The sequence below is a fragment of the Nicotiana attenuata genome, chromosome 5 (assembly GCF_001879085.1).
Source record: "Nicotiana attenuata strain UT chromosome 5, NIATTr2, whole genome shotgun sequence".
NCBI classification, from domain to species: Eukaryota; Viridiplantae; Streptophyta; class Magnoliopsida; order Solanales; family Solanaceae; genus Nicotiana; species Nicotiana attenuata.
Window position 1 is genome coordinate 22,456,115 of NC_031993.1, and position 72,089 is coordinate 22,528,203.

Below are 72,089 nucleotides of genomic sequence, written 5' to 3' on the forward strand. Positions count from 1 at the left end.
GTTACAACTCAAAAGTTAACAAGGTTAAAGACAGCATGTCCTAAATTGTTTACCTGTTGTTGTCGTCTATCTTTATGTTAGTATAAGTTCCCGGGTTTATACTTGTCATCATATACAAGTATGAAGACAAAAATTCATAATTCTCTTCGGTACTTCCTCTTATTAAAGCGGAAGCATGTTGAATAGCACGCCACGCCTTGTGATATCCAATGTCTAGTCCATGCAATTTTTGCATCTCTACCATGACAAAAGCTGGTGTAACTTCAAATCTTGGGTCCCGAAGATTGTCGATAATGTAACCACTAATCAACTTTGAAGTAGCATGCCTTTGATCTGCTTTCATAGTGTTAATAGAGCAGTCATGCTTTTTCTCAATCTTTACTATCTTGAACAGTGTTGAATCTTTAATTCTGAAAGCACGCACACACCAACAACACCTATCATCATTGCATGTCAACGAATATCTTGTTGAGCTTGATCTAACAACCTTGAATTCAAAATGTCCTTTGATTGCTATATTGGAAAAACAGTTAATTATACTCTTCTTCTTGTCAAATACTGATCCGACTTTTATTTCATCCAGCGAAGCATTTTCTCTTAATATCGTAGTTGGGGATTCTTTTTGTTTCAAATTTGATCTTCATCTAGTTATTTGAGTACAGGTTTTTTCAGCAACTTCTTCGATTACCGGTGCACTCTCTAAGACTTGAATACCCAAAGCTTGTTCGTTGTCAATCTCTATAATGCTTTGTCCTTCTACTTGAATAGAATCAAATGTTTGAAGCACCTCTTCATTTAATGGCTGAGCTTCAACCATATCTATTTTCATTATCTGTTGGCATTTGTCTTGATTGTCATGTTGAGTTTCTGTGTTGACATGTTCATTGCTTGTAGATGCAAAAACTCTTTCCGAAATATCAACTATGAAATGACAGCCCTTGAAGAGTGAATGAGTTTTTAGCAACTCTATACATGTGTGAAGATCTAAATCTTTGGATACAAGCATTCCTTTGCTTGTTCCAAGGTTGATATCAAACCATATCACTGCTTCAAACTTTTCTCTATCCAATTCAATAAGCTCAAAGATCTGTTTAATGAAATCTTCAAACCGAATTGACTCAGGTACTAGAAAAAGCTTTGTTTGATGATCAAGATATTTATAGTCTTCAGTCCATCTACCATTAAAAGCAAGTATAATGCATATTGTTTCCATCCTGCAAGTCAAGAGAATGGGAAACTGAGGACATACGTTATAAAGCAATCCTTGTATAATTAAGAACAGGTATACTGTAAGTGCAAGACCAAGGTAAGGACTAAGTGTCCTTAACATTTTAACTTGGATTTAAAAGTTAAGGACTGCCTGTCCTTAACTTTTGAACCAGAAATTAAAACTTAAGGAATGTCTGTCCTTAACATTTGAACATGGAATTAAAAGTTAAGGACTGCCTGTCCTTAACATTTGAACTTGGAATTAAAACTTAAAAACTGCCTGTCCTTAACATTTGAACATGGAATTAAAAGTTAAGGACTGCCAGTCCTTAACATTTGAACTTGGAATTAAAAGTTAAGGACTACATGTCCTTAACTTTTGAACCAGATATTAAAACGTAAGGACTGTCAGTCCTTAACATTTGAACATGGAATTAAAACTTAAGGACTGCCAGTCCTTAACATTTGAACTTGGAATTAAAACTTTAGGACTGCCTGTCCTTAACATTTGAACATGGAATTAAAAGTTAAGGACTGCCAGTCCTTAACATTTGAACATGGAATTAAAAGTTAAGGACTGTCTGTCCTAAACTTTTTAACCTGCAAGTCAAAACTTAAGGACTCATGTCCTTAACTTTTCAATCTGTAATTCAAACTTAAGGACTTCCTGTCCTTAACTTTTTCAATTTGAAACTCAAACTTCAGGACTTAGTATGCAGAAGAACAGCAACAAAGTGAAGGACATTGTGTCCTTAAGTTTTTCAATTCAATTTGCAAAATGAGGACAGTAGAATCAAAGTTAAGGACATTGTATCCTTAATTTTTGAATTCAATTTCCAAAATGATGACACTATGTCCTTAATATTATGTGCTCAACTTTTATAGAATTATCATAGGAGGCGATGTCCTTAACTTTATCAATCCAGAAATTCAAAAAAAAAATCAAATTCTTATCTACTATATAATCAAATCAATACAAATCGGAAAAAGTATAACTATATCGAAATAAAAATCGATAGAAACACATGAAAGTATAACTTACTGTTTTTCTATGTCGATTTTTTGGATGAAAATGTTGAACTTTTGAAATTGGAAGAGAATTGCGATCACAGTGTCGATCGTCGCTTCTGCTGCTGTTGCTGCTGCTTCTGGTTCTGTGGGATTAAAAGCGTAGGTATAACTTATACCAGAAGGGTAATTTCGTCCAGTCAGGTATAAGTTTATTAAAGCAGTGGCTAAAGCCTAAATACATTGAAAACACTGGCTTTAAAATAAAAGCAGCTACTTTTAGTGGCTATTTGTGCACTTCGCCCTCTTTTTGTAGGTGATGGGGCATAGCGATCTTTTTGTAGGTGATGGGGCATAGCGTACTCCAGTTTTCCTTGGCAATAGTTTCGTTTTTGATATCTGTCTTAATGAGTAGAGAGGTAGCCGAATTAGGATATATATATATAAGAATTATTAAATTTAAACTAGATCTGGTAAATTATGTATATGTATTAAAAATTATTAGATGTGTATAAGAATTAAATTTAGAATCTAGTTACTAGAATTTAAAGTCGTATCTTTGAATCCAGAACTCAGAAATTTCTGACTCTACTTCTGTTTGAAATGTGAAATGACCTCTACTCGAATGACCTTTTCTCTTTTCTTAAAGACGAGAAAGATTGCGGCGTTTGATTTGATTGGTAGAGCGACGAATGTTATTTTAGAACTGTACTGGAGTTCTAATATATATGGATGTGCAACACTTTTGATTTTATCAATAGGTCCTATCATGATAAGATTTTACCCATAGGTTCTATTGTTATAGTGGAAGCTACCAAAGTTATATCGCCCCTAGAAAGAGCCATGCAATTAAGTCATATTGAGTGAAGTTTTCTGAAAATTTTACAATTATGTTAAGACTTTGGTATTCGAAACTTGACTGATTCATTAAACCATATAGGAGTAATTCACAAGTATTGTGTCATATTAATCGCGAAAATTGTATAGGTCGAAATCTGTCTCAGTACTTGGGGCTAAGTAACATCGAGAAAAGAGTCAGCTGAGGTCGACCAGAAAATAGTGAGGCTCATGATCGAGATGCTAAGATGGTCGAGGTCGAGCAACACAGAAAGAGCAGTAACGGCTAGCTTATTAGAATAGGATATTAAAGAGAATATTCCATTGAATATTCTTTGCACTTATACTATCAGGATTTGTAGGGGGTATGTCCCATACAAATAGGAAAAAAGAGAATGACCAAAGGCATGTGATATTCATTGTAATAAGAGCAGACTTTACAAAAAAATTCTCTCACTATTGCGAAGATACAAAGGTTACCTTTTTATCAAGATCCTTGCTTATGTTATTCAACACTTTTCCATCAGATCTAAGGATATTTCGAATGTTCTAAGATCTATCTTTCACTCATTATTATGAGGAGGAATAATCACTCAGTTCATTATTTATTGGGTGAACCCCTTCTCCTATTTACATAAATGTCATTTATTGCGATTTATTGCTAGTTATATCTCCATTATTGCTCATACTTTTTGGAATATTTAATAAATGTTGTTGCCAACTCCACACCAGATCTCTCTAACGTGAGCTGTCTATTAGAAATCCTTATCTAGGAATATTATCATTAACTAGGTTTAATCCTTCAATAAACAAGTATAATCATTTTAACAAAAAGTTAATACTTTTTTGGTCAAACAGAAACTAACTCAGATAAACTAGAAGGGGACGATTGGAGCACTTGATCACAGCATGAAATTCGGTATGAGATAATATAATGCTTGATTGATCGTACAAGAAATAATAATTGATCATCACCTCATTATAATGCAACTTTTGGTTGGTGAAATTAAAATATTTATACTATTACTCAAGAATTCATGTCATTTTATGAGAGATCGATATGTAGAACAAAAACACTGTATTAACAGCAATGGATTTATCTATTTAAAGACAAAAATTCCCTTTCGAAGTAAAGATTATTCACTTACAACTGTCTCTTTTAATATTAATTACTCCTCATATAACAATCAATATCACATACATAATCATACATATAATGAACCAAATGAACTCCCGAACGTTGTAATAGGGTTCGAACTATGTATGCCCTTTTTTCTCAATCTTTTCAGATTCGGCATATTGCAAATTCTCGACCATGAAAATAAGCCAAGTACTCACCCAACTTCGACGCCAATACTCAAAATAGTATAAACATTATGACAGAGACAAAAAAAGAATACTCTCGTCTAGTACAAGGAAAGCGCTTATTCGATTATGTCACCTCAGTTACCCCATGTATACCAAAACTCTTCGGGCATTCGTGGGTAAAATTCCTTTGTAGAGTCCCGCTTTATGCAACGACACTTAACTTACCGTTTTCGCTGTACCCCTTCACATCCCCATAGCCATCGTCATCAACAGGTGAAGTTACAGAGATACTAATCAGAAATCACAAAAATATGTATGGGATGGAAGTAGAATATAGAAGAAAAAAAATGGATGGCTAATTAAAGCATCTGACACAAATAAGCAAAAGCTAGAACTAGTACGTCTGTTCCTTTAAAATATCAAAACCATGCACAGACAGTAATAACTCAATCTACGAAAGTTGCATTAATAGAGCCCAAAATTGAGAATAATACAATGACCAGCACGACCGGGCATGCAGTAAAGCAAGGGACTACAAAGACTTAAGCTGCCTATAAAGCTCACACCCCTGTTTTGCGCAATTCAGCAGCACCATGGGCAAAGTGGCACCTTTCTCCAAAAGTGCAAGAACCTTTAGCAAAATTCTCACACAGCTTAGTCTTGTAGTTGCTCATTTGAGGTGGAGGTCCACCCTGTACTGCCGGTGCTCTTCCCGGGCCACCAACTGATCCAAGACTGCTGATCAACTCTCTTACCATGGCACTAGCCTGCGAAATTTGTTCAAATGTGCCCTCCAGCTCAATGTTCCTGAGATTTTTATCTGTTTCATGCTCACGGATAGCCAGCTTGGCTCCTGTCTGACGACAGATCTGCTTAGAGTTCACCCCGCCCTTCCCAATGATAGCTCCAGCAAGGGAAGCATCGACACTGATCTTTGCAGTGGCTGAGGTACCAAAGCTAGCAGCAGGTCCTGAAATAGGAGGCTCCATTCGCCCACCAAAACGACCAGGAATAGGCCCACCCCCCATGGCACGTGGATCTTCTTGTGATGGCACGATAGGCTTGCCAATTTCCCAGTCCCCATGAGCAAAATGGCATTTATCCCCAAACTTGCATCCTTCAGCTGAGTTGAACTTGTTGCAAAGTTTGGTTTTCACAGCAGGAGTATTCCCATTGGGCATGGGTGGTGCTGCTGCATTTCTTGATGCTGGAGACGGTGCCATATTCATCATCTGGGCCACAGCATTATAGCCACCAGGAACATAATGAAGAAAGTGGCAGCTCTCACCAAAAGGGCAGCCAGCAGTGCTGCATAAAAACAAGATAAACTTCAAAATCAGACTAAAAGCAGATTTCGCATATCATATAGCAGCATGGATGATGCAGACAGTAGACACAAGCAGATAATCACACTTACAACACAACTGGACTAGAATATTAGCACAAGTGCACTCTAGACAGAACGCAAAATATCCTATTATACTAACCAAGCAATAGCACTCTTCCTGGACCATTAAGTGAAGTTATCAGGTTCGCCGGTCATGATGTGAGATTGATTTAATCATGTAATCCAACTGCATGAAGCAAGGTCGAGAGAGGCCAGAGTTCTATAATCTAACTACCTAGAAGACAATGAGCATGTAAGATAACTGCATAAAGCAGGTTTGGAGAGTCAATCCAACTTCCCAGAAGTCAATCACCACCATCTTTCCCCCCCCCCCCAAAAAAAAAAAACCTCCAAAGCAGATAAACAAAGAAAACTATCCATTTGGAACAAAGCAAAACAGCACTTCAAGAGCAAAAAATTGATTTTCTTGTAAAAATAAGAATTAAAATAAAAATAAAAGGAAAAAAATGTATTAACTCCAATATAGTCTACTTTCTTTAGCACCCACCACTCCACAATTCTAGAAAAGAAGACAGTTTAGCACCAACATAAAATTGTTAAAAACACCTCAAAGAAAAGAGAGAAAAAAATCATTTTAAAAATCTCTTCCTCCGCAAAAAATCTCGAGCTTCTGGAAACAATAAAACACACACAAAGAGAAAAAGCATAGCAGCCTGGCTGGCTTAATCACTTAAATGTGTTTCAAAAATATCTAATGTACGAACTCAATCGCACATTAAACTTCTAATGGGAAAAACTACTACGCCATCTCTTGTGCAAATCAATATCTATAACCCAACTAGTAGGACACCACTTGCATCTGCTCTCAGTGTACTTTTGAAAAAAAAAAATATACAAGAGCATATATACTGCCATGTTCTTCCAAGTGTCACAAGCGACTCAGAAAATCTCAATGCAGAACCCGGTCAATATAATCAAAAGATTTAACAAAGATAGATAAATAGGATGCACAAAAAATCAAGATAAACAGCACTGGAGCTTACAGATGTCGCTGAGTATCTTAATCTCAATATTTTTAACAGCAATTCACCACTTAAACCAACTTACAACAGTTCTCAAAGAGCCAAAAGAGTTCCAAAAAAATGGGCCATTCAGACCATTAAACGGTAGCTAATATCCACTGTAGATTACAAGAATTAAACTAGAGTTAAAGAGAAGCTAGTATACCTCGGTAAATAACAGAAAGAATCACGTACCTGCTATTCTAAATACATTACAAGAAGGCTAATAACATTATAACAATTAAGATAATTATGGGGCAAACAATTACATGATTGTTGGGATACAACAAACCATAAAAGATTGTTATTGAGAAAATATAGAAGTTTGTCATTGAGAAACCATATTGTTTCTCACTCCATCTCCACTATATCTGGGAATGCTATCTCTGGAAAATTTGTTAACAATAGCTTGTATGTGAGAAACCAGGGACATTATAATTCCTCCAAATGCGTAATAGCTGACAATAATTATCTCAGCAAAATTGTTCATCATTATGCTTTTAGAGCATTTGGGAATCTCACGAGCATAAATCTATTTTTTGGCGCTTATGACAAGAGAAGAATTATTAGAAATTATGAATTGTTGCACTTGAGATCAATTAAATTCCAAAACAAATTAAAGTTCAAACTTCAATATTAGATTAGATAGGTAAAGATTTGAACCTGAAAAACTTCGTGCACGGCTTCGATTTGCTTCCTATACCACTTGATAACGAGTCCATTTCTGTTGCACCAAATTAATTGCATTTTTTACCAGTTAGAAATTAGTTAGTTGTTTAAGAACTGATGGTAGATTAAAATTAGACAGACATCATAATTTTTATTACCAGCATAACAGGACTTGCCTTATGCTATAAGGTGATAACTCTTCAAGATACCCAACTTTTTCATCATACAAAGCAGATGTAACTATATTAAATTTCAATTCAGATGTTCTTAAGGTTTTTTCTATGTATACAATAAAAACTATTGGTTATTCTCAATTTCATCCTTTAGGGTAAGATAAAAATAAAATTTCCAAAATGTAGTCTCTACTACCCCTTTTAAAATACTCTGCATCCCAAATTATAAATTTATATTACACTGTTTCTGTTTTGGGATGTACAAAATTATTCCAACGCATTTCTAATTTTTTATAAGTAGAAATCTATTTGGGGCCAACTGTAGCCTTTGAAACTCAGGAATAAAATGGGCCCGCCCCTCTACCCTTCTCCACTTAACTAAGACTTGGTTCTCATGGTGCAAGGCTCGAAAGTCACAAGTCTCAACACATTCTTAATATTATTTCATATATCTGCAGCACTGTTCAAGAATTCAAATTCATTTAACAATTTGAATATTTCAATTGCTTTTTTTTTCAACTACCACTCTAGTAGGTTCTTCCACTACCACTATTAGATTAAACAAATCAAATTAATATCCCAAACAACGTTCCAGCCAAATGCTGTCCAACAATCAAAATGCTTCTACAACCACTAGAGAATATAACAAAAAGGTTAGTCAAACAGAGCAAAACAAGCAAGCAACTTAAAAGCAAAAAGTGGATCTAAGAAGTTCTGTAAAACAAAAGAAACAAAAACACAAACCTGACTTAGCCTTCTTGAAACCACCATTGGCATTAAAACCACCTTCGTTTCTGTTTCTCTTCCGAAGGTCCATGTCTACTAACTCTCAGATCCAAACAGACGAATAAAAATTACAACTAAAATAATGATAAAGTAGAACAAAAATAGAAGCTTAAACGAAGAAAGATTTTGGAAGAAAAAACCCTAACCCTAGAACTAGGGTTTTTCTCGAAGGGGGAAGAAGAAGAAGAAGAAGGGTGTGGCGGTTGAAGAGAGAAGCAGAAAGCGTGATGAGTAAGAGATGAGATAATAAATAGAACAAACAGTACCACTAAATAATATTATTATTAGTAGTGGTAATAATAAATAGTGGAATCATATAATTTGTAATTTTGGATTTGGAAATTGGGGTTTAAATTTGGTTAAGAGTGTGAGTTTGGAATCCGGCCGCGAGTTCCTCGAAATTTGGATTTGGATGAGAAAAATCAGGGGAAGTCACGTGCTCTCTGTGATGTTAGCTGAGGGATCTAGTAAAAGTCACGTGCACGAGTACACCTGGTTCTATTTGGGCTGTAGTTGCTTTTGGGCTGAATTGCCAATGATAGCCCACTAGTTAACCCACTTCGTAGTCCTACAATTTGGAGTGATTTTTCGAAGGAAATTTTACCTTCTATAGCAAAGGTATACACCATATTTATTATAGGAAATTGGCAGAATAGTCTAGGAGACACTTGTACTTGTTCTGGTTTATTATCCCGGTGCCTACACTCCATAAAGTTTCATCCAGACACTTCAACTTAATCAAAACAAGACTTTTAAACACCTCCGGAATCGTGTGATGCTCACTTGCTTGACGTTGATGACAAATCAGCATCCACATCAGATTCTATACCAAAATAATATTATTTAACAAAATTTTAATTTCATAAACAAAAATTAAAATAAAAAAACAAAAAACTAAAATTAAAATTAAAGAAAACTCATCCTCCCTTCTTCAAACCCACCCACTCAACCTTCTTAAAACAATAACCCACCTGCCATGGCTCCTCCACCATGAGTACCACTACTTCCTTCACTCTTCGTTTAAAGAAAGTTATCTAGCCATGAAAAATACAAGAGCAGAGAATTAAGTCTTTTGAATTTTGACTTATTCCTATACCCCAATTTGGAAGGGCTGTGAAAAAATTTAAAAGCTAAAACTACCGGAAGAAATGGATGAATCATAGAGAAGGGGAAGATGACATGATGGAAGAAGAAATACATACCAAGGAGAAAATCTAATGAAAGAAGGGATTGAAGAAAGATGAAGAAAAAGGGGAAGGTAAAAACGAAGACGAAAGGGGGGGTGGGAGGCAGAACGGAGGGCTGAAGAAGAAGGAGGGGGGGCGGAACGAAGGGCTGAAGAAGAAGAGGAGGGGGGCAGAACGAAGGGGGATGGATGCGCGGGGGGGGAGAACGAAAGGGAATCGCTGGTAGTATTTTATTTATTTATTTATTTATTTTTATTTTTTTAATAAAGAAAAATCATCAGCTCACGCACCTAATGTGCGTGTAAATCACTCATTTTGTCCACCTTAGCCATATCAATGCCACATAAGCTCGGTCAATGGTCAGAAGGGTTTAAAAGTCTTGTTCTGATGAAGTTGAAGTGTCTGGGTGAAACTTTATGGAGTGTAGGGACCGGGATGACAAACCGGAATAAGTACAAGTGTCTCCCGGGCTATTCTGCCTAGGAAATTTTACCTTCTATAGCAAAGGTCTATACCCTATTATTATAAATCAAAACCCTTTTAAAATATTATTTTCTATAGCTTTTTTTTATATAGCAAAATAGGTATTTATAATATACACTACCATTAATTAAGGCATTAAATACGATATGTACCATTTTTCTCTCTCATTCTTTTAGTTATTCTCTCCCAGCAAAATATTTCTTCTTTCTCCCTCCACGATCTCTCTCTCACAGCAAGATTGTATTCGCAATTTTTGAAGCACGATTCTCTTTTTCACTTTCTATGTTTTTGTTCCAAAAATTCATGGTAAGTGTTAAAGTTTTTGGGTTTTTGGTCGGTTCAAGATTCTTCTTTTTCTCTTCACTTTTTTTTTAAACCTTCACCACTGTTAGATTTTCAACAGAAAATTTTAAATTTCCTCTTCAATGGCCGATTCAACAATTTTGAAACAAGAGGGTCACTACGACTTTCTTTTACGCCGAATATTGCAATGGATTTCTCTATACGGATACTCCAATATTTTTACACCGGAGAAGATTCAAGGGCTAGGGTTTTTGTTCGCCTCCATTTTTTGTTTTAATACAATATATACAATATTTTGCTTGGCCGGAAAACGCCATCTTCGGCGAACTTTCTTCCCATCTTTGCTATTTAGTCACATACAATGATAAAAATACATTTTATTATGTACAAATTCACTCAAATACATTTTACTTTTGCATAAATATATCTTTTTTGCTTGTATTTATGTATTTTAAAGGTTTGTATTTTTTCAATACAGTTGAATACATCTGTATTCATGCATAAATACAGGATATAAACATTGAAATACACTGAATACAAACACTAAAATAGAACAAAATATAAACAATGAATACATTTAATTCTAAAATATAGTGAAATACAGTAAAATACACTGAATACAAATAAAAATACATACAACTAATAAAATATACTGAATACAACAGTAATAACATGTATTAGAAATAACTAAAATACTGTGAATACAAATACATTTGAATACACTATAGAGAAAATAGCGAATATAACAAATACGAACAATGAATCTAATGAATACAACAGTAAAAAATAAATAAATTAAAATACACTAAATACAAAAGTTATATACAACTGAAAAATCATTCTAATTAATTGGTTGATAATGAGGCATGTTAGAATTTATTTTGTTGAGTTATATTAGGAGTGTATCCTGCTAGTTGATATTATTTTCATTATTGGACAACTGAACATACCTATTTTTAAGGTGATTGTTGTTATTGTATTCATGTATACATGGCGCGAATACAGCGAATACACTACCGTAACAACTTTATAGTAGCTATAGGAAGTAATTATGTATATGGTAGTTATAGGAAGTTAATAGCCACTAAACAATAGTGGTTTCTGAAAATTCCACTTTATTATGAACTAAAATTATTTTAAAATATTATTTTCTACATCTATTTTTATATTTTATAGCAAAATAGGTATTTATGGTATATACTACCATTGAGGCGTGAAATACGCTATTTATATTTTTTTTTTCTCTTTCTTTCAATTAACACACTATTCTCTCTCAAAATTTCAACAAAAATTTTCCTCTCTCTTCCTTCTCTCTCTTCAAGAATGGGCAAAGAAAAAAAATCGGAAACAGAGTACAAAAATGAGAGAAAGAGAGAGAATAAAAAGGGATAGATAGTAGGGAAAGAGAAGGACAGCCTTGGATAAAGTTTTCAGCAAAATTTGAGAAAATTCCTAGAGTTCTCAGATACCTTTTTTTTTCCTTTTTGATTTCCCTTCTTGAAAAAAAAAACAATCCAAAAAAAGAGAGTATATCTATTTTCGGTTCTAAATCCAGTTTCCAACTTTCGATTCACATTTTTTATGACGGAGAAGTTTTGAGGGTCGGGGTTTTTATTCGTCTCCGTTTTTAGTTTTAATATAATATATACAGTATTTTGCTTGGCCGAAAAATGCCATCTCCGGCGAACTTCCTTCTCTTATTTGTTATTAGTCACATACAATGATACAAATATATTGTATTATGTAAAAATTTACTCAAATACAATTATTATGTTTTTAAATACATTATTTTTTTTTTTGCATGTATTTATGTATTTTGAATATTTGTATTCTTTTAATATAGTACAGGATATAAACATTTGAATACATTGAATACAAACACTGAAATATAACAGAATATAAACAGTGAATATATTTAATTTTAAAATACAGTAAAATACACTGAATACAAATAGAAATACGATGAATACAAAAAATGAAATATACTAAATAAAGTAGTAATAACATGTATCAGGAATAACTAAAATACTGTTACAAATACATTTGAATAAAACTGAATACAAAAGGCAAAATGGACTCATGGCCACTTAAAGTTGTGTCAGTTTGCCAACCCGGTAGACAAACTTATATATTTCCTATTTTAACACCTCAACTTGATGAACTGAATGCAAATAAACACTTCCGATTGAGCGTGTTGTTCACTCGCTATGACATGAATGTGTCACAACCCAAGTTCTCTCTCGGTGAACCGCCGTGACGGCACCTAGTCTTTACAACTAGGTAAGCCTAGCATTTTGCGAAAATGAAACGAAAACATGAAAACTAATAATTTAACAGGTAAATTTAATTAAGAAGTTTAGAAGCCGCTCGGCATATACAATAAACACTCTCGAACTGAACATAAATGCTCCAAAAACCCGGAATATCATGAGTCACAAGCTACAGAAGTAAATAGTGCTTCTAAACTCCAGATATACCTCGAAGTCTCTAAGATCGCCTCGCCTCACTGGAAATATGGCCGGGAAGAGGTACCTGGATCTGCGCACGAAAAACATGTGCAGGAAAGGGCATAAGTACACCACAGCGATACCCAGTAAGTGCCAAGCCTAACCTCGGTCGAGTAGCGACGAGATCAGGTCAAGGCCCTACTGGTATATATGTATAATAAGATAAAACAGTATGAAATATCGCAGTAAAGATAAATACTAACAGTCAACGAGAATGAAATCATAAAAAAAAAACAACTCAATACATAGAGATAGCAACAGTGAATCTCACGGGATACCGTCCGTAGTCCCAAACGTAAATGTACAGGGGATCCCCGGGATACCGTCCCGTAGTCCCAAACGTAAATGTGCAGGGGGATCTCCCAAAATACCGTTCGGTAGTCCCAAAGTAAATATCCAGTACAGGGAGATCTCCCTGGATACCGTCCCGTAGTCCCAAACATAAACGTGCAGGGGAATCTCCCGAAATACCGTTCCGTAGTCCCAAAGTAAATACACAACTCATTCAACATTAACAACAGTTTCAGCAAGGAAATCTACAGTTTTGATTAAGTTCGTACCAAAGAAGACAGGTAAGTCTTACACTAAACATGCTGCACAGAGTCTAGGTAGGCAGTTAAGGCACATAAGCATATTTTCCTAAGCTAAACAGGATAGCTACATATACTAGTATTGCTCAATTAAAGGAAAACATAGATATTTACTTAATGAAAGCGGTGTTTTTCAATAATAGCCCATGTACGCACTTGTCACCTCACGTACACGACATTCATATATCAAACAATACCAAATCCTAAGGGGAGTACCCCCACACAAGGTTAGGCAAGCCACTTACCTCAAAGCAAGCTCAAATCAATCCGAAATCACGCTCTTATCACGAGTATCCAACTCCGAGTGGCCCAAATCTAATCAAATCAATTACATAACGTAAATATAGCTACAAGCAACTAATTTAGCTAATGAAATCAAAGCTAGGGCAAGAAAATAGAAAAACGCCCAAAAATCCTCTCCGGGCCCACTTCTCGGAATCAGGTAAAAGTCACAAATTATGAACACCCATTCACTCACGAGTCTAACCATACCAAATACACTCAAATCGATACCAAAATATCGATCAAAGTCCCAAAATTCGGCCTAAGAACTTTTCTCAATTTTCCTAATTTTTCACCCCAAATCCGAAATTAAATGATGAAATTAAGCTTAGATTAATTGGATATAACTAAAAAGGAGTTAGGAATAATTACCCACAAACTTCCTCCAAAAATCTCTCCAAATTTCGCCTTCTACCAAGCTCTCAATCAAATTTTGGAGTTATGAACTCAAACCCTCGTTTTGAACTTTAAAAATATGCCCAGTTACGTCCTTCTTCACGAACGCAACCACCACCTCACGTTCGCGTAGAACCAAAAATCCACTGCTCATTTTCGTCTTTCGCGAACGCGAGTTCCTTCTCGCGAACGCGTAGCTTCAGCTGCCAGGACCTTCGCGAATGCGACCCCTTATTCGCGAACGCAAAGAGTAAATCCATGAGGTCCCATCTGCTCCATCTTCTCTACGCGAACGCGGTGTCATTCATGCTTTCGCGATACACTGAAGTCCAAACCTTCGCGAACGCATCCCCGGACTCGCGAATGCAAAGAGCATTTTCTTCTTCTGCCCAAACTCTTCTTCGCGAACGCGAAGAATAAATCTCTGCAACAAAAACTAGCAGAAAATCTACTATGCTTCTAAGTCGAAAAATGACCCGTTGAGCATCCGAAACTCACCCGAGGGCCCCGGTACCTCAACCAAATATACTAACCAATCCTAACACACCATATAAACTTAGTCGAGCCCTCAAATTACATCAAACAACGCTAAAATCATGAATCACCCTCCAATCCAAACTTAATGAACTTGAAATTTCAAAATTCTACAACCGATGCCGAAACCAACCAAACCACGTCCCCAAATTTTTCACACAAGTAATATTCAACACTACAGACCTACTTCAACTTTCGGAATCAGATTCCGACCCCGATATCAAAAATTTCACTATCGACCCCAAACTCCAAAAATTCAACTTTTGCCATTTCAAGCCTAAATGAGCTACGGACCTCAAAAATACAATCTGGACACGCCCCTAAGCCCAAAATCACCCAACGGAGCTAACGGAATTGACGAAATTCCATTCCGAAGCCGTCTTCACACTGTTCCGACTACGTTCCAAATTCTAAGACTTAAGCTCTCATTTAGGGTTTAAGTGTCCCAAAACACTCCGAAACTCAAACTCGATCATCCCAGCAAATCACAATAGCAGAAATAGATACGGGGAAACAGTTAATAAGGGATCGCGGCGTTAATTCTCAAACGATCGGCCGGGTCATTACATCCTCCCCCTCTTAATCGTTCGTCCTCGAACGAGCATAGAGACATACCTGAAGTGGTGAAAAGATGAGGATAACGGCTGCGCATATTCTGCTCGGTCTCCCAAGTCGCCTCCTCGACTGGTTGACCCCGCCACTGAACCTTTACTGATGCAATGCTCTTTGACCTCAACTTTCGGACCTGCCTGTCCAGTATAGCCACTAGATCCTCAACGTAAGATAGATCCTTATCCAACTAGACTGAGCTGAAATCCAATACGCGAGACAGATCACCGTGATACCTCCGGAGCATTGAAACATGAAATACCGGATGAACTCCTGCTTGGCTGGGAGGTAAGGCAAGCTCATAAGCAACCTCCCCAACACATCACAACACCTCAAAGGGACTAATAAACCTTGGTCTCAATTTGCCCCTCTTTTTGAATCTCATAATGCCATTCATAGGCGAAACCCGAAGCAAGACCCGCTCTCCAACCATAAATGAAATATTGCGAACCTTCCGGTCCGCATAAAGGACTGGGCTGTGGGAAGTCTATCCTGAATCACCTTTATTTTTCAAAGGATTTTACTGAAATTGGAGTTTAACGAGATGATTTGATTTGTATCCTGTTTTGGAGACATACTGTACCCGCTATGGTGCTATGACGTGGATTACGTAATTTCTTACTGCTCAGTCTTCATTCACTTTTATTACTTACTGAGTTGGCGTACTCACATTACTCCCTGCACCTTGTGTGCAGATTCAGGTATTTCTGAGCTTTCAGCAGCTTCTGTGTATTTTCCGGAGTTGGCAAGGTAGCTGCACGGCGTTTGCAGCCCTACCCTTCTCCTTCCTATCCTAATACTTTATATTTCAGACTTAATTTGTATTAAGCAGACAATGTTGAGTTGTACTTAGTGGCTCATGACTAGTGACACCAGATTCGGGCTGTGTTGATTGTATTTTTGTACTCGTTTCCGCGTATTTCTCTTGATATTTTAAAATGAAACAATTGAGACTTAAATCTGTTTAGAAAAGAGTAAATTTTAGAAAAGATCTTTCATGTGGTTCGTGTCGTTTCGGCTGGCCTACTATTGTGATAGGCGCCATCACGACCGGGGTATTTGGGGTCGTGACAGAATTGGAGAAACCACAAACCATGAAATTTGTAGCCCTTTGAAATGCTTTCCAAAGGAATATTGTGGAGCCTGAACGAATTTTTGAGCAAAGAGTTATGTGTGTTTTACTGGACTATGCGTACGTCCCTAGGTAGGCGCCAAGATGGTCTCGTGCGCGGTCGCACACTTGTGGCAATGCTACTGCCTTGTTGCGCATCCAGGTGCGCGGTTGGGCCTTCAGATGCGTGGGAGCGCACCCGGGAGTCATTTTAAAAGCCCTACTTCGTCCCCACACCCTAAAACCCAAAAACTTGCTCTAGAAAGGGAAACTATCAAGAACCTAACTCCTCAAAGATCCCTCCACCATCCAAGGTAAGTTCTAATGGTGATTCTAAGCTAATTTCAATTTCCCAACACCTTATTTATATAGGTAAAACCTCCAAATCATTAGATATTCGATTGGAGCATCATTGTTGAGAGAAGAAACCCTAGAACTCAAATTCAAGAGGATTGAAGTTCAAAAAGGTAATGTCTTCGCCTCTAATTAATTATACCATTGAATTAATGATTATAGACTCTATGTTCATGAGATATGAGTTCATGGGTTTGCTAGAAAAGCATGAACAATTATATGTTTGGGTTATTGATTGTTGATTATTTGTTAAGGGTGTTGTTTATCTTATGGGTGAAGAAGAATGATATTGATTACAAGAAATTTGAGATTTTGGAGTTTATCTAGGAGGAAGATAATGGCTTGTTGGGTGTAGAAGCACCATTAATAAGGGCTATAAAAGCTTTATTCCTACCAAGTGTTTGAGAAAATGCCTGAGTGACCAAAACATGAGTATTATTGCTAATATGGAACCCATTTGACTTGTATTGATATAGATTAAAGTTGAAAGGGTTGGCGGATGTTGTATTATGCCCAAGAGCAGGAAGTTAAGGTATGTGAGGCTAACTATTCATGTTTGGTAATGTTAATGATTCTCCCTACACTACGTTTCTTTTACGACGTTACTAATTATCTCAGAAATATAGTTAAGCCTAGTTCCCTGAATAGTTGCAGAACTTCTATTCTCTAGCTTCATAATTCGTTCATGAATTTCATTCCGAATGTTGTGAGCTTAGTGCGTAATCAATATAAACTTGTGTTTATTTCCCACGAGTCCCAGTCTAGATTACCAGCATGTCATAAATAGTTGAAGCATAAGTTATCATAATCAGTTCATGAATACATGTCTCAGTCTGGTTCTATTTAGCATTCCGATATCATTTAACTCAATATGATTCTCAGTTCCTGATTTTAAATCCCTGAATGTTGACTCTGTACTTGGACCTAAGGCTGCAGTTTATGCTTTATGCATCTTTGGGCTTGAGGCCGTAGTTTATGTTTTATGTAATCTTTGGGTCTGGGGCTGCAGTTTATGCTTTATGCATTTTTGGGTCTGAGGCTGGAGTTATGTATAGGTATACTTGATCCTGAGGCCGCAGTTTGTGCACATAGATATTGGGCCCGAGGCCGCAATTAACTTATTCAAATAAACAGGTGGTTCATCATTCAGAAGAGGGAGTATTCATATCCTTACTTCCTTTATTCAGTTCAGTTATCAGTTATCATTTAAGTTATTAGTTATCAATCCGTTTCAGTTACAGCAGTTATCATTTCAGTTATCAGATATTAGTTATCAGTTATCAATTCAGTTTCAGTTTTAGTTTCAGCATTTACAGTTCTTTCTTTTAGTTGCTTTACATACCAGTGCAATTCAAACGTACTGACGTCCCTTTTCCCCGGGACCTGCATCTCGTGATGCAGGTAATGATTTACAGGTTAACGATTCAGAGTGCTAGGATTCTCGTACCAGCTATTTGGTGAGCCCAGTTCTTTCGAGGCATTATCATTACTTTAAAGTCTTTCAATATTTACAGACAGTCAGTATTTTCAGTACTTCATTAGAGGTTTTATAGACAAGAGTAACAGTTAGACATAGTCACATGCTTTTCATGTAAGCAATGTTGGCTACAAATATACTTCAGACTTATGTTAGTGTTTCCGCACATTGATTTATATCATTTAGACTTTCAGTATATCAGCATGTGTTAGTTTATCTTCCGCATTCAGCATGTTATTATATCATATATTGATTCAGCCAGCCAGTTGATTTGCTCGGTCATATGTAGTCAGGCACTGAGTGCCGTGGTACGTCCAGGCCCAAGTTCGGGGTATGACAAGATGATTTCAAAAATGCCAAATTTTTTCGTTTGTATTAGTCGTACAATATTGGAAACCCTAAAATTTTCTGTAACCCTCTATCTTACTTATAGCAACAAGCGGTTAAGTGGCAATGAAAACCACATTGTTAATGTTGGCAAGAGGTTTTAGTCTGTGAATTGACTTTTTTGGAACTCACCCCCTAATTTTCCAAAAAATTGAACTAATCATTGAGAAATAGGGGGGGGGGGAGGGGGTTATTTTGTTTGTTTCCTTTTCCTCTATTGGGAGAGGTGGACTTTTCTCTGTTTCCCTTCCTCGTTTGTTACCTCTACTTCTAACTATGTTAGCATGTGAAGTTTCAGTATGTTGTATTTCTATGGACTCCATTTCATTATTACTAGAGGGTTTGGTATCTATAGAGTTTTCAGTGTTACCTCGATTTTTTATTTTCTTTCTGTTTCTGCTTCTCCCTCTTGTGCTAGGTGACATCTCTCTTTGTTGAGACTGTTTTGGATCTCCAGGATTGCTATGAATACATTTTTATTCAGAGAGTTCTATCATAGAAGCTTGCTCGCTACCTTCTTCCACATCACAATTACTGTGTTGCTTGTGATCACAGTAAAGTTCCACAACCAAATTTAGTCCTTCTTGGTTTTTGACTTCTGTTGGTAGACTGGAAGATTGATCACTCGCTGTCAAAGGTTCCCTAGTGTCATGTACTTTTATGTCTATCGCATTTTTAGTGCCTTTATTTTTTGGTCATCCTCTGTGTTACTGACATAAGCATGATCAAAATGACTCTCCTTAATTTTAAAATCAGTCGAAATTTTTTCAAGCTCTATTTCTTGAGAAATAACTATTCCCTGAGAGCCCCTACAACCGAGAGTGTGATGGTGATCACTATCATTCCTTTGTTATTTTCGCTTCCTGATTACTCCATGAGACAGTGCCGGTTTAAAGACAACTTTGTTCTTTTTTTGGGCATCTTTCTTGTATTGCTCGTCTTTTTCTTTTTGTTCATAGTTCTTTCAGCAAGTCTTTTTCTTTTTGTTCTTAGTTCTTTCAGCAGTTCTTGGTGGCTCTTCTATGCTGTTAACTTCTGCTGATCGAGTATCCCATTGTCACTTTAAGCGTCTGTCACATGTTCTTATTTTTCCTCCACATTTTTTTATCTGCTTTGCTCGTTCTGTTTCTGTTGAGTAGTCATAGAGTGCTTAACATATTGGATATTGGCTTCAATTGTTGTTAAAGGCTCGTCAATCCCAAAAATTGCTCCAGTTGGCTTGTATATACCTTTGGGGGGGGGGGGTCACTATTCCCCCTAATTCTTTTGCTTTGGTCTTCATTATTGATTTAAGCCTCTCTACCTCTATATTAATCCTGTTTTGAGGCTTGCGTATCTTTATTTTTTTATTGCACAAAATTTTCAATCTAATTGTTATCCATCTTATTCTTCTCATCTGCCTCTTTCTTTCCCTCTAGTTTCTTTTTCTCCAAAATTCTACAGTTCATAATGGAATGTCCTAATTTCCTATATTGTTAACAATACATGGGTATGTTTTAGTACTCAATTTTCTGTTCAAATCATTTGAAAGGTGAGTTATCATCTTCATTTCCTACCCAAACACTTGTTACCAAAGGTCTTAGAAGATCAATTTCAACCCGTACCTTGGCCATGCTTGGTCTTGTCATGCCCTTAGTAGAAACATCAAGCTCTACAGGTGTACCAACTTCTGCAACTATCTGTTTGGCATAGTACCGATTGTGCATGCGAAAGAGAAAACTTGGGAGAAGTGCACACACGGTAAGTCCTCTTCAGACTTGAAATCAGGAGTCTACTTTTGTAGCCAAATTTGATGACCTTCAATCTCTATTACCCTTTTGTACATAATTACATTGAAGTCCACATCGTTCATGAAGCTCATAAAGACATTAACATTATCATAGACACCAATCTTGACTGAGCCTTTTAAAGAGATTTTTTTTAGAGAATCGAGATCTAATCACATCAATTTGGGACAGATTTTAAGAAATCTTCCGACAATAGTTCTTCTACATTGAGATTCCTTAACCCCATAATAGTCTTTGGATCTAAAAATAACAGCAGGCATACCGTTATGGATTGTCCTTCTTGCCTTCACCGCTTCTTGCTCTTGATGATTTGGGGTCGTAGTAGAGCCCATTGCATCAGTAAGAATGGTAGAATACAAGATTTTTTTCCCATAGATTTCGTGGATATCCATATTAGATCCGGAAGGAGCTTCCTTTTGAGCCATAGGACGCGCCTGAGGGAAGCCATCCGGCAACCCCATATGGTGGAGCGTGGGTTACAAACGCAGATTTGGTAAAGCGAGCCCTTGAGAGTATTTTTCTAGAGAGATAAATATTAGAACATTGTTTGTTATTTGCAAGGGTGGTTGCTAGAGCGACTATGTTGTATGGGGTGGAGTTCTAGCCAGTCAAGACATCTCATTCAGAAGATGAAAGTAGCGGAAATGAGGATACTGAGATGGATGTGTGAGCATACTAGGAGAGATATAATTAGGAATGAAGATATTCAGGACAAAGTGGGAGTGGCTCCCGTGGAAGATAAAGTGCAAGAAGCGATGTTGAGATGGTTTGGGCATGTGAAGAGGAGAGACACAGATTCCCCGGTGAGAAGGTGTGAGAGGATGGCTATGGTGGGGCATAGGATGGGTAGAGGTAGGTCAAAGAAGTATTAGGGAGAGGTTATTAGGCAAGACACAACACATTTTCCGATTGCCGATGTCATGACCTTGATATGAGGGAATGGAGAGCGAGGATTAAGGTAGTAGGTTAGTGAATAGGGCTTAAGTTATACATGTTATAGTAGTGTATTCTCGTATTCCTTACCATGAAATTTTTAGCACTGACTGTTGTTTCTTTTGCTTTGGTTATTTTTTTTTTTGACTATCACTACTGTTTCTCTTTACATGGATCCTTTATTTATATGCTTTTCTTGAGCCGAAGATCTATTGGAAACAACCTCTCTGCATTCACAAGGCAGGAATAAGGTCTGTGTACGCATTACCCTCCCCAGACCTCACCTATGAGATCACACTGGATTTGTTGTTATTGTTGTAATTACAATGTGGAGAATTAAACCCTTACCAATAAGGTGAATGTTGAAGTAGTCACCTATCTGAACTATTAAAATTCTCCATAGTCTTTGATAGTTCCCTGGATTAAATTTATGGAAAAAAGAATTCATCCAATTAGATTAACATGGACATAATTTAAAGAGTCGCCTAAAAGGGCCATAAGGCCCCCTCCCTCTTCTTCTCGTTAAAATAGCACGGTATAGCTAGTTTTCGGATTGGTCATTCAAAAATAGCTAGCATTTACCAAGTCAATAAAAAATAGCCACTATTTTGCTACAGCAGAGACAGGTCCGGCATAATATACTGGAGTTCGGTGCCTGTGTATGAACTCCAGCATATTATGCTGGACCGGTATACTTTGCTGGCTTCAGTATAATATACTGGAGACTGGAGCACCGGTGCTCCAAACTCCAGTATATTATGCTGGACCGGTATACTTGCTGGAACTCCAGTATATTATGCTGGAGTTCTAGTGTACTTATGCTGGAACTCCAGCATAATATACTGGAATATTTTTCGGGTTTTGAACAGTGTTTTCGCTCAGATTTTTCTTTTCATGAAAAATGGCTAAATTTCGATTACTTTTAAAATTGGGCTATTTTTGAACGACCAGTTGTAAATCTGGCTATATTTGAATTTCACCCCTCCTTCTCTCGTGAAAGCCCAAAGTTTTGAAGGGTAAAATAATGATTTCACCAAAAGCAGCCAAAGTCCCACCTGTGACACACTCTCCACTTCGGCATTTTCAAAGCTGCCCAACGGCCATGCCTTAGTTTTCATCGAAACCCAACTAAGGCATACACACGCGTACATATATAGCCCTAAAAATTTCCTTTCATTCTCTTGTCAAGCTTCGATCTTTTCACCAGTGCTTCATCTCACAGGTCAGTTTTCTTGAAAAACTTATACTGTGATTCAAATGCTGTTGTTCAAATGTTGTGCATTGATCAAATGTTGGATCACCCATTTGGTGGTTTCACAGTTTTGAACTTGAAATTGCATACCCATTTTGCATTTGATTGGATTTAGTGTGTAAAACTACAGTCTTGTTTGGCTCTGTGCACTATTGTCCTCCAGGATCTTGAAAAATGTTGCTAAAATCACTTGTCAAAAAAAAAAAAAAAACTTTTATAGCCTTAGAAATAATGACAGAGAGTTTGACAAGAAAATATTTGCTAGATTTCATATAAGGCTACTTTTTAGCCTTAGAAAGATTGCAGTAGTCTGTTTTCTTACTTATTAATTGATGTATGGAAGTTCAAGTCGAGGAATAATATTCAATGAATTACTTGGTGCTACATTACATAGCATAAAGGAGACACTAGCTCATGGTTTGATTCCTTTGAAAAGGTTTAGTTCAGTTTTCTTTTGTTAATAATTCTTTTAAAAGAGAGTAGTGCTCGTTTGGGACAAACTGGTGTTAGCTCTAGCTCGGTTCTAGTCTGCATCGACATTGTCTTGTAAGGATTTGGTATATAAACTCCAAAATTGGATAAATGAGGAGGGTTGCAGTGGGTTGATTGACGGCTAGCATAATTGTAACTAATATTTTAGCAAGCTTTAACTATTTTGAAATTGAGGAGTAGTTCATTGATTGATACTCGGCTGTTTAGTTGTACTAATGAATTATTGGTGCAATATCTATCAGGTGTTAGACTCTTCATTCTTCTGGTCAAGTGAATATCTGGAAATGGCTACAAATGCAACCCTTAGCCTGCAAATTGCAGCAGTCAAACAATGCGCTTCTGCTTCTCCCTGTTTGTCGAAGTTGAGCAGTGTTAGTTTTGGTTTTGAAAGTAAAAGCAGATCTTGTACAGAGCTCAGAAGTTCATCTTACGTTTCACCAGCAAAGCTGAGTCAAAGCTTTAAGTCTGTTTCCGTAAAATATGAGAGGATGGTTCCAAAAGCAATGTCTGGAGCAAGTGATAAAGCGCCTGCTTCAGGGTTGCCTATCGATTTAAGAGGTCGCACTAAAGTCTACTTGAATTTTTGTATTGGATTTTGGAGTCCAGATGCCAGATTGTTTATAGTTTTTTTCTCATAATCACAGGTAAGAGGGCATTTATTGCTGGTATAGCAGATGATAATGGGTATGGATGGGCAATTGCAAAGGCACTTGCAGCTGCAGGCGCTGAAATTCTTGTTGGTACATGGGTGCCTGTAAGTAAATCTATGAATTTTTGTATACATTCACACTTACCCTACAGCATGCCCAGGATATAATCTTTCGTGATAAATTTATTTAGGCACTGAATATCTTCGAGACAAGTCTACGACGTGGAAAATTTGATGAATCGCGAGTGTAAGGATGGAGCATTTCTGTTTTTCTATACTGTACTCTTCATTCCTTTCATCTACTGATTGATGCTGCAATATTGTGTAATAGGTTGCCAGATGGTTCATTGATGGAAATTGCTAAAGTCTACCCATTGGATGCAGTTTATGACAGTCCTGAAGATGTTCCTGAGGATGTAAGATTAGCTTTTCTCTTTATCCTTCTCAATTAGTTACAGAAAAACAGTGTAAGTCTAATTATCTAGTTGAAATTGGTATCATTCAGGTGAAAGCAAACAAACGCTATGCAGGATGCTCAAATTGGACAGTTAAGGTATCATGTTTGACATTTTTCAAATTGTTTCTCATATTTGTCAGCTGGATATGGCCCCCCTACCTGCTCATCTTGAAGAAAGCTTTCGGTAACTGAAGTCATTATTGTACAATTATGACGTTGTACATGGTTTTCTTTTTTCTCTTTTCATAGGGCCTATGACTTTATACATGGTTTAAAATTGAACTCCACATAATATTGGTTTGATACTTTTAAGAGATTTGACATGGTTTCGAGAAGCTAGATTTCCATTAATCCGGCCTGTATATGTCCAAAGACTTTTTTTGTTTTCTAATCAAAAGACTTTGTTTACTAAGTACTTTTAGTTTATACTTTGTGCATTATTAATGATTCTTGTTATGAGCTACCTATCTATATTAGATCATCCTGTTCTTCCTCTAGCGTGTGCTATCTCTAGTTGTATCTTGAATAGATCAAAGCTCATCTCCATTTTGGAGTTAAAAATACTCTAGTGGATGCAGCAAGATGGTATTATTTTATATGCTGCAGAATTATATCAAGGCAGGAAGATAACATGATCAAGTAACTGTGCAATTGGTGTTTTATTGTAGGAAGCTGTTGAATCTGTGAAACAAGATTTTGGCACAATTGATATCCTTGTGCATTCACTTGCAAATGGTCCAGAGGTACACTACTCACCATTCTCTGCTAAAGTTCTTATTGGAACTTTTATGGTATCTGAAAGTGTATATGTAGGTTAGCAAACCTCTGCTGGAGACATCAAGAAAAGGCTACCTTGCAGCAGTATCTGCCTCAAGTTATTCTTTTGTTTCTCTCCTGAGGCATTTTCTTCCAATAATAAATCCAGGTAAAGCTCCACGAGCTTGTTTCAGCTAAATCTATATGGCAAAAGTAGTTCATCATGTGCTTTTCCACCAAATAGACCTTTTCCTTTTAGAACTTTGAGATATTTTTTACCTTGTAGGCGGTGCCTCAATCTCTCTGACATACATTGCTTCTGAAAGGATTATTCCTGGGTATGATTCCCCTTACCTCCTGAAACACAATCTTCCTTATTTGCTTATCGTTTAAAATGACTTGTCGTCACTGAATTTAATAGATATGGAGGCGGTATGAGTTCGGCAAAAGCTGCTTTGGAGAGTGACACAAAAGTAAGTTCTCTGCTACATATTTTTTCCTAATAATTTGAACTTTATTCCCTTTAGCTTCAAATGCGAGCATCGCTTAAGAGTAGTGTTCTCTTGCTGAAGGTCCTGGCCTTTGAAGCTGGAAGGAAAAATAAAGTCAGAGTCAACACAATATCTGCAGGTACGGTGCACAAGGTAGTATTAAATGTAATGTGCTTATACTGATCCAAATGGTACTCTGAATTTCATTGTTAGAAGTTTATAGCCGCGTATGCTCAGGCTTTAATATATTGATATTAGAACTTGTGTCAGCATGTTTTAAGTTTTAGTTCCTTCTTTAACATTGAACTTACGCCGTTGCAATGCATTGTGTGGTTATATAACCAGCCTTACTTGCTAGATATTAAAAATGAACCTACACTTCAAAATTTCTGCCCAGAACTGTACTTTGACTACAAGAACTTGCTCAAACAGCTTAAATGTAGATAGAACAGGAAAGGTAAAGGATTCTGAGAGGATAAAAGGGATTATTTTGGAAAGGTTGATGGCATATTCGAGCACTCACATCAAATTTTTTATATTAAGGCTCTTTCTCAAGTGCTTTATACTCATAATTGAATGTTTCCTTTCCAGGTCCATTGGGAAGTCGTGCCGCAAAAGCTATTGGATTCATCGATATGATGATAAATTACTCATTGGAGAACGCCCCATTGCAAAAAGAATTATATGCAGGTGATTCATATTCTATTCTTTATTTAATTTTTATATTTGCAAATCCTCAAAACAATCTCATATCTTGGTAGTATTTCTTTTCCATTAAGATCCCCCAAAAGTTTTCCGTCATGCCTCCACTGGGGTGAATAATATCTGTTTTTCTTTATGAAATTTGTTATTCATCTTGATGACATAACAATCAAGGTGTACGCAAGCTGGAGTTGCTCCCTCTATCCCAGTTTATGTGTCATACTTTCCTTTTTAGGCTATCCCAGAAAGAATGTCATGTATCTTTATTAAAAATAATTTAACTTTAAACTTCCTACTTTACTTTTAATAAGATGATTAATGGCCATACAAATATCTATGACTCGCTCTAGACCACAACTTTCAAAAGTTTTCCGTTCTTTCTTAAACTCAGTGCTGAGTCAAACACCGCCACATTAATTGGGACGGAGGGAGTAAAAAATATAGATATTTTATCTTACTGTTGGCACTGCTGTTTGCTTGAGTACTAAAACTGAAAATGAATGTAACAGAGGAGGTCGGAAATGCTGCTGCTTTTTTGGTGTCTCCTTTAGCTTCAGCGATCACTGGTGCAACCATTTATGTTGACAATGGTCTCAACGCAATGGGGGTTGGAGTTGATAGTCCAGCTTTTGAAGGTCTTGACATTCCAAAAGACAATAAGAGCTAGAGGGTGGAGGCAACGCTCACTATGTTTTGGTGATCTGGGAGAAAATTTTGATTATTGGAATAATTGTTTAGCCTCTCCTTTTGTTGTCATTTTTCTTGGTATCATAGATCCATTTCATTTTGATGAGTGGATAATTTGCTTTGCATATTCGATGGTTACATCGCATGTTGTAACAAATGGAACTTCATTCTCGGCACATTATAAATGAGCCTCTCATTGATCAAGTCTTTATGCCAGACTAGAACTGACTTGTTGATTATGAAATTCCTTTCGTAGATCCAACAATAGACAAAAAACTTTGGGTGATTTTTTTTTATCTACCAAGTTTTGGTGGACAAGCGTTATTTAATACATGTGTTCGGTGAGAGATAGTAGGAAATAAGAAATAATAATGGTAAGAATAATTCAAACTGTCTTAGTTTGACTCAAACACCAATAGTAGTGTAGAGTTGCGATCACATTATTTGTATGCTGTTTTGAAGCATATAGTCATGATTCCACTAGTCTTAATTTAACTCAACATGAACACTGAAATTAGGGTTCCAATAATTGTAATAGTTGGAAAGTGTGGGATTATTACTACTGAGATTATTACTGGGTTGTTATTGTTGAAAAGTGTGGTGTCTAACAGGACGGCCCGGTAGGTGTTAGGGGGATGGGGGTAGTGGGTCGTGTGACGTGATGGAACAACCATTTTGGGGAGAAATTCAAAAATAGCCAGATTTACCACTGGTCGTTGAAAAATAACCAAGTTTCAAAAGTCATCGAAATTTAGCCACTTTAAATCTGAGCGAAAACACTGTTCAAAATCCGAAAAAATACGCCCGCAAATTTTACGGGAGTTCCAGCATAAGTATGCTTGAACTCCCGTAAATTTTACGGGAGTTCCAGGATAACTATGCTGGAACTCCCGCAAATTTTACGGGAGTTCAAGCATAATTATGCTGGATTTCCCGCAAATTTTACGGGAGTTCCAGCAAGTATAATTGTCCAGTATAATATACTGGAGTTTGGAGCACTGGTGCTCCAGTCTCCCGCAAATTTTACAGGAGTTAGCAAAGTATACCGGTCCAGCATAATATGCTGGAGTTCGTACACAAATGCACCAGAACTCCCGTATATTATACTGGACCGGTCCCTGTTGCAGCAAAATAGTGGCTATTTTTCATTGACTTGATAAACGCTGGCTATTTTTCATTGACCAGTGTGAAAACTGGCTATACCATAATATTTTAACACCATTTTGTCCCGGTGTCCCGGCCCGGTATTGGTCCGGTATCTCTCCATATATTTTTTTAAACAAATTAGAGTTGTAGACAATAAAATTGCGTCAAGAAAAATAATCGAGACCGAAAATATTGCAATAATTGTAGTATTTGATTTCAAACAATTTGAGCGTTACAATCTTTATGATTCCTCTGATTCTTCTTTTCTAATATAAATTAGAGGGCTTTTGAGCTTGATCTTGAATTTATGCTTGTTTCCACAAACGATGATCTTGAATTCAACTAGCACGAACATTGATTTGAACTCGTACTCTTTGAACCTTGATTTGTTCATCATTCTTGAGCTTGAACCTGATTGCTTGAAGCTCGAAGCTCGTAGAGAAATTTGTGGCGTTTGACCCATGAGCTCTCTCTTGCTTCTTGCTATGACTTCTGGTATGAAGACCCCTATTTATAGTTGTGGAAGAGAGACCCCTATTTATAGTTGTGGAAGAGAAGAGTTGTGACGAGAACAAAAATTTTCCGACCAATCATATTGAAGTGTGACAAAGCCGCATTTGATTCGCCAGAACATGTCACTTGCATATGTGGCACGATTTCATTGGCCTTTTAATTTGACTTGACATGCCTTGTCATTTTGATACGTGTCATTATCCCATTGGCTCCTCCATTTGACTTGCGTGCCATGTTATTTGACACGTAACACCAAACTGGGCCTCTAGAAAGATGGCATCTTGGGTCTAATAAAATGGGTTCACCACGTGACACCGCAAGTTTTTCCTGGGAAAAAAACAACCTTTCCGGGTTCTTTTGTTTAACATTGCAATCTCCACCTGTAACATATCCAAAAAAAGGTTAGTTGCTCATAAGATTTCCGCAACAAAAGGAAGATGTATATGTTGTTCGGTGCAAATAAGTAATTAAGAAATTGATATTATTGACGAAGAAAACCACTGTTCTTCTCCACTCGTTTTCTACCTTAAAAGGCTCCCAATCCATCAATTAATCCATCTACAACATCATATAAACTTAAAATAAATTTTATACAACTAATTATATAATATACAACTTATTTATAACTTATCAACAACTTTCATACATACTAAAAATAAAATTCATACAACTAAATATACACTATACACTTATTTACAACTTTCATACATTACTTCTACACAGTTAAATACAACTACAATATCATACAACTTGAATACAAATTTTCTATAATTTTACTATAATTTTTCTACAATTTTACTACAACTTTCCTACAATTTCGTAAGTAAAATGTACGTCATGTTGTCGTCTTCTTCTTCTTCTTCTTCTTCTTCTTCTTCTTCTTCTTCTTCTTCTTCTTCTTCTTCTTCTTCTTCGAGTTTCAATATGAAATTCAACCAAAATCAAGTCTATTCTTCACCAAAACACCCTCAAAATTGAGATATAAACTCCAAACTGTACTCCTAATTGTTTGCCACAACACCCAATTCAAACAAATAATGGTTTTTGAAAACCCAAATTCGAATTCAAAGCTTCAAAGCTTTTTAATGGCTGTCAATGGTGGAATTGCTGCTGTCTTTTCCTTTGCTTTACATTACTGGAATTAGTGATTGAGAGATAGAGAGAGACGTAGAGAGAATTCTCAATTGTTTACACCCAATTCAAACAAATAATATTTTTTAAAAACCCAAATTCGAATTCAAAGCTTTAAAGCTTTTTAATGGTAGTCAATGGTAGAATTGTTGCTCTCTTTTCCTTTGCTCTACATTACTGGAGTTAGGGATTGAGAGAGAGAGAGAGAGAGAGAGAGAGAGAGAGAGAGAGAGAGAGAGAGAGAGAGAGAGAGAGAGAGAGAGCATGAGGGAGAGAGAATAAGGATGAGAAATAATTGATTCCTAATATAAAGGGATACTCATTTAATTCCTAAAGTGTATATAATTCATAAATTTGTATATAGGAGGTAAATAAATTGAAACTTAAGTAGGGAGGGTAATAAAGTTTCCAATAGTGTATAGGTATGTAAAAATCCCTTTTCGTATGAATTTAAATTCAATAAAATTTTAATTGCCTACAATAGTTGTTGGCCGACGGCTAATCTTTGGAAAATAGTCGTTGGGAATGGTAAAAAAATGGCTAGTTTAGCCCCCCAACCCCCAAAAACACCCCTCACCCCCCAAACTTTTCTATTAATCTTCAAGTTTATTAAATTACACCTTAGCCCTACTTTTAACTATAAATACCCTCCCTCCTTTATTATTTCTTACAATTCTCTAGTTCAATCATTCTCTCTCTCTTTATCATTCTATCTCCATCATTCTCTCTATTTTCCCACAATCATCTAAGTTTCAAGTACTTAGGCAAATATTTGGAGCAAGTTCAAGCTGCTAAACTAATTCTTCAAGTATTTAGAGCAAGTATTTGGGAAAATTCTTCAAGTTTTAATATTTATTTATAATGCACTCCTTCCATCTCTTAATTTTCGTGTTTAATTTCATGTCTATTTTTTATATTTAAATTATGGCTCCTACAAAGGTATTAGGCATACCCAACATTTTTTTTAAAAGTAACAAATGTTCTAGTTCTAGTAGTAATCCTAATCCTTTTGCTAAAACTAGAAAATGCATAGATGATTGTACTCTTGTTGATGAAACTTCCTTTAGCCTATCCCCTAACTTTTATTATATTATTTCAGAGGAGCCACTAGATAATGAAACTTTAGAAAGACAATTTGGCAATGATTTGGTATTAAATATTAACGAGGAAGAAGAAAATGAAGAAGATATATCAGATAAAATACCCACTAGTCCAGTTTTAGAACCTCTAACTCAGACGCAATCTCGGTCTGGAGCTTTACCTCCCCTTGTACCTCCTACCAGGGGTAAGGTTACAACAACACGTCAGAGAATATCACATGTATGGAAGTTTTTTAATTTTAATAAGATGCATGTATTTCTACTTGTTCAAAATGTAAATTACCATTTGCATATGGGACGGGTGAAAAAGCAGGGGGGCGGGGTGGGGATGTTAAGGACACTTGAAAACTAAACACAAAATTTTATAGATATAAGCTCAAATAGATGTTGGAGAGATACCGGATCCTAGCAGTACTTTTGGCGCTCCTACTGGTGATTTACAACGTCCCTATAACAAAGATAGAGGTAGCGAAAGTATAGAAAAATGACCGCTATTTGTGGCTTACCTTTTACTTTTCCTTCTCACCTCACTTTTGTGCATTATATACAAGAGTCGCATAACCCAATTTTTCTATAGCCACAGTTAGAAATGATATATTTAAATTTGGCAGAAAACATAGACAGACACTTTAACTATCACAGAAATTTCACTTGAACACCTCAACTAAGCCATTTTCCACCGGAGCACTTTTACTATACCTTTTCTGCACCAGTTTAACACGTCCGACCTGAGCTTATGAAAAATTTTCATGCGTGTTATTACGCACTGCCAGCTTGGATAATGTACCGATGAAAAATTTCCACGTTTTTTACAATGACACATAGACATTTTTACCGGGTAAAACCAAATATAATTACCCTCTTCCTAATAACCCTCTCATTTTTACTCATTCCTAAAGACAAACGACCAACAAAAAACCCTAAGTCCCAAATTCGATTCTTGTAAAATCCGTCCAAAGCGATGCATGTCCATTGATTCTGCTTCGTTTTCATTCGATGTTCAATGGTAATTAGTCCTATAGGTTAATATTTGTTCGATTTACCATCTGTGCTTGAAGAACCATCATCAGGGGAAGAGGTGCTGACTTGTTAAAGTGCCGCTTGATACTCATGATTGAAGTGCTGAAAAGGTATGTCTTTTTAGTGTTTTGTATTGTAGTCATTTTAGTGGTGGGCTTTCGTGCGAGTTAGGACTGATTTGGGACCACAATTAGGGTTTTTTTGTAATGAAATTTGAGAATATTAAAAATAGTGATGTCAGACTTTATTGCTATTATTTTTTACCATGGTGGTAACCTTGTCCTTGACCATAACTCAAAATATGTGGGGGAACAGGAGGTGTTAATAGCTGATATTGATAAAGACCACTTTTTAATTTCGAAACTATTATATTACACTAAAAAAATGGGATATGCTACAGTGGGTGGCTTCTATTACCAAGACCCGAAAACTAAGAATTTTGTCTATATGGATATTGATGCACAATTATTTAATATTGTGTGTAACCTAGAAAATGGAGATAAGATACATTTGTATATTCAGCATATTGTTCTAGACCCTGAGTTAGTGGATAATGTGGCACCTACTGGACTTATTGGTGGTCCGAAAATAGGTGTAACTGAAGTGAATGGTGCATCTGGGGAAATAAACATAGAAGATGTTTCAGTTGAAAATGAAGTGAGGGAAGATGTTGCTGCTGAAACTGAAGTGAGGGAAGATGTTGCTGCTGAAACTGAAGTAAGGGAAGATGTTGCTGCTGAAACTGAAGTAAGGGAAGATGTTGTTGCTGATTTAAATGGCGTGGAGAGGGAAGAAGTTGTAGAAGGTGAAGTTACAGACCTTGATGGTGCTATTTCAAATCTGGAGAGTAGTAGTGACTCAGATTTTGATGTTGTACCAGAAGAAGATGATAGTGATACTGATGAAGAGTTGATAGTTGTTAGGAATGAAAAGAGAACCAAGCTAAAGGCTAGAAGAAGGAAAATACTAATTGTTCATGTAGAAGTACCTCTAGGAGAAGGAAAAATAGATAGAGGTTTTGAAGACATTGGCAAGAACAAGGCAGATAAATATGCTGGTAAATTAGGGGGGATGAGGACTATATTGATAGTTCTGATATTGGTAGTGATGATTTTGATGATGAGCTAGATGTGGAAGTTAAAATTGGTGTTGATTTGCCAAGTAGAAGGAAGAGTATAAAGTTAAGATATGATCCAGATTGTGTTGTGGCTATTTTTGAACTTGGCATGATATTTGAGAATGTCAAAGAATTTAGGGAGGCAGTGACTGCCTATGCTATTGAATACCATGCACAATTGAAACTCAGACCTAAAAAGGAAACTAGGGTGAGGGTGAAATGTAAATCTAAGATTTGCCAGTAGGAGCTATTTGCAAGTCTTGACAAGGATTCAGGGAATTTTATAGTTAAGAAGTATCATCCTATTCACAAGTGCACTCCAATGAACAAGAACAAGCTTTGTAATTCTAAGTATATTGCTAACAAATTCCGAGATAGGATCACACCTCAGCCCTATATTAGGATCTGGGAAATACAAGAATTGGTTAGAGACAAATTGGGTTTATATGTTGGTAGAACCATCTGTTACAGGGCAAAACAGATAGTTTTAAGGAAGTTTATGGGGGATTGGAAGATGGAGTTTGCTAGATTATGTGACTATGCTGATATTATTACACAAACCAATCCTAGTATTACTTGGTCAAAACTAACAGAAATTTAGAGCCTGGAAAGAATCTGTGTAAATATTTCTATGTCTGCGATGCATTGAAGAAATGTTGGTTGGAAGGATGCAGGAAGATCATTGAATTTGATGGGTATTTTCTAAAGGGAGCATGTAAGGGTGAACTATTGGTAGCTATTGGGAAAAATGGGAATCAATAAATGTATCCCATTGCATGGGCTGTAATAGACAATAAGTCAAAAGCATCTTGGAGTTGGTTTATAAACAACTTAATATCTGATTTGGAGTTAGGAGATGGAGCTGGATTAATAGTTATGTCTAATATGCAAAAGGTATTTTACCTCATCTCTACTTTCTGTTTTAAAGTTCTACTTCATCTCTACTTACTGTTTTAACTTACTAGTTCATCTCAACTTTCTATTTTAGCTTTCTAAGTCATCTCTACTTTCTGTGTGATTCATTGCTGTTTTGTAGGGATTGGTACCAAGCATTCAAGAGTTACTATCAAATTGTGAGCATCGAATGTGTGCTAGGCACATATGGTCTAACAGGTCAAAAACTTGGAGAGGTGAGGAGATGAGAAAGAAATTTTGGAGGTGTTCTAAGGCTAGTTTTGAGGTAAAGTTGAAAGAAGAACTGGCTGTTTTGGGAAAGCTTGGAAAAGGTATATGTGAAAGCTTATTGAAGTATAACAAAGAGTATTGGTGTAGAGCTTTTTTCCTTAAACACTTCAAATGTGATATTGTAGAAAATAATATGTGTGAGACCTTTAATTCTTGGATATTAGCACCTAGGCAGAAATCTATTATTAGCATGTTAGAGGACATCTGACATAAAGTAGTTAGGAGACATATTGATATGATAAAGTTTGCATAAACTTGGATTACAGACATTTCTCCTATGTCAAGGGTGATTTTAGAAGAAAATAAGGAGTTCTCTAGAAAATACAAAGTTCTGTGGTTTGGAATTGATGGGTTTGAGGTTGATGAGTATGAATACAGATATATAGTGAACTTGAGGAGAAGAGCATGCACTTGTAGATCCTGGAAGTTAAGAGGGATCCCTTGTGCACATGCAATATGTGCAATCTATCACCAAGAAGAAGAACCATACAATTATGTGGATCACTGATATAGAAAGGAGACATTTCTCAAGGCATATCAATACTTTCTTGAACCAATCCCCAACATGAAGATGTAGCCTGACAACAATAACATGGTAATTGAGCCTCCTGCACCAAAGCCAATGCCAGCCAGGCCCCAAAAGAAAATAAGAAAGGCCAAGAATGAGCCTAACAAAAAGAAGTATGGCAGCTCTCTAAGCAAGGAGTTAAGATGACATGTTCAAAATGTCATCAAGCAGGCCATAACAAGTCTACATGCTAATCAAGGGTAAGTTGTAATTAGAGCTTTTCACCTTTTTATTCACTTAAAATACCAACTTATATATGTGTTACAATTGGAAGTTTTTAGGGTGGAGTGGGAGAGTCTACAAGTAGACAGTCATCTCAAGTAACTCAACAAAGCCAAGGAAGTCAAGCAACTCAAAAATCTGCAGCAACTAATATAAGTAGTGGCAGAGGAAGGGGAAACAACATTAGATTTGGCAGGGTTGCATTTCCAAATGCACCTCCACCATCTGCTCCTAGAAAACTTACTGTTGGGGTTAAAAGGAACAAGGCGAAGAGGTGTTGAATCTGCACCACCATCTGATGGACAGAAGAGGTCAAGAAATGTTGGTTTTGGATGTTACACCAACCTTACAATTGGAATGACTATCATTAATGTAAGGACTGCCTATTTACAACTTCAATTTGTTATTACTACCATATTTGATGACTAATCTATATGCTTTTATGTCAATTTCAGCCTGGTAGTTCAGGTGAAAGAGTTGTATCATATGGGACTAAGGTTGTAAAGGATATCAGTGCAGTCAATATTAATCTTGGATTTAAACCTGCTGGGCTTAAGTTTAAAGACAGAAATGCTATAACTACTTCCCAGCTACAACAACTAAGTGCAAACAGGAGAAACCAAATTGGATCTTCAGCAACAACCTCTTCAGTTGCAAGTCCAGCCCCTCCAGCGCCATAGTTGTGTTAGAATTGTGCTATTTTGAGTTTCAGTTCATGTATTTTGCTAAGTATCCAAACTTGAATTGATTATTGTGTCTTTTCAGGGTCACCAGTTCGCACTACTTTAAGTTGTAAACACATTATTAGTTGTTTGGAATTGTGACTAGTGTTGTAAACACTTTAGTTGTTAATGCAATTTAAATGCTATTGCTAGCCTCAGTTTAAAGCATTCGTATATGTGCTTTTAAAGGCAATTGAATGCAATTTGTTATGACTTATCAGTTGAGTTCATGCTACAACTTTAACATTTTAGCACTTTGAATTCCATATTTGAACCAATACACAAAAGGCAATTGCAGAAATTTTTTCATTTCATTGAAATAAGGCCACATGCCACAATTACATCCAGACAAACTAGATACACGCAAAATATATCTACCACCACTACAAACACAAAATACAACAGCTAAGACACAAAATACAGCAGCTAAGACACAAAACACTCCAACCACCAGCAAAACCACAACAACTTCAACAATCGACGACACAGTAGCAAACCAAATAATTAGCATTATTACTATAATAGAAGCCAATTTCTTCCTCCATGTTCTTGCTCGAGCCCTTTCTTCTTCAAAAGCTTTGACCCTGTTTAGCAAACGCCAAATAACCCTATTCGCTTGGCTAGGAAACTCGTCGTCAACTCACTAAAATAATTATATCCACCTTTGTCCTTCAAAAAAAAAATTATTCAAACTAAAATGGGAACAACAACTGGAGTAAAAATTAATTAATTGTAGTTAATTATTACTTACCTTTTCAATTTTGCATCCACAGAACCTCCTTCCAGGATTAGATGGAGACCACAAAGTTTTCAATTGACATTCATGACCACGCCGACATGAATCGACTCTTGGTGTGAGAGACATAATTGAGAGCTTAAGCAATGATTCGAACACAAACGGCGAGGCTACTTTCAATATGGAGAGAAGAATAGAATTTTTAAACAAGAAAATCAAGAAAAGGGTGAAGAAATAGGGCTGGATTTTTGGGGGAATGGTAAAGAACTAGGACTGGTAAAAGAGATGAGGGTTTAATTATATAATAGGGAAAGGATGAATTTTACCGTTTATATTGTACCGTTAAAATATATTTTATCAGCATATTTTTAATGTTCATGCGCTCAAAAGCAATGATGTTCACGTTATTTACCATGTCAGTCGGACGTGTTAAACTGGTGCAGAAAAGGTATAGTAAAAGTATTCCGGTGGAAAATGGCTTAGTTGAGGTGTTCAAGTGACATTTCTGTGATAGTTAAAGTGTCTGTCCATGTATTCTGCCTTTAAATTTCAAAGTGACTATCTTGAGTATATACATTGTGTTGTCACTTATATTTTAAAATGTTGTCACTTCTGATATAGGTCGTAGTACTAATGGCAATGACTACCTCCGGTCAAATGAATGGAGGACTAACCGACCCGGGTTTTCACGAGCGTTGGCTGGTTCTGGAGTGCCTATCAAGGGCGCTAGCGCATACCCCGGGGTGATCATCACCACCTGCACCTCACATCTTGACAGCTCGTAGTCCTAATGGCAATGACTATTTAACTATTACATGTCACTGAACTGATCATAGCTGGAATATGCAAAAACGTATGATTGGTTATAAAATTTATTGATTCAGAACACACTGGAGCATATATTGCTGCTACTATTCTAGACATTGTTCAATTTTATGGTCATACTGATAAAGTTTTAACTATCACATTAGATAATGCTTATTTTGATACTACTGCAGCAAAAAATTTAAAAGTTAGAATTTGTCCACTTTATAACTCAATTTTCCATGTTAGTTGTGCGCGTCATATTTTTAATTTGGTTGTAAAAGATGGTATTTGCTACTTCTTGTGCTAAAATACAATATGATTATGCCTATATTTCCCGTGCTAATAAAGCGAGTGGGATTCGTGAATTTAAAGAGCAGTGTATCTATGCTGATCATCCATATAGAAAAATAACTGTACCTAGTGACCACTGCGACACCATGACTACAACGGTAAAATCTGTACAATATCATCCATTATTAGATAATAGACAAGAGAATGTGCATTTGGTAACTCTACATTAGGTACATTTTTTTAAAATAAGTACCTCGAGGTCCAAAGGGAAACCAAAAAGATAACTCTGCCGAATTCAAATAATACTGAATTCCCCCAAATATAGCAGAATGCTCTTCCTGCATCACTTCAGAGTTGACAAGTTGCAGCCAGTCAATCTTATGTCAGTTTTCGCTTTCCTTTCCGGTCAGCAGCAGTTCCTTGGATATTGTCACTTTCTGGGGATTCTTCAACAACACTCTGCTCCTGAAAAACCAGACCCCGATTCCTAGTCAATTTCCTTATTGGTGTAGTTTGCACAGGTCGTTCAGTTACTTCAGAGGTTGATGCTGGTTGAAAATTGGTCGGTATCTCAGCTTCAGTTCTGTGTGGCATTAGTTCTTCTCCAGCATTAACTGTCCCCAACATAAGCTGCATATGACGTAACAAATTCAGAGTGGCAGATCAAATATCACGCGATTGAAAAGTTCAAGAATGAGTATCAAGACTGTACTATTCCGATCCTTATACACAAACAGCTGCTTCAGAAAACAGAAAAATTGTTATTCATTCCACATTGATATGACAGAAGAAAATTATATGACAATATTGATTATACTGAGCATTACTTTTTGACCCTATCACTCATGCACCTACTTTGTAATATTATGCAAATGCAACAATGTCATTAATAAACTTCTTGAAGACTACTTTTGCTAGATAACCAAACCGTTTTAATCTTTGGCAATAGACCATAAACATAAAGCCATTACAAATTTGGTCCTCAGTGAGTTGTGCAGGATACACATTTTTTAGTAGAAGATAGTGAACCACCTGAGTGGTAATAACAAGTCAATATCATTGAAAAGGCATTAGAAACCAATACTAAGTCATCCATATGGTCTTTAGGAATTGAGAGATTATGTAGATACCTTCCAATCCTGGAAGTCAAATCTAAAGACGAAGTGGCTGTAAGAAACCTCCCCAGAAAGGACTGCATTAGCAGCAGGACCATTCCTTGGTGCTGCAGTAAAACTTGGTACTCTAGTCAGAGGAAATAAGCAGAGGTAAAATGAATTTGAGAAATAAATGGACATGGTAAACTTACAAATTAGATGACAGCCTTTTTCATCAACGGTAATATCAGCTCGTCCATCTTTAATTAGAAACGATAGGGCAAATAAATTTTCAACTGTCTGTGCAAAGCACTTTCTGTTCAGTATTAAGTTTTCAAGCCTGACATTCTTGTGCTTCCTTAGAATTTGAAACATTGTAGCCATATTCTTGTCAGTGTCTGTCTTCTCCTCATCAACAGTATCTTCAAGCTGAAATATATCACAACAAATCAAAATGCAATTGACATCAAAATTAAAATTAGCAATAAAAGATTTTGGTTAGTTGTTAGTGGTTTAGAGAAGCTGGAAGAAAAATGACTAACTTGCATGGGAAAAAAGAGAGAGGAAACAAGACCGAAAATGCGGAAACAATCTAGCTACCACATGTACCGTTCTAGTAAAATGCTAAAAATATTTCGGGCATTCACCAATATCCATAGACTTAAAGGTTTCAAATATTCTAAAAGAAACTTGTTGGAGACAAAAATACGTTGTATGTTCTAGCTTGAAGTATATACCATCTTTTGATAAAGGCACCTAAGGTGAGTGCAATTTCCTGAAGCTACATCCACTCTATATGGAAGCGTGCAAAGGGGCATGTAAGTTATACCTCCTCAGGGTGTTCACTTTCTGTTGGCCTCACACGCTTTCTGTGAACGACAGGCTTGCGTTGCTTCACTTCAGTATTCATAGGCCCTATCCTGTAAAAAGTTCAATATTCACAACTGTTTTGTTACACAAATTGGTAGGAAACAAGGGAGAGGAGAGAGTATTCGGCACCTACATTGTACAGCAACCAGAAGCACTCCTGAAAACATGAGAGACTACACAGCCAATGTACTTCCAGCGGATAGAGTCCCTATCCTCTCCAGTTATACTGCTAGATCCACCTTCTTGACTAAAGTCCCTTAGTAGGCAACAAACAAAATCTGAAGGGGTCACTCCTTCATTACCGTGGGCCTTCACCGAAGTCACCAGCGTGTTTGTGATGTCCAACAGGGCTTCTGCATCCGCAACCTGTTCCCTAGGTTTTTGTACTGTATGTCAACCAGTTAAAATACAACCCATTAAGTGAAGCCAGAACATTCGATCATCAATATTCTAAATAAAGCATCTAAATATGCCCAAAAAAATAGCTTAATTGTTGTGATCCTCGGCAAACTAAATACATCCAAAATGTTTGACCGTAAACTATTATCAAGCTAGAACTGTTCAGACTCCGAGTTCGAAGCAAATAGTCAAAAGGTCCATCGGATCTGCTCGCCAAAAACAAGAACACATTTTGCAAACAGTCATTATTACCTCAGATATGTTGAGAAGCAGTGTAATTTTACTTGTTATAATACTCAGACAGGAAAAGATGCAAAATACATGAAACTGAAATTGGGGGATAGGGAAACAAAGTTGAGCTCTCTAACCACTTAGAATAAATTTTAATTGTTTTCACACAAATAATTAGATTTTTTTACGAGCTCAAAAATACCATGGATACAGTACAAGACTTTTATTTGATGAGACACCACCAGAGTTGAATCCCTAACATTTCAACACAAATAAGAATAAAAACTGAAATGAGGATTAAAGAATCGTAATATCAATCCCAGGAGGATGCAAGAAATTTCTCCGTAGATAATTCTTCATCCAAAATTCTAGGCACCTTGGTAGACATAACCAAAACATTTTGCTGAACTCTCCAAAAACAGAGTGGGCAATACGTTAGGGAGGAGGGCACCCAATTGACATATGACAATACGACATAAGCATGCATCTCTTCACAAGCAAAAAAATTAACTAGAGATAGTATCAGTACGCCAAAAAGTAAGACACGGAATCAGTACCACGCTGATGTAGTCTTTCGACTTCCTCAATTATTGACTTGAATTTATCTGAATCAACTTTTGATATATCATCTCTCTCATCTGCAAGCACGGCATTTGACCAATTACAATCCGTTATAGAAAATCTGTAACCACAATGTATAATAAAAAATACGGAGTACTTTTAGCACAGAGGAGAAATCAATCAGCAACAGTAGCCTCCAAAGAATATAAACATTAAGGTCCTTTCAAGGTAAAAATAGCTTTCAAAAACAGAGGGGAAACAAACCCTTTGCTAAGTACAGAACTTCAATGGAAAATAGGAACCATTAAACTGCACATATAAATTACTCTTTGTCCCAATTTTTCATGACAATAACTATTTGAACTTTTCTTTGACTATGATATTTTAATTTGTGTGAGTGTACATGTATAATATAAAAGTACTTCTTCCGGTACAATTTACATCACATATTCTTCACTTCTCAACATCTCAACATTCAACGTCTCAAAATGTTGAGACAATTTGATTTTTCCTACAAATAACATATCTTTCAATAATTTAAATTCATTAAATTATTCCAGTTCCAAATTGTGACATTCTCTACTGAACTAACTTTCCAGCTGTTACATTAATACTCCATTTGTTCCAATTTATGTGGCACACTTTTCTTTTCGGTCTATCCAAGAAAGCGCAGGATATTTATATATTTCGAGTCAATTTAAATCTAAACTCCCAATTTTACCTTAATGAGATGACTTACAACCACACAAATGTCAGTAACTTATTTTAGACGACATATTTCAAAATTCTCTCTTTATTTTTTGAACTGATTGCCGATTTATTTGATGGTTTATTCCACTATCACTAATAAAAAGTATGGGCTACAATAACATGCGTAGATCTTACATATTATATACACATTCAAATATTCACAAAATCAAGGAAAATAAGGTTACACTTTATAAACATAAAAAATAAAAATAAAAATTTGAGGGAAAGGAAGAGAAATTACCAGAAATACGAGACTTAACGGAGAGATAATGAGATCGAAGAACTCTGCGTAGTCCAACAGTGTCTTCTTCTGTTGATACTCCTCCATTACTCTCTGCTCTTCTATTTTGACGAATACGAGTACTAACTTTTTCGCCTTTTAGGATCGTAGTTTCTTCGGGAAGCTCTAAACGACGTCGTCCAGCAGCTTCTACCTCTACAGAACCGTCGTTATGGCCATTGCTAGTGCTCGCCGATACTCCGCCGCTACTTCGAGTATTCACAGGTTCACGTTTCACAATGCGAACCATAGCTTTTTCAATTAAGCATCCAAGAAGAGGAAAAGGTGATTTATCAAGCAGATATTCGGAAGAAATTGACAATATGAATTTATTTTGAATTTTTGAAGAATTAGAGATAAAATCGTTAAAAATTGAGCCCTAGAAATGAAACTTTCTGGAGCCAATGTAAGAACCCAGAAAATTTTCAAATTTTGAATGTAAGTGTTGAAATATTAGAAACGCGCGCTCCGAGTAAGAGATCTTTTTTTTTCTTTTCTAGTTTTTCTTTCTCAATGAATTTATGTTGGGAGATTTCTGTTTAGCCCCTTAACTTTCTGAGGTTTGAAACAGTACCCTTTTACTTAATAAATTATACAGAGAATCCTCTTTGACCTCAAATCAACCAGGAAAAAAGATTAGACTAATCGTGGTCGAAATTTTCGAAAAAATATAGTAATTTAATTACAGTATTTTAGATTACAACATGCTTTTTCTCAACAATGAAATAGTAAGAAACTAAATAGTAGTATTTTAAAAAGTTAGAATTTCATAATTTCAAAGTCGGAGGGTTGGGTACATCTGAAAATACTGAATTATACTATTTAATACTAACCCTGCAGCACAATAGGTCAAGCAACAAACAAGAGGATTGAACAGATCTCGGGAGTCACGCTCGCTGTCAAAGGATCGACATCAGCAAGTACTCTCAACAACCGTGAAACCAAGTGTAGCCCCACTGCCGACCCCTAAGAAGTTTAAAATGTCGAACATCCCAAAATACGATAGAACCTGGACCCACGTGATCATGCCATGGCTTGTATGACCGGGATCGAGGGGAATGACCTCATGAAGGACAAAGTCAGATTAATGCTCGTCAAGTAGTTCGAAAAAACCCTGACAAAGGGAGCTTTAACCTGGTATTTTCACTTACCTGAAAATTCCATTAGTTATTTTTTTGAACTTGAAGATACTTTCATCAAAGCAAACTCCAGAACCCAGAAGGTGGAGAAGCAAGTTGAGGACATCTTTAAAGTCATGCAAGGAAGAACGGGGTCACTTCGAAATTTTATCAATCGATTTTGGAGGGAACGTATGCTACTTCTTGAGGTTCCGAAAAATTGGGTCGTTGTGACTTTACAAGAATATTTAACCCGAATAGTTTCGAAGCTACAAAGAAATTGAAAGAAAGCCTAGGGGAGTTCCCGACAAAAATATGGAACGTTGTGTACCACAGATACCACACTAAACTTAGAATAAAAGATGATATCATACCACTCCCAGGATTCGAAGCGAGGAAATGATCGTGTATAACAGTTGTCCCGAAGCAGTTCACAAACAAGGCGAGCCCAGACATCGAGATTCCACAAACCGATATGAACCTTACTCCAGACTCATGCACCGGTAAAACAATCGGAAGCCAAGATCAAGGCGTGACAAAAGAAACTCCGGGCGAAGGAATGACACAGTAACCCATCGAGCAGGAAAAGAACCGAAAACATCAAAAATCAGCAACTACCACCTCCGACCAAAACTGGCCGACTATAACTTTAATGTTAGCACCATTGAACTGGTTGCGATACTCAAAGAGATGGGGACAAAGTGAGATGGCCGCAGGAGATGAGAACATACCTAAACAAGCAGAGCCAGGAGTATTGGTGCGAATTCCATAATGGTCATGACCACAAAACTACCAACTGTAGAGTCCTACAAAATAAAATGAATTGTCTCCTCAAATAGGGATATCTCACCAAACTTTTTAGTGAAAAAAAAAGTCGTCGTATATGAAGAACAGGAGAAAGAAGGAACCATCCTGGGCTCCATCTCCGAAGTGAATGCTTAGTGCATTTTTGGAGGCGAAGCAGTGCATGGTGTCACATACACAACCTTAAAGAAGCTTTCAAAGATATCCATCACCCGTGAGAAGCGTACCCGACAATCCCTGGCCAGAAAAGAAATCACTTTTAACGACGAAGATACGGATGGACTAATCATGTCATATAATGATGGACTGGTAATTACTTTATGAATTGATGACACTGACGTTAGACGTACTTTAGTTGGTCTAGGTAGCTCGACCAATATCATCCAAATGTTAGTGGTTTAGGAGATACAACTTGTGGATTGGATTATCCCGAAAGAATTATTACTCTCGGGATTCAATAAATCTAGTGAGATGAACAAAGGCGAGATCACCCTGAGGACCTTCGCAGGAAGGGTAACATGGGAATTCCCGTTCTAAGTCGTGGCCAGAGACATGGCCTATAATGCCATCCTGAGAGACCGTGGATACATGATATGGATGTAGTACCTTCAATCTTATATCATGTAATCAATTTTTTTTCACCATGGGAAAATAGAGAAATCTATGGTGAACAGAGAACTGTCCGAGATATTAATTCAATTGCAGCTGCTAATATCATTCCCAAGAGAGAAGCAGATAAATAATGACTACAACAACATGTTCGGGAACTAGGCGAGTTGGTCATGAAGATCGAATTCTCGAACCAAAAAAGATCAATTTGCTGACTCGACTACTAAAGAGTTCGATGAAGTGATCCTTTTTATCCATTGGCCGGAAAGGAAGATTTACATATGTTCGGGTCTGACCCCCAAACAGAAACATAAGTTAATTGAGTTCTTATGTGATAACTCCGATTGATTTGCTTGGTTTCATGCATACATGATGGAAATTCCACCTGAGGTAGTGACTCATAAGCTGAATTTTAGTCCTGATTGCCACCCGGTAAAGAAAAAAGAGAAATATTTGGTTCCTGAGGAATAAAATCATGGAGGAAGAAATAGCCAAATTGCTTAACAATGGATTCATCTAAGATATAAAATATCCATATTGGTTAGCCAATATCATGGTGATACCCAAAAATAACGATAAATGAAGGGTGTGCATCGACTACAAAGACCTCAATAAGGCCTATCCAAAGGATTCCTTCCCCATGCCAAATATTGACCAGCTTATAGATTCTACTGCTGAACATGAACTGTTGAGTTTTCTGGATGCGTACTCCAAAAATAAACAGATAAAAATTGACCCGGAGGATCAGAAGAAAATATTTTTCATAACAGGTCGGGAGAAATAATACTACAACGTCATGCAATTTGGGTTAAAAAATAAACCGGGGCAACATATTAAAGGCTCGTCACCAAAATATTCAAAGATAACATTAGAAAGTCCATAAAAGTCTAAATTGATGATATACTAGTGAAATCAATCTAAGCAGATGATCATTTGGACCACCTATGGGAAGCATTCGCCATTCTCCGAAAATATAACATGAAGCTAACCTCAGAGAAATGCTCCTTCAGACTGGGTTCAGGTAAGTTTCTTGGTTTCCTAGTTTTAAATAGAAAATAAAAGATAATCACGATTGACCAGATAACAACGTTCAGCCGTTTCATATTTCGTTCCTAGAAAAGATGCCACAAAATCTTTGTTGCACTAAAGAAGATTAAAGACTTTAAACGGAATCCCTGTCGCGCCCCCTTTTTCTCGCGAAATCGGGTTTCGACATTTTTGGTACAACTCCTTTTTGAGAGGGTAGGGAATTGGGATTGAAAGAGTCGTCACCTAACGGATTAAGGTGCGTTAGAGCACCTAGAGCGGATAACTCATGTTGTACTAGTTTACATCACCAGAGATCGGGTAAGGGCTTGAAATTACCTTGAGGGGAAGGTGTTAGGCACCCCTCGAGGTCCACAACGGTGGATCCCGGCCGAACTTAAATTATGAATTAGTCTAATAAAGAAGCGAGAGGAATATTTAATAGGGATGGGGGGTCCTAAATTTTTTAGCCTAAAGGATCACCCCGTGCAACATAAATAATACTTCATAACTCCCTCGAGTCGGGGTGTTACTCATATTATTCAGCGAGCACAGACTATCATCTCCTGCTACCTGATTACTATCTTTAAGTTGTTACCTAAAGCGTTCTTATTGATTCTAGTTCGATCCCTATGCGTGCACTACCCGTCCCTTACCTATGGCCCTGGAGGTATTAGGACCTCTATTTGGGATAGTTCTAGACCAAGCCTAGGTTGCTCAAAAATGTAAAAGACTAAGTGACAAACAAAACATGTTAGGACTTGCAAGTATGAAGCAAATAAGGGCTCACGTTAACCTCCGCACATAAACAGCAAATGCACGCAATTAATTAACAATCTTTACTGATCTAAAAAAATCCTATAGGCAAGATATCTATGCGAGAAGACAGATGTACAGAAACAATTTCATTAAGGCGAGTGTCTAAACCTGTTGTTTGCCTGCTGATTTTATTCCGCATGGTCTGGGCAGTTCAGGCAGTAATACATCACAATTATAAATCCAGAATTATTAAGTCCTACAAATATATTGCCTAGTGATTGCCAAGGGCGATTGTATTCAGAATTAATTAATAGAATCCTATAGGCATAATTTCTACGAGTTTGATGATTACAGACCTATAGGCATGATTTCTAGGTGTAGCACTGACTTTAACTTACAGAGATTAATTATATTCTCTTTTAATCCTATAGGCATGATCTCTAACTGCTGTACTTACTTAAGTCCTATAGGCATGATTTCTGGGTTTGAAACTGGTTTTAGTCCTATAGGCATGGTATCTATTACTGAATTGATTTAAATCCTATAGACATTATTTATAACTGATTTTTTTCATCCTATAGACATGATTTCTACGAGCTGTGTATGGGCAGAAATTATGCAGATTGCCAGAAAGTCGATCAAATCAAACATCGAGGTCCTATAGGCATGATTGCTAATGCACATTTGTTGGATTGATAGATCCTATGAGTAGGATTTCTAATATGTATTTTAATGTCAACCCTATAGGCAGGACTTCTAATATGCAAACACATAATTAACACCATCAATGAAAATCCTATAGGCAGGGTTTCTAAGCACAGTATAGAACTCAAATAGTTTTCACCAAATGAACAGAATTGACAGCATAATTAAATCCAATAGGCAGGATTTCTATCTAGTTTAGCAAAAGGAAATAAGAAAACCCCCAGCTTTACTAAATATCCCCAAATCTGTTATTACAAAGTTATTACAGACCAGAATAGAAAATTAACTACATAATAGTAATGAGACACTATAGGGAGCCTTCATTAGGCCCAAATAAACCTGGGAACCAGGCCTTCCAACCATAACAACTTTGAGGCACAACATAGTGATTCACCCATAGCACATTAGAACCAGGTTTCCAGTGTGTCAAAGTTCCCAAGGGCCTCAGGGACCCAGGGCAATGCTCACACCAGAATCATACATTCAGAAGATAGCTCATAAGAGATTGGAAAACCAGTCTCCAATGTGTCAAAGTTCACAGGAGTCTCATGTAGACCCTAAGCAGTGCTGACACTGGAGTGGTTGAGAACCTAAGGGACTAAGAGTGGGGTTTTTTAAAATCAGTACATAAAAAGAGGTAGGGGCAGGTTTTAAAATATTTTGATTTCAGAAGAAACAAAGTTTAGAACACAGAGTTGCAAGCAGAACTACACCAAACAAGGTTATGCTCAAACACATAGTTCAAGTAAGTTAAAAGTCTGGTTAAGCTAAACATTCATGCTAGTACCTAGGGCAATCATTGTTCAATCACAGAAGCAATTAGGCAAAACAGTTAAGTTGACCAGACACATACAAAAATCTGTAGAGTTAGGATTAATGAACCAATTCCATGCCAATAGTATTATAGGGATACTAAGTTCAGAACAAGTGTAAGATTAGCAAGTAGTGCATGACACAAATTTAGAAATTAAACTAACTTATAAGAGGATTCATATTATTCAAACTAGTTAATCTTAAACTAACAGTGTCACTCATAGGACTAGATGAGATCATAGAATCACATAAAACGACAGAATCATACTTGGAATTAAAACATGCTAGTCGAGCAAAGCATAGAGAATGAAATTACAAAGGATTAGGGCATACCAGTTAAGTAAGAAAGCAAGTAAATATGCCACAGCAGTTAAGTTCCAGAACAACTTGGCCTTGGCTTTCAGCCGGCCAAAACCAGAGACAATTAGCACAAAATCAGAATAAGAGAGAGAGCTTAAGTTTAAGTGAGAGTATAAGAGTTCGAGTCTTGTCCTAAAGGGAAGAGGGGAAAGGGTTTAAATAGTGTTCAATTAGGCAGACAAATAAGGGAATAAATCAAACATACACAAATAAGGAAGGAAAATAATTCTAGAATCAATTTGAAGTCGAGTTCAATCAATTAGCAGGACATAGCAGCGTGTAATCAGGCAAGTACCACTTAGAATAGGGTAGGTATTATACATAATCAATCAACAGTCAAATGCCGGATCAACTAAGGTAAGGAAATAATGAGAACATGGTAAATCGAGCAAAAATAAGGAAACATCAGTACCATACAAGAAAGGAAAGAAAAATCTCAGTAAAGGATTTCAAAACCCTAGTTTTTGGGTAAACCACAAAATCAACAGAGTAAATAAGGTAGACAAGAGAATATTCAAAAGGCAAACCATAAAATCAACACAATATCACATAATGAACCTAGACAAGAATTTTAAAAGATAACAGAATCAACTAAGATCTGAAAAACCCTAATTTTAAGGGTAAGTATAGTTAGTCAGAAATAATCAAAGGAAAATCAAAATAAAATACGCATAGGCAGATATACGAAACATTAAAGAAAAATGTTTAACAGAAATAAGAACCATAACAGATCTTAAAAGATCTGAGCCCTAATTTTAGGGCAAATAAAGCTAGTTAGAAATATCAACGAAAATCGCGATAAAACGCACATAGATAGATATACGGGAATATTAAGAAAATATTTAACAAAATAGAGGAACTATAACAGATCTTGAAAACATTGAACCCTAGCTTTTAGGGTAAATGAAAAATCGAACAAAATCTCAGAGATTCATACCAAAAAGACGAAGAATGAACATAGATGAAAAAGAATGAAGGTTCGAACCAGATTTGGTCCGGAATAAGGAAAATCAGCTTGCCATGTTAGGCAAGCAATTATGTTATGCCATAAACGAGTAGCCAATAGCGAGAAAGGATCAATAAGGTAAGAAATTCCACGATTGATTCCATATCTGGTTGGAATCGAAAGGGATTAGGGGTGACGACGCTAGGGTTTCAGAGGAGAGAAGAGAAGATGAGAGAGAGTGTATATAGAGACGGCGGGCTGGGTGAAGTGATTAGGGTTTAGATGGGTTAGGTTAATTAAAAAAGGTTGGGGTGATGTGGACCGTTGATCTCAGAGAACAACAGTCACGATAAAAGGGGTTCTGGGTCAGGTAGTTTAATTGGGTAAGGGTAATTGGGCCATGGGTAATTGGGCTGGTGTAAGAGTGTGGGTTTGGGTCCGAAATTGGTTGCAATTTGAGGCTAAATTTTAAATACCCAAATTAAATCAGTAAATAATTTATAAAAAATAATTAATAAAATAACAAAAATATCACTCGTGCATGAGAATGATTTAAAGTAATTACTTAACATTGTAAAAATATAAAAAGCCATTTTTGTGTAAATAATGTAATTATGCATATATATGGGCTATTATTGCAAAATATGCAATTTTAGCCTAAGGATGCAAAATAAGTATATATGATCACGCCCAACTATGCCTTATAAAAGGACACGCGGACGTTGCAAATATAATCTGAGTATTTATGCCCAGAGTCGAACCCACAGGGAATTAACCTATCAATTACTTTCGCTGGACTTACTAAATTCTACGGAATCAACTTCCCCAAACGTTGTGGATAACAGTTGATGGCATTACTAATAACTAAGACTGAAAGTAAATAAACAACTAAAAACTAACTAAGCTTGAGTTGTAAACGATTATGAGAAGGTTCTAAGGTAGTGATTTGCCCTATTGATGGAATCCCTTCCGGTTATTTTTTATATAGATTCACCAAAATATCTCTATCAATCATGAGCACTCCTTTTACCGTAAATCTCTCCCGAGTAATCACGATAATTTACTAGACGCACTCTCCCGAGATACGCTAGCTGGCTTTGTTTATTACAGCTCACTTTAGATTGCACCCAAGGCTTCGTTATCCCTAATCCCGCCTTTAAACCCGCGGTTATAGATCCCTCTTATACTTTGGGAGTGTTGTTGTTCAACAACTACCTAAATATGCACTCTCTCCCGAGTTATGCACACTAAATAGGCACAGCTAATTGAGGATCCTGTCAATTAACTACAACAAACACGTAGTTGAATAAATAGATATTAAACTGGCAATCTATATTAACATAATCAAGAAGTTCATCCTTCAATGGGTTCCATCAAAACCCTAGACAAAGGATTTAGCTACTCATGACAAAACGAGAATAAACTACTAAATTATTCATAATGGGTAATTGCAAGAAAATAAAAGAGATAGAAAAACTCTAATGTTTGGTTGATCTTCTCACACTTGTTCTTGCCTCCAAAAGTAGTCTAAAACAAGCTTCTCTTTAACTTGGGGGAGTTTCTAAAGCTTATAAGGGTTTTACAAAAGTTTCTCCGAAATTACACTTTGACCCCCAGATTTTTTGATGCGTGAACAGTTCACTGCGGTCGCGGCCAACCGCGGTCGACCGCGGTGAAAGCTGACCTTTCTGCCTCACTTCTTTAATCTGCCGCGGTTGCCCCGCGGTCCACCGCGGTCGCGGTGGAATTGTTGTCCAGGTCATTTTCTGATCCTTTATGCGCGTGTACTTTTCGAGTGGGCGTTTTCTTCACATTATCGCCTCCAAAACACTCCATGTTGCTTCCTCACCTATAATATTCCCTACGAAAGAAAAGAACACTAGTTAGAGCATTTTGTTGGCGAATTACCTATAAAACAACAACAAAGTATGGTCATATTAAGGTGCAAATATCAACTATATAGCCTACTATCAACACCCCACACTTAAAATATTGCTAGTCCTCGAGCAATCCACCCTACTCCATCAAAACTCCTTCCCTAAGCTTTTCCCTTAACGACTCACACCATGAACATTTTACAAAGGTTGCACCTAGTAGTGAACAACCTTTACCTCAAGAATCAAATCTTTCGTACCATGCAACATTTGCACTTACTCAAACCACTCTATACAAGAGTCAAGACTTACCTTTCCTTTGTGAATCACATGCCCTCACATCACACAAGAGAGTAGTTCCACATATAATGATATTTAGGACAATTAGGAACTAAGATAGACAAAATTCGCTTGCTCTCAAAAAGAACATTCACATGCCACAAAGATGCACCATAGGCTTGCCCGTAGTGTAGTGCTCTACTAATCGAGCTCACTCAGTCTAAGATCAATAGGACTTTACTTGGTTGTAATGTAGGCTAAGGGACGGGTAGGATATATTTCGATATAGTGACTAACCTCCCTAAGCACTTTTAATACAATTACATTAAACTTCAGGATCATATTTGTGTCAACCAAACACTCCACCATATTTTTATTTAAAACATCCCCATCCATTAGGTGCAATTTGTACAAGCTACCACGTATCAACCACTATAATTATTTATAACTTTATCTCTTTTTTTTCGTGGTACTTCTTCTTTTATGCTTCAAAATTCAGCACCTTTTCTCTATTTCAATGGTTCCACTCAAAAACCAAACCACCACCCCACACTTTTGCTTTTGCATATTTTCAATACCATTCAAGTGCTTATTGGGAGGTAAAAGGGTTCAAACAGCATGCTATTCAAACAATTAGGTAAGATTCGCAATGTGGTTGCCAAAGAAACGGGTTTATAGGCTCAACGGGGTTAACTAAGATGTAATGCATTCAGGTGGGTTTATTATATATGTCTGGCTCAACAACAAAATGCCTATATCACTTCTAAAACTGAATCAAACTACTATTTCGCTTTGCAAACACACAGGGCAAGTTCTCGGCATCAATTGTGAATCATGGAGTACAGTAAAACTCACTCACACATGGCATATGACTCACTCCGGATTAGTTTATCAAGACATTCTCTTTTGAGTGTTCAAGTTAGATACAAACATACAATTTTAAGGCACTTAAACAAGATTCAACCCTTGAAGCTAAGCGTTACACTCTAGTGTCTATCGTGTTCAGGTGTAGAAACGCTAAGGGATTTTCCTTCGATTTTAGCTCATAGCCCATTAATCCTAACCTAAAACTAAAAAGAACAAAAACAAAAACTACCTATACCCGGTTTAAGCTAAACCCTTGGAAAAGAACCGTGGCCCAAAGAAAAACCAAGGGGGATTTGCTACACTACCTACAAATAAAAAATAAAAAAAATCTTTTTGGTCTTTTCTCTAGACTACTTCCCTCAAGAAAATTGTCTAAAGGATCCGTCATCAGGAAGAGTCTCCATATTCCATTTTTTTTCTTTCGACTTTGTCCCTCAAGAACCCCGCCGAAAGAGATCCATCGTCGGGACAAGTCACTTACTATTTTAACTTTCCTAATGAACTCTTACTCTAACATCAAAACAATCAAAGCAAGACAAAACAAACAAAATCAAACGGTCAATTGTTACAATTACAAACATACAATGAAGTATCCCCCACCCCACACTTAAACGAAGACATGTCCCCATGGCTTCAAAATATAAATAACAGTGAGGTAAAGGAACTTCCCTGACAGTTCACTCCTAGTCGGAGACGGTGTCTGGGTTAACGTTGCAAGCACGTCCCAGAGCTCTCAACGAGCCCAAGAATTTCTTCTCCGACTTCACCTGCCTTTCAGCCACCGCATCCACACGGGCACCCAAAATCAGTGACTGAGGTACGCAACAGCCATATCCTGTTCCAAAGCTATCATACGGGTGCTCTTACGTGGCTGTGAAGGGCCTGCCACATCAACTCTCGGAGGAGGGGGGACCTCAGCTACCTCAGTATCATCCTCATCATCATCTGAATCATCATCACTGTCCGCCACCGGCTCTCTTCCCTCGAGTCCAATTTTTCTAGCCCGGAATGGGGCTTTCAGAGGCAATTTCTTATCAACTCGAAGGTTTTCAGGGACTTGAGCAAGACGGCATAGCCGGGTGATCAGCGAAGGGAAGTAGCGGCCCTTGATTAGCTTAGGCGATCTAATGAACATTTCATCATAGAGGACTCGGGCGACATCAAAATCTTGGTGTGTCATAAAGCAGTAGATAATCGCTACCCGTGGCCTATTCACATCAGTGGTATTGCTGGAGGGTAGCAGGCGGGTGTTGATGACAGTGAGCCAGCACTTTGCCTCCCAATTAAGGGACTGTGAGTGCAGAGTCTTCAACTTCGTTATCCATTTAAACGACTTGCCAGGGATACAGATGACATCAAGAATTGGTGCCCACTCAGTCCTCGGGCGGTGATAAGCTATGTAATGATCCATCTCACCCGTAAATGCTGGGAGGCGATACACTCAGCGGATGGCCTCTATAGATGCATCAACCCGGGTGTTGCGCACAGTCACAACCCCATTCTCATGTTCTGGCAAGTTCGCATAAAACTCCTTCACCAGCTGAATATTAGCCTCCTCTGATACCTCGAAGAAGATGTCCAGCTGACACCTCCTCAACTCATTAAACAAATTTGGGCACTCTACCTCCAAGGCATTCCGATCAATATGTACCTCATGGAGCAACTTCTTAGCTGCTTTCTGGTTGTACCTATCCTCCGCTGATTTGGATAGAAACCGAGTGATATCGAACTGAGGTGCACTTGCTTGGCTCCTAGCTCGTGAGGAGCCTCCTGGTCCACTAGCGGAGGACCCGGTGTTGCGTCTCTTTCGAGATGAACTCATTATACCTGTCAAAACAGAGAAACGCCTATTAGTGAGTGCGTGAAGTGTCTGACTATGGGTGGTTACTCAGACTTCACCACAACCATGTTACATTAGCTCCTTATAACTCCATTGGGGTAATTCCCCAAACACCTTGTTGGCAAGACAAATATCTTCATATACACAGCCCATGTGAATCTAGCACAACTTCCCCAAATCAAATATGCTACTACACCCGCACACCCCACACTTACTTCATTCAATCACCCACCAACAGACACCATTCCAAACATTAATTACACAGCCCCTTCACCAAACATTCTCAAACGAAATTCAACACAAACTAATAAAAAAAGGAAAAACTAATAAAAATCTACTACAATTACAACCCATCAAAATCATAAAACTAATATACTACAACCTAATACAGAAGAAAAGAGAGAGAAGAAGTTAGTAACATACCTTAATTGCAGAATGGGCGAGAAGAATGGAGGTGGGGGATGGTAGTTTGAGTGAAGAAGAAGGAGAAGATGAGAGGAATTGGGGGAGTTAGGGTTTAGAGAGAGAGAGAGATTTAGAATAATTAGGATGGGGGAGGGGGTCGGTTGTTTTTAATATTTGGGGGAGGGGTTGTTTGTTATAATAAGGGGTTATTAAATTAAAAGAAGAGGAAAAGAATAAGAAAACGGAAAAGAAAAAAAATAATTTAAAAATACCTGGTACCCCCGCGGTCGACCGCGTCCGCGGTGGGTTAAAAAATTTGAGGCAGAATGTTCACGCCTCACCGCGGTTCACCGCGGTCCACCGCGGTTGCGGTGGAATTAAAAAAACAGAGGCAGTGTGCTTGGCTTCCACCGCGGTTTACCGCGGTCCCCGCCGCGGTCGCGGTGCTGACAATTTTTTTTTTGTAAAGTTACATGAATACACTAACAACAACACTTGTGGGTTGCCTCCCATGCAGCGCCTGATTTAATGTCGCGGCACGACGCAGATAAGCGCATTTAAGGCTCGCTCGACCTCTGAGGTTCCGTCAGATTTTTCTCAGACACTTCCTTTGGCTCTTTCATGCCTATGTATAACTTCAATCTCTGCCCATTGACTCTAAATATGTGAGAGTCCTTCTCCGAGGCAATCTCCACAGCTCCTAAAGAGAAAACTTCTACCACTCGAAATGGACCAGACCATCGTGACTTAAGCTTACCAGGGTACAACCGTAGTCTTGAGTTATAGAGCAATACCATGTCCCCGGGTTTGAAATGTCTCCTAACAATGTTCTGGTCGTGCAACCTCTTCATTCTCTCCTTGTACAACTTTGTGCTCTCGAAAGTAAGATATCTGAACTCGTCAAGCTCATGCAATTCAGTGACTCTTGTTGTGCCTGCAGCCTCCATATCTAAGTTCAGTTGTTCAACACCCACCACGCTTTATGTTCAAGTTCCACTGGCAAGTGGCAGGCCTTTCCAAACACCAACTTATATGGTGACATACCAATTGGTGTTTTGAAAGCAGTTCTATAGGCCCAGAGTGCATCATCTAGCTTTTTCGCCCAATCAGTTCTTGTGGCGTTCACAGTCTTGGTTAGCACACTCTTTATCTCTCTATTGGACACTTCAACCTGCCCACTGGTTTGCGGGTGATAAGGGGTAGCCACCTTGTGGCGTACATCATACTTTGCAAGCAACTTCTCGAAGGCTCTATTACAGAAGTGAGTGCCTCCGTCACTGATAATTGCTCTTGGTGTCCCAAAGCGGGTGAATATGTTCTTCTTCAAAAATTCCACCACCACTCTTGCATCATTAGCGGGCAACGCTGCAACTTCTACCCATTTGGACACGTAATCCACAGCAACAAGTATGTACTTATTGCCAAAGGAGTTGACGAAGGGACCCATGAAGTCAATCCCCCAGACATCAAACACTTCCACCTCTTGAATCGGGTTCATGGGCATCTCATGGCGACGGGAAATGTTCCCGGTCCGCTGACATTCATTGCAGCCCTTCACCCATTGGTGCGCATCTTTAAACACCGTTGGCCAAAAGAATCCGGCCTCTAGCACTTTCGCATCTGTCCTGACCCCTCCAAAATGTCCTCCATACGCCAATGCATGACAAGCCTGCAAAACAGAAGATTGTTCTATCTCGGGGACACACCTCCGGATCATATTATCAACACATATTCTAAACAGATATGGATCATCCCAATAATACATGCGGCAATCACGATAAAAATTTTTCTTTTGTACAGATGAGAGGTCATATGGAACTATACCGCAGGCCAGGTAATTTGCAAAGTCTGCATACCATGGCACTTCCTCAAGACTAGTAGCGAGCAGCTGCTCATCTGGAAAGGTTTCCAGAATCTCTTCGACCTCGACTGATTTTTCAGCTCCTTCAAGTCGTGATAGATGATCAGCGATTTGATTTTTTGTGCCCTTACGGTCACAAATTTCGAGGTCAAATTCTTGCAATAGCAGCACCCAACGAATCAGGCGCGACTTAGACTCCTTCTTCTCAATCAAGTACCTGAGAGCTGCATGATCAGTGTATATGATTACCTTAGAGCCAATCAGATATGATCTGAATTTATCGAAGGCAAACACCACAACCAACATTTCCTTCTCCGTCACAGTGTAGTTCAGCTGAGCTCCACTCAGCGTTCTACTAGCATAGTAGATTGGATGCATCAGCTTGTCTTTCCTCTGTCCCAACACTGCCCCCACTGCATAATCACTGGCATCACACATGAGTTCGAATGGCTGCTCCCAGTCGGGGGCAACTACGATAGGTGTTGTGACCAGTCTCTTTTTCAGCTCCTCGAATGCTACCCTGCAATCATCAGAAAATAAGAAAGGGTGATCTTTTTCTAACAACTTACAGAGAGGGTTGGCAATTTTTGAGAAGTCTCTTATGAACCTCCGGTAAAAACCGGCATGCCCGAGGAAGCTCCTGATTGCTTTGACTGAAGTTGGAGGGGGCAGCTTTGCTATCACATCTACTTTAGCACGATCCACCTCAATTCCTTTGCTTGACACCCAGTGCCCCAAGACTATACCCTCTTGTACCATGAAGTGGCACTTCTCCCAATTCAGAACCAGGTTAGTCTCGATACACCGTTTCAGCACACGAGTCAGATTTATCAGGCACTCATCAAACGAGTTCCCCACCACTGAGAAGTCATCCATGAACACTTCCATTATATCCTCTACCATGTCAGTGAATATGGCCATCATGCACCGTTGGAATGTGGCGGGTGCGTTGCATAGGCCAAAGGGCATCTTCCAAAAGGCATAAATGCCATACGGGCAAGTGAAAGAGGTCTCCTCTCTGTCCTCCGGTGCAATGGAGATTGATTGTACCCTGAGTACCCATCCAGAAAACAGAAGTGTGACCTCCATACCAACCTGTCTAACATCTGATCAATAAAGGGAAGTGTGAAGTGGTCTTTACGGGTGGCTAGATTCAACTTTCTATAATCCATGCAAATTCTCCAGCCCGTGACGGTTCTTGTAGAGATCAATTCATTGTTATCATTCTTAACTACCGTCATGCCACCCTTTTTAGGTACGCATTGAACTGGGCTAACCCAGCTGCTGTCAGAGATTGGGAAAATGATTCCCGCATCTAACCACTTGATTACTTCTTTCTTTACCACTTCCTTCATATTGGGGTTCAGCCTTCTTTGGTGTTCCCTAGAAGGTTTGTGTCCCTCTTCCAGTAGAATTTTGTGCATACAGTAGGCGGGGCTGATCCCCTTTATGTCTGCCATGGTCCACCCAATGGTAGTCTTACACTCCTTATGTACCTGCAATAGTTGTTGTGCCTGCACATCTAACAAACTAGATGAGATAATAACAGGTAATGTAGAGTCAGGTCCGAGGAACTCATACTTGAGATGGGCGGGCAGAGGCTTTAACTCCAGCTTTGGTGGTTCTTCGATGGATGGCTTGGCTGGAGGAGTTTCTTTATTTTCCAAGTGCAAGGGCTCAAATTCTAGAGTTCTATCCCAGAACCCTCTACCCTCTAACGCCAACACCCATTCCGCCAGATCCTCTCCATTTACCTCATCAAAATTCATCAAACATGCAGCAAGGGGGTCCTCAATAGTCAGCATCTCATCATCAGTTTCTACAATTACATCCACGGCATCAATGAGAGAGCAATTGGCGAATTCACTTGGTCGCCTCATAGATTTCTGCACATTGAATGTTATTTCTTCGTCGTTCAGTCTCATCTTGAGCTCCCCAGTCTCACAATCAATTAGAGCTCTCCCCGTGGCCAGGAATGGTCTTCCCAAAATTATGGGAATCTCTTCATCCACTTTGCAGTCTAAGATCACAAAATCTGCAGGGAACACAAATTTCCCTACCTGAATCAACACATCATCCAGGATACCAGAGGGTCGTTTCACAGTCCTGTCAGCCAGCTGCAACAACATAGATGTGGGTCTAGCTCTTCCAATACCCAGCCTCTTATAAATCGCCAAGGGCATAAGATTAATGTTGGCCCCTAGATCACACAGTGCCTTAGCAAAAAATTACCAATAGTGCATGGAATTGTAAAGCTGCCTGGGTTAGACAGCTTTTCCGCAATTGGTCTAGTCACCACTGCACTACAGGTCTGAGTAAGAGTAACTGTGGCCAAGTCTTGGAAATCAAATTTTCGGGACATTAAGTCCTTCATCATTTTTGCATACCCAGGCATTTCTTTCAAAGCATCAATCAATGGTATATTTACTTGGGTTTGTTTCAGCATCTCAAAGAACTTCTTGTATTGTTCCTCCTTTTGGTACTTAGCCAGCCTCTAAGGGAAGGGTGCAGGAGGTCTCTTCTTCCCAATCATTTGGAATTGATCTTTATCAGCTGCCACATCAACTACTGGCTCCTGGGCTGTCTCAGCTTCTTTCTCGGTCCCAATCTTAGTGCTATTTCCTTCCTGGGCAGGCTGGACTGTCACCTCTGTCAGTTTGTTGACTCATCCAGCTCAATGGGCACTGGTATGAGTGTCTCAGCCTGTCTAGTTTCTCGAGCCCTCTCCTGCTCTACATCCAAATCTATGCGATTACGTAGACTCACTGCCATCAGCTGCTTCGGGCCTTGATCTTTTGGATTTATCTGTGTGTCTACCGGTAGTGTCCCATGAGGACGATTGTTCAGAGACATCGAAATTTGGCCCACCTGCACTTCAATATTCTTGATTGCTGCATCATGTGCATCTACTCTCTCATTAATTTTTGCATTGGACCTAATAACCTGCTGCATCATTGCTTCAAGTCTAGCAAACCCATCTTCCTGCCTTCCACCATGCTGCTGCTGAGGAGGGTGATACCCCCGCTGCTGATTCTGATTATTATATCCCTGTGGCCTTGGGTAAGGAGCCATATTGTTAGGGGGTCTCACACCTCCCATGTTCCCAATATTGAACTGTGGCTGGGCTGGCCTGTACTGCTAATTCTGCTGGCCCCAATTCTGACCACCCTGTCTCTGGCCTCCATAATTAGACACATAGTTCACGTCTCCAGGATAGTGATGATGATCATGTTCTGCATTCCACTGATTACCAATTGGCTGACTAATGCAAGATGCACACAAGCCCCCATTGGTAGTGTCTATGATGTGTACCTGCTGCTTCTGCCCTGACTCTTCCACCTTTTTGGTGAGTATACTCATCTGAGTCAATAAGGTGGCCATATTTTTATCCATGTAGTTAGATGGATCTAAAGGCACTGAGTGAACCACTGGGGTGATAGGTGCATTCCTGGTTATCCATCCCGAATTCTGGGCCATCTTGTCAAGCAGACTCTGGCCTTCTCTCTATGTTTTGCTAAAAAATGCTCCACCAACTGAAGCATCAACTATGTTCTTCACACTATCTGACAATCCCATGTAAAACCGCTGTCCCAACATCAGATCTGGGACATCATGGTGTGGACATACAACCAGCATCCCCTTAAAGCGTTCCCATGTTTCATGCAGTGTCTCCATTGTTCTCTGTTTAAAACTCAAAATTTCATCAATTTGTTGAGCAGTCTTGTTAGGTGGGTTGAACTTGTTGTGGAATTGTTTGACTAACTCCTCCCAAGTTGTTATGGAATTTATGGGGAGTGAGTTTAGCCAGGTCTGGGCAGCTCCTGTTACTGAGAACGGGAACAACAACAACTTGATTGATTCCTGAGTTACGTTGGGCTGCCTTTGGATTTTGCATATTGACAGGAAATTCTTCAAGTGCTGCTGAGGATCTTCGACTTGTGACCCCGAAAATAGTCCCTTGTTTTGCAACAAGTGCAGCATGTTATTCGTGATTTGGAATGATTCAGCCTGTATCTACGGGATTACAATCGCTGTGGACAGATTTTCAGCTGTGGGTTGTGCCCAGTCATAGAGAGCAGCCTCTGGCACAGGAGGTGCCGGTGGATTGTTTTCGTGATCTCCCATGTTTGGTTCAGATTGTTCAATTGTTTGTTGCTGTTTGCTTTTCCGGTTGGCCCGGTTCAAGGCCTTAAAAATTTTTCGGGATCTGATAGAGCTTCGAATACTTCACCAGTTCTCGTTGAGTTTCTAGGCATGCACTTGTGCACCCAAGTCAACAAACGTTAAAATTTCAATGTATAGATTGGGTATAGTGAAAACTGACTACACTAAGAATTTTTGTATTTCTTTCAATTGTAATTGATAACACCGTTAATTCCCCGGCAACGGCGCCAAAATTTGATCACGCCCAACTATGCCTTATAAAAGGACACACGGACGTTGCAAATATAATCTGAGTATTTATGCCCAGAGTCGAACCCACAGGGAATTAACCTATCAATTACTTTCGTTGGACTTACTAAATTCTATGGAATCAACTTCCCCAAACGTTGTGGATAACAGTTGATGGTATTACTAATAACTAAGACTGAAAGTAAATAAACAGCTAAAAACTAACTAAGCTTGAGTTGTAAACAATTATGAGAAGGTTCTAAGGTAGTGATTTTCCCTATTGATGGAATCCCTTCCGGTTATGTTTCATATAGATTCACCAAAATATCTCTATCAATCATGAGCACTCCTTTTACCGTAAATCTCTCCCGAGTAATCACCATAATTTACTAGACGCACTCTCCCGAGATACGCTAGCTGGCTTTGTTTATTACAACTCACTTTAGATTGCACCCAAGGCTTCGTTATCCCTAATCCCGCCTTTAAACCCGCGATAATAGATCCCTTTTATACTTTGGGAGTGGTGTTGTTCAACAACTACCTAAATATGCACTCTCTCCCGAGTTATGCACACTAAATAGGCACAGCTAGTTGAGGATCCTGTCAATTAACTACAACAAACACGTAGTTGAATAAATAGATATTAAACTGGCAATCTATATTAACATAATCAAGAAGTTCATCCTTCAATGGGTTCCATCAAAACCCTAGACAAAGGATTTAGCTACTCATGACAAAACGAGAATAAACTACTAAATTATTCATAATGGGTAATTGCAAGAAAATAAAAGAGATAGAAAAACTCTAATGTTTGGTTGATCTTCTCACACTTGTTCTTGCCTCCAAAAGTAGTCTAAAACAAGCTTCTCTTTAACTTGGGCGAGTTTCTAAAGCTTATAAGGGTTTTACAAAAGTTTCCCCGAAATTACACTTTGAACCCCAGATTTTCTGATGCGTGAACAGTTCACCGCGGTCGACCGCGGTGAAAGCTGACCTTTCTGCCTCACTTCTTTAATCTGTCGCGGTTGCCCCGCGATCCACCGCGATCGCGGTGGAATTGTTGTCCAGGTCATTTTCTGATCCTTTATGCGCGGGTACTTCTCGAGTGGGCGTTTTCTTCACATTATCGTCTCCAAAACACTCCATGTTGCTTCCTCACCTATAATATTCCCTGCGAAACAAAAGAACACTAGTTAGAGCATTTTGTAGGCGAATTACCTATAAAACAACAACAAAGTATGGTCATATTAAGGTGTAAATATCAACTATATAGCCTACTATCAATATATATAAATATTTAAAGCTTAATATTTATATAAATGAAGAAAAATTAAATAATGAATCATTATAAAATTATTCGTGATGCAATGAATAATTATTTAAAGGAATGCAGGAATAAATTAATTAAAAACCTTTAAAAATTATAGAAAATTATGGGAAAATACTTGGTGATGCTCATGCATTATTTTGAAGGAATATATGTATTTTTGTAATATATGAGGAAAGAATTGGGTATCAACAATCTCGAGTGTCAATAAGTACTATTGGACTTGGAGAGGTACCTATCCAACCCGCCACTCTTATCCAAGCCTTGAGTAGGAGAGCAGTTGCTGGTGTATTTAGCTGTATCGGAAGTTCCTATAAGTGTTGTGCTAGTACGAGAGGACAAAGATACGCAAATCTCCAATCTATTATGTTAATAAGCACTTATACATGTCGAAACCAAGTATTCTCGCCTGGAAAAAAGGCTTTAGCGCTGATAATGACCTCTAGAAACTAAGCTTATACTTTCAGTATCACCCTATCTCCGTGGTGACTACCTTCTTATTATGGAATATTCTTCATAAACGAAAACTCTTTGGATAGCTTGTCAAATGGGCAGTCGAATTAAGCGCATTTGATATAATATATCAACCCCGCACTGCTATCAAGTCATAAGTCCTAGCTGACTTTGTCGCTAACTTTAGTGCGAGTATACTCCTCTAGGCTAAGAAAGAAGTGATTATAGCTTCCGGGCAGAACCAGGACTCTGGACCCTATACACAGATGGCTCTTCGAGTGCTAAAAGGTCCGAACTGTGCATTCTACTTATCACTCCTATTGGAAAAATGGTATGACATGCCATTAAATATCATTGTTTAACTAACAATGCAGCGGAGTATGAGGCTGTGGTTGTAGGTCTCGAACTAGCCCAAGAACTAGGAGCAAATCATATATATATATATATATATATATATATATATATATATATATTATATGACTCACAACTAGTGGTTAATCAAGTATAGGGGACTTATGAAGCTCGAGACTCGCGGATGATGCAGTTCCTAAGCAATGTTACCTCCCTCCTTGGTTATATCCGATAATGGAAAGCCACTCAGTTACCACAAAAGAGAATGTTGAAGTTGATGCCCTGGCCACGCTCATAGCGGCTTCGAATGTCACTAAATCTGGGGGAAATTTGGTGGTTCGTCTATTTTACTCCACCATAGATTAGCACCAAGACGAGGTGAACATGGCTCGTCTGATTCATGATTGGCGTGGTAAAATCATTTATTATTTGCAGAATGGAACATTGCTAGAAGATAAACAGAGATCTCGGAAGCTAGACACAAAGTTGCCAAGTATTGCCTTGTGTCAAATAATTTGTAGCGAAGAATCTACAATGTCCCATTAGCCAAATGTTTGGGACTAGAGGACACCGATTATGTGATGAGAGAAGTCCACTGCAAAAATCATTTGGGTGAGATACCCTTGGTTTAAAAATTGCTAACAACCGGATACATCGATGAAACAAGATGCAGCAGATTTTGTAAGAAAATGTGAAAAATGCCAGCATTTTGCTCGACGGTTGCACTAGCCTATCAAAACCTTACATTCAGTGATTGCTCCATGGCCTTCAAGAAATGGGGAATAAACATCATGGGACCATTGCCACAAGCTCCAGAAAATGTAAAGTTCGTTCTGGGCCTCATGATTATTTCTCCAAGTGGGTAGAAGTTGGTGCATTTGCTCAAGTTCGAGAAAAGGAAGTCATCAACTTCATATGGAAGAATATTAATTATTTTTAGATTTTAAGTACCAAAGGAAATAACCTGCGACAATAGGCCTCAGTTCGTTGGGAGCAAAATAACATAATTCTTTGAGGAATGGAAGATTAAGAGGGTTACCTCCACACCATACCACCCGAGAGTAAATGGATATGTGAAATCATCCAACAATGTCTTGTTTAATTCATTAAAGAAGAGAGTGGAAGCGGCTAAGGGGAATTGGCCGGATGAGTTGCCTGGGGTACTTTGGGCTTACATAACAACAACGAATCCAACACCGGGGAAACTCCCTTTTCCATGGTGTATGGTGCTGAAGCACTCATTTAGGTAGAAATAGGGGAACCTAGCCTAAGGTTCACTCATTTTACGGAAGAAGCCAACAACAAAATACTAGTCGCAGAATTAAACTTGCTCGAGGGACGCCGATAATTAGATCTAGTCCGAATGGCTATCCGGAATCATAATATCGACTTACACTAAAAGAGCCAACCTCTGATACTTTAAGACTAGGGACTATGTACTCCAGAGTATGTTCTCAGCAATGCAGGAGTCGAATATAGGAAAGCTCAAACCCAACTGGGAAGGACCATGCCAAATCGCAGAAGTAACCGGAAAAAGATCTTACAAGCTCGATGAGATGGATGGGAAACTGAAGTCAAACTGGAATGTGGTTTACCTCAAACGCTACTACTTCTAGAACTGCGACGATTTCTCTTTCTCCCTTAATGCATGCATTACAAATTACTTTTATTATATATGTACTAACATTTTTAGATGACGGGCAAAAAACATACTCGGATAGAATAATGACTACGCTGACTATCGACAAAAATTTTGGAACCTCAAAGAGTTCCCGTCCATAGTCAAGCAACATCTGACTAAAAAAGGTTTACGTGATTTCTTTTATAGGAACAAGACTATTAGAGGGAAAAATTGCCAAAGGCTATGAAACCTACAGAAGATAATTAGACTATCGATCCAACGATAGCACCTAACACTTGCACACTAGAGGACGCGGAGCTCAAAGGACAAGTTTGGGACCTCGAATAGATACCACTAGAAGGCACTCTAGAAAAAACTGCGGCCGGGAGATGTCCGCCATGTTCAGGCGATCAAGACGGCCCCATCCCATAGCGTGGATCTAAATAAGTCATTTATAGGAAGTTATATACAATGGCAATCGCCCCCCAAAGTGTATCCCCATGTCAGGGTCGGGTCACCCACTCTTCTAACCTATGTACTTAGGTCACAAATTCGCTACAAATTTATGATGATAATGTCACACCTCCTTTTTTCTACACCTGTGAGGGTGTAAAGGAGTTTTTCAAATTAAAGGACAGTCGGAACGGGATTTATTATTAATATTCAGAGTCTCCACTTAGGAGATTAATGGTGTCCCAAGTCACCGATTGAATCCCGATCCGAGGAAATTATGACTCTGTTAACAATCCGCGAACCAGAACTCCGAGTAAGGAATTCTATTAACCCGGGAGAAGGTATTAGGCACTCCCGGATTCCGTGATTCTAGCACGGTCGCTCAACTGTTGTATTTGCCTTTATCTGATTTTAAAACATATTCTAACCTATGTGCCTTTTATTTTAACCGCTTTTACTTTATGTCTTTTTAATAAGAATTGCAACGTCGTGAAAATGTATCTCGAACCACGTTACACCGGTGCACCCGTGGCTTTTGACGCATTTCGACTCCGTTGAGATTTAGATTTGGGTCACATAAATGTGCACCCGTATTCAGGAAGGTAATATTATTAAAATACGCGCCTAAAGCAGCTACTCTGTTATTATCTTTGGGGAAAACCATGAAATTCGCTAAACGGTTCACACGAATTCTAAGAATTAATAAAATATTTATTGAGGGCCTCGTGATTTGTGTATTTTGCTTGGCGAGGCTCATCTCATTTATTATTTAAAGGCAAACATAAAAATAACTATGGTTCTTTATTTTACTTGTCTCTAGTAATGAAGGGAAAAGTCTTACTTAATTGATTATTAGACTAAATGGTAGTTATGCATCACAGTCCAGCCATTGGGCTCTAAGATAAGCCCAACGAGGGGAAAATACACTCAGGTCTGCACGATTTCAACTGGTCCATCAAACGCCTTGGTCCAGGCCCAAACGAGAATGGAGTCAAAACTGGGCCTGGGCCTAAGCCAAACCAATCAGCACCTCAAATCAACAAATGTAAATCTGCTGAGTTACTCCAGGCTATTTTAATTGTATTCAATGACTTATACAAGGAAGAACAAAGTATACTTACTTATTTGCCTACTGGTGCGTTCCTATATGTCACTAACGGTGAAAATCACACCAGAGGAAGCATCATATTGCGTGTTACATGCAAAGAATGTGACTGGTACACTAGAGTGGCCATCAATTACAATAGACTGTTAGAGTTGTGTAAGCTCAGCATGAGTAGTGCAAATACCCTAGCTTAATATTAACAGGCCTATTCGAATTAATACAACGGGGCTGCAGTTTTACAATAAAACAGGCTCATATTCAGGACTTCTAGTTCTAACCTTTATATGCAGTATTCAGATATTGAGAACATGAACTACAATCAATTCCAAATGTCTCAACAGTATCGAAAACAATCTGATCCAGTCTTAATTATACAGTCCAGATTTATACACATACAAATTGATTCTAAACTATGCTGTACAATTAAATTTAACGCCTATTTAACTACCAACACCCCACAGTCCAGGCAGCATATTTCAGGATCAAATAGGTGAGTAATTGTATTCCATTTCAAGCTCAAAGTTACAGCAGAGTAGATTCAAGCGTGTACCTGGAAGTCAGTGATCAATAAGAAGAAGAAAGATCAGCAGCAGTAACAGTTCTCAGCAGCAACCCAGGAATAAGTTCAAAATTCAGTAATAAATCAGTTGACACAGCAAATTCAGGAACAGATTTGAAACTCCAGCGATAGATCAAACACAGCAACAATTTCTATTACTGAAGCAACCCAAAACCAACTCGAATACCCAGAAATGAACACAGGAAAGCAGAAACACTCAAACTAAGATCACAGTTGACTCGAATCTCCCAAATCCACTGCCTAGATGACTCAAACTGTCTTCAATCCTCAAATATTGAACAAAACACAAGGAAATTCAAGTAGCTTTCATCCTATATGAGCTAGAGAATTGAATTCAATGATCGAATCTGAAAATGACCTAAGTAACACTAATGTAACAGTAATTTTTTGGGATTTTTCTATTAGATTTCTATTGTTTTTGGATTTTTGAAGGTTTGAATTTCAAATCAGATCTGAAATTGGAGAGGAAATTTTTTGGGGGGATTTTTGGAGCTGAAAAAAACTTGTTGTACAAGGCAAATGAATGCCTATTTATAGGCAAACTTAGGGTCCAATTTCAGATTTCACTTTACCCATTAGTCCCTATTCTAATTCTATTTTACCCTTTATTTTCTGACTTGTTACACAAGTAACTACCCTAAGTTTTACTGAAATCTGCACTATAGTCCATCCTAGAAGGTTCTATACCTATTACAATTCCTATTCTACCCTTACCTTGGTTCTAAATTTACCAATCTTAATAAAACTACCCTTTTTCCTGCCTAAACTACCCTTTAAACCCTCTTGGAATTACTGACCAACCCAAGTAAAACCCCTGAGTTTCAGCTTACCCTAGTGAGTCAATATTAGCTAAATACTAACCCATCATTACCTAACAAGTGAACTAACTAATCCTACTGAAATTAACTCCTAATTATCATTCAAAACCTAAGGCTAAATTTAAACTAAGGTCACAATTAAAATGGTAGCACCAACTTCCAATTATCAACTCAATGAAAGTTAAGATTCAAACCAAATCAGATTAAGCAACATCCAAATGACACGAAGAACAGAATAGAAATCCAGTTGAAATTCCAAGAACTAATCATTGGCTAATCAGTAGAAAAATGGGAATTAAAGTGTAATTCAAGTCAGAAATTACTCATGAAATCAAATATGAATCATAGAATCAACTAAAATCAGAAACTATGTAGGCAAATCATCCTAGACGAAAATTAAACTAGAACTCAAAAATTATGAGGACAGAAGCAATCATAGAACAAGAAAAAAAAAATTAAACAAAGAAGAAGGGAGAAGGACAAAACTCACTAATTTGAGTCTTCAACTCGACTGAGTTCATACGTGGTCTTCGAATAATATTATGTGTTTTGTTCTTGGTAAGAACAAACACATAATACAATCTCAAAACCATGCAAGCACCGGCCAACCCTAGAAATTCCAATAACTTTGACAGCAACCCTAGATCCTAAATTTGTGAAGTTTTACTTAGATTTGAAATGTTTTGGCTTGGGTTTCGGAATGAGGAGGTCCAGGAGACTGTAGGGTACAATTTTGGTCGGATTTGGAAGAGGTAGAGTTTTTGGCCGAGATTTCGATCTAAGATTCGAAGGGTTTGCTTGATCTTTGAGGGAAGATGGCCATGGATATGGAAAGGGGAGGGAGAGAGGAGCATGGGGCGTAAATTTGGGGTGATTTGGAGCATCGCCGCCGGCGGAGGCGATTTCCCCCGGCAGCTTACGGCGGAGTGTGGCGGCGTTACAGGGGTCTCTGAGGGATGGGGTGAGAGAGAGAGACGAAAGGGGTGGGGGGGGGGGGTAGAGGTTCGGACATATAAATATTAAACAAACCCTAGTTCCGGACCGTTAGATCAACAGAGATCAACGGTCCTGATTTGGTCTGTTAAAAACGGGGTCGTTTTGGATTGCTGGGGGGGAAATACCGGGTTCTGGGGGCGGGTCGTGGGCCAGTTTGGACGGGTATGGGAGTGGGTTTGGGGGGAAACGTTTGGGCCTGGGGTTTGGAAATTAAAGATGGCCCAAACAGACTTATATTTCTATTCTTTTTCTTTCCATTTCTTTTCAATTTCAAATCTTTTTCTTTCTTTTCTAAATAAAACCTACATTAATTCTAAACCAAAATTATCCTACCAAATTAGATTAATGTTCAAAATAATATTTACAACAACTAATTAACTACCAAATTAAAAGAAAACTGCAAGATTCGCAGCTAAATGCAAAAATGCGTTATTTTTTTGTGATTTTCTATTTTTGTAACACAAATAGATTACTAACTAATTTCAAAATGCCAAATTAAATCCTAAATGCAAATGTAACATATTTTGTATTTTTCATGAATTAAATAAAATAAACATGCACAAACAAATGCAAACAATTAACACAAAAATGCCACAAAATTCAAAAAATTGCAAATAATGAAAAGAAATTATTTTGTTTGAATTTTTGGGAATAATTCATATATAGGGCAAAAATCACGTGCTCACAAATAATATCACGTTCACTAAAGATATATCTTCATTTTATGTTAATGTTCTATTCTATGAATCAATTTGACGCCTAAGGCGGGGATGATACGCCATACCCCTATGCAGCACTTTATTTTGATCAAGTACGTAGAAATTCGCTCGCATTAGTAGGGAACCAAAGTGCTTCAACAAGTCGAATAAATAAAAGCAAAAGATTGTTTTATACATAGTGCAGTGAAATGATCATTTGCGGTCCGAAGGCTTAAAACATAGCATCCCAAAACTTTCACGGGATTCCTAACAAGCAATCAAAGTATCCCAGAATACTCACAGGATTTCCCAAAACAAACTTCTAAACCTAAAAAGAAAAGAAGTACTGAAGTAAACTAGTCACTGGTCACTAAAGGGGCTCATCAACGGCCACCAGAGGAAAGAGAGTCCAGCATATCAGCTCGAGCATCCGCCGGAGAGGAATCATCTGAAGGGTTCAAAGGAGAAGTGGAAGAGACCGGAAGAGTTCCTAAAGGAGGGATGGCTTGAGAAGTCGAAGGGATATCAACAACCCCTTTGCCATATTACCCTGTGGCACGATAGGATCCAAGTGATCCCCGGAAGAGTAATTGTCAATATCTTCCAAGTCTAGCACCAGCTGAGCAACTCATTTAGTCGGGATTCCAAAAACATGGTATGCTGGGTAATCTCGAAATAAATTTTGAAGTCCCTCAAGTTAGAGATAACTTTATCTTTATTCATGCCTGAACCTCTCCTTCTCAACCCTTAAAGCTCCAAGTTGTGCCTCGAGGGCCCTTCCTCTTTTCTCCACATCGCGAAGACGAACTGTGAGGATGTTCACGTTGCCCGATGACTTGGTCCAAGAGGACCAGCTTCTCGCCAAGTATTCCTTCAATCTGAAAAATCCTCTCAGCAGACCGGCCAGTCCATCTCCTCATCCATTCCATCTCCTCATCCATCATTTTCACTCGGGACTCATGAGTCACCCTCTCTAAGCACTCTTTCTCAACCTTAAACCTACCAGCCTCCATGAGACCCTTGAACTCTAAAATCACCCCCTAATAATAAAGGATCCTCTCTGAAATCTATGAAGATATCAAATGGGCCTGCATACACAAAGAAAAAGATCACTTCAACATTAAAATCAGAGAATAATGCAACATTTAATACAATAAAAAAAGCATACCTTGAGAGCGCAACTCGTCATAACACTCATAAGAGTTAAAATGGGCATCTCCTCCAGCCCTCCTGCATCCATTCCTTTAGGACTAGGGGTAGGCATCAGTCAATTCGGTTCGGTTGTGAATATTATCGGTTTATCATATCAGTTATCGGTTTACAAATATGATAAATCAATAATCGAACGGATAAGATGTCGATTATCGATTATCGGTTAATCAGTTATCGACCGTTATCGATTTACCCGATAAGATAGTTTAATCTAGAGTTAAGCAAAAAAAAAAGACAATTCACTGTAGTTAAGCAAAAAAAGAGAAGAATTCACATATAGTATACTACCCATTTCTGCGTTCTGGCCACAACTAATATTTGAAACATGCTTCATTTTGACAAATTCAAGACCTGTGCAATCTCAAAAATTGATACTACAACTCCACAAACATTCCATCTCCAATTCGGTGGAAATAGAATTTAGCAGGAGCATGAATAACAATTTTGTGGTTTCCTGCCAAACCATAATCAAGAGATCAATGTCTTTTTTTAGAGTCCAATTGTAGCAAGAGCAACAAGAGTACTAGTAATTCAACAGTTGTCCAAACACAACTAAAATAGTACTAATTCTTATTGGGTTATCGGTTAACCCGTTAAGAAATTGGGCAAACCAAGGCCCGAACCGATAACCCAATAGTGAAAAATACTAAACCATTACCGAACCGTTAACCCAATAGTTCGATATTGATACCCCAATAAGCTTTTTTCGGTTTGGGCTATCGGTTATACCCGATAGATGCCCAGCCCTATTTAGGACCTCTACCGCAATGCTAAACTTACCCGCGCTTGCGGAGGGACCGTCTTGGGATAGAATTGGAGCTGCCGAAGCGGTAGACGTACTAAGACTGTCGCAGTCATAACTGGAGTTGATGATGCCCGGGCCGCAAGAACTCCTGGGGCAACCTCCGCTCCAAGGAAACCGCCTTCCAAGCATGGTGATGATGCCTCTTCCTCGATATCAATGAGAATTGGGCTGGTATCCCAGGACTAGGAAGGCCTCTTCCCGAAGCTGGATCGAGTCCGCTAGGGGGGAAAGCTAGTAGGAGCATTCGCCGGAGCAGCAGTGTGAGAGCTTTTTTTGCTCAGTCGGGCTACCGAAAGCTCCATAATTCTTTCTTAAATAGTGTTCGGAGAACAACCACCAAATCCCGGGGCGTAGGCCTCTTCGTCAGAATACCTACATACAAAGTAATAAATAAGATCACAAAAAGCACAAACGATGATCTATAAGAGAGCGAAAAACATATTGTGACTCTTGGCCTTCCATCCGAAAGCTTCAAAAATATGCCTCCAAAACTTCTCCGACATAGGGGAACAAGAAAAGATCTTTCTGACCCACTCCTCAATGTCGGGCGCCTCTCCGAGTGAGGTGAGAATAACTACAGTTTGGGGGATAAGTAAGAAAAAAAAGAAAAAAAGAAGTTTCGAAAGAAAAAATAACATACTTACGCTTATCATTCCACTTTTTCGAGTATGGTCTCTTGGGGGAACTGGTAAAGTCATGGGTAGAAACGACCATATAATGATCATGCCAACCTCAATCGTGGTCATTCTTGGCATCCACGACCTTCCAAGTACTCCGGCTAGAAAGAATGATGATGTTGCCATAGTACAGCTTTGGAGAATATTGATGAAGGAGATGTTGAAGAGAAAAACTGACACCGGTTAGATTTGATAGGTGGCAGAAGTAATCTACCAGCCGCCAAATCATCGGTCCAACCTAGGCTAGACTAAAGTTGAAGTGCCAATAGAGATCCCAAATTATAGAATCTAGTGGAGGGTTGAATTCCAAAAGAGTAAGTATACAAGAAAGTAAATCACACTCTATAGTTTGAAATTCGTTCAAAGCCTGAGGTCGCTCGAACATCCAAGTCCTCTAAACCACACTCTTCCTTTAGCAAAGGAAGATGCTCATGTCACACTAAGAAAGAAAGTGTATCCAGAGGACATGCGGTGCTATTTCACACACCGCCATCTGTCCAAGTATTACATTCCCCTGGCAATCTATCAGAAATGGTGGGATCATCTTCACCTTTTTTGCTGGAAGAGTCCTTAGCAGCCTTCTTTCTTTTACCTTGGGCAGACTTTGCTACCTCAACGGAGGGCCCCAATGCCAAAAAGTAGGGCTGAGGCAACATCATAATGGATTTTTTATTTGTCCATGGTACTTTATGTAAAAAAGATAACAAAAAGAAAGATAAATACAAAGAAGAAAGAAAAAAGAAGCAAATAAATAAAGAAAGATGATG

At 38.1% G+C, this 72,089-nt stretch overlaps 3 protein-coding genes across 5 annotated transcripts; 1 reads left to right on the forward strand and 2 right to left on the reverse strand.

The window, feature by feature from the left end:
* Window positions 4,695-8,678, reverse strand: LOC109225479 (zinc finger CCCH domain-containing protein 14-like). The gene is made up of 3 exons (XM_019390149.1): window positions 8,358-8,678; window positions 7,435-7,495; window positions 4,695-5,670 (listed from the first exon to the last, which is right to left on the reverse strand). Exons 1-3 carry the CDS (start codon window positions 8,428-8,430, stop codon window positions 4,923-4,925), a joined length of 882 nt encoding a protein of 293 aa, XP_019245694.1. The 5' UTR covers window positions 8,431-8,678; the 3' UTR covers window positions 4,695-4,922.
* On the forward strand, window positions 22,393-27,082 carry LOC109225480 (enoyl-[acyl-carrier-protein] reductase [NADH] 2, chloroplastic-like). Of its 2 annotated transcripts, XM_019390150.1 has the most exons (13): window positions 22,393-22,561; window positions 23,326-23,641; window positions 23,728-23,837; window positions 23,924-23,979; window positions 24,064-24,148; window positions 24,238-24,285; window positions 24,858-24,932; window positions 25,003-25,114; window positions 25,232-25,283; window positions 25,367-25,418; window positions 25,518-25,575; window positions 26,028-26,126; window positions 26,648-26,805. In XM_019390150.1, exons 2-13 carry the CDS (start codon window positions 23,368-23,370, stop codon window positions 26,803-26,805), a joined length of 1,179 nt encoding a protein of 392 aa, XP_019245695.1. In that variant the 5' UTR covers window positions 22,393-22,561; window positions 23,326-23,367. The 2 variants fall into 2 exon arrangements, with proteins under 2 accessions (XP_019245695.1, XP_019245696.1); XM_019390151.1 differs by lacking the exon at window positions 22,393-22,561 and having other exon boundaries at window positions 23,339-23,641; window positions 26,648-27,082.
* LOC109225481 (non-structural maintenance of chromosomes element 4 homolog A-like) lies at window positions 37,550-42,083 on the reverse strand. Of its 2 annotated transcripts, none has more exons than XM_019390152.1 (7): window positions 41,530-42,081; window positions 40,535-40,615; window positions 39,481-39,733; window positions 39,307-39,397; window positions 38,690-38,906; window positions 38,514-38,605; window positions 37,550-38,013 (listed from the first exon to the last, which is right to left on the reverse strand). In XM_019390152.1, exons 1-7 carry the CDS (start codon window positions 41,816-41,818, stop codon window positions 37,762-37,764), a joined length of 1,275 nt encoding a protein of 424 aa, XP_019245697.1. In that variant the 5' UTR covers window positions 41,819-42,081; the 3' UTR covers window positions 37,550-37,761. The 2 variants fall into 2 exon arrangements, with proteins under 2 accessions (XP_019245697.1, XP_019245698.1); XM_019390153.1 differs by having other exon boundaries at window positions 37,880-38,013; window positions 38,514-38,616; window positions 41,530-42,083.

Bases quoted from the DNA above. Each gene is read 5' to 3' on its own strand.
- LOC109225479 (XM_019390149.1), bottom strand. From the start codon at position 8,430: ATGGACCTTCGGAAGAGAAACAGAAACGAAGGTGGTTTTAATGCCAAT. The intron at 7,496-8,357 runs GTTTGTGTTTTT...TTGGTGCAACAG, and splicing joins TTTCAAGAAGGCTAAGTCAG to AAATGGACTCGTTATCAAGT. The intron at 5,671-7,434 runs GTTCAAATCTTT...GTTTTTATGCAG, and splicing joins CCGTGCACGAAGTTTTTCAG to CACTGCTGGCTGCCCTTTTG.
- LOC109225480 (XM_019390150.1), top strand. From the start codon at position 23,368: ATGGCTACAAATGCAACCCTTAGCCTGCAAATTGCAGCAGTCAAACAA. The intron at 23,980-24,063 runs GTAAGGATGGAG...ATTGTGTAATAG, and splicing joins AAATTTGATGAATCGCGAGT to GTTGCCAGATGGTTCATTGA. The intron at 26,127-26,647 runs GTGATTCATATT...TGAATGTAACAG, and splicing joins GCAAAAAGAATTATATGCAG to AGGAGGTCGGAAATGCTGCT.
- LOC109225481 (XM_019390152.1), bottom strand. From the start codon at position 41,818: ATGGTTCGCATTGTGAAACGTGAACCTGTGAATACTCGAAGTAGCGGC. The intron at 40,616-41,529 runs GTAATTTCTCTT...CCGTGCTTGCAG, and splicing joins CGTTAAGTCTCGTATTTCTG to ATGAGAGAGATGATATATCA. The intron at 38,907-39,306 runs GTATAACTTACA...GATATATTTCAG, and splicing joins AAAGTGAACACCCTGAGGAG to CTTGAAGATACTGTTGATGA.